Source organism: Schistocerca cancellata, chromosome 11 (assembly GCF_023864275.1).
Source record: "Schistocerca cancellata isolate TAMUIC-IGC-003103 chromosome 11, iqSchCanc2.1, whole genome shotgun sequence".
Classification (NCBI taxonomy): Eukaryota; Metazoa; Arthropoda; class Insecta; order Orthoptera; family Acrididae; genus Schistocerca; species Schistocerca cancellata.
Window position 1 is genome coordinate 146,992,336 of NC_064636.1, and position 72,089 is coordinate 147,064,424.

General features: G+C 41.8%; 1 protein-coding gene across 1 annotated transcript; it reads left to right on the top strand.

Annotated features, from left to right (window-relative positions):
- Positions 1-2,132: 2,132 nt before the first annotated feature.
- On the top strand, positions 2,133-38,775 carry LOC126108370 (zinc finger protein OZF-like). The gene is made up of 4 exons (XM_049913584.1): positions 2,133-2,345; positions 21,712-21,777; positions 29,621-29,658; positions 37,417-38,775. The coding sequence occupies exons 1-4, from the start codon at positions 2,133-2,135 to the stop codon at positions 38,582-38,584; spliced, it is 1,485 nt and encodes a 494-aa protein (XP_049769541.1). The 3' UTR covers positions 38,585-38,775.
- Positions 38,776-72,089: the final 33,314 nt, after the last annotated feature.

Sequence of the window (72,089 nt, forward strand, 5' to 3'; positions counted from 1 at the left end):
TATCAGCGACCTCAGTAGTCATTAGACATCGTGAGAGAGCAGAATGGGGCACTCTGTGAAACTGACGGACTTCGAACGTGGTCAGGTGATTGGGTGTCAATTGTGTCATACGTCTGTGCGCGAGATTTCTACACTCCTAAACATCCCTAGGTACACTGTTTGCAATGTAATACTGAGGTGGTAACGTGAAGAGACATGTACAGCACAAAAGCGTGCAGGCCGACCTCGTCTGTCGACAGTTGAAAAGGGTCGTAATGTGTAATAGGCAGACATCTATCCAGACCGTCACACAGGAATTCCAAGCTGAATCAGCATCCACTGCAAGAACTATGACAGTTAGGTGCGCTACAGTCTGGAGCCGAGCGACCGCTACGGTCGCAGGTTCGAATCCTGCCTCGGGCATGGATGTGTGTGATGTCCTTAGGTTACTTAGGTTTAAGTGGTTCTAAGTTCTAGGCGACTGATGACCTGAGAAGATAAGTCGCATAGTGCTCAGAGCCATTTGAACAGTTAGGTGGTAGTTGAGAAAAGTTGGATTTCATGGTCGAGTAGCTGCTCGTAAGCCACACATCCCACTGGTACAGGGTGTTTCAAAAATGACCGGTATATTTGAAACGGTAATAAAAACTAAACGAGCAGCGATAGAAATACACCGTTTGTTGCAATATGCTTGGGACAACAGTACATTTTCAGGCAGACAAACTTTCGAAATTACAGTAGTTACAATTGTCAACAACAGATGGCACTGCGGTCTGGGAAACTCTATAGTACGATTTTTTCCACATATCCACCATGCGTAGCAATAATATGGTGTAGTCTCTGAATGAAAGTACCCGAAACCTTTGACAACGTGTCTGGCGGAATGGCTTCACATGCAGATGAGATGTACTGCTTCAGCTGTTCAATTGTTTCTGGATTCTGGCGGTACACCTGGTCTTTCAAGTGTCCCCACAGAAAGAAGTCACAGGGGTTCATGTCTGGCGAATAGGGAGGCCAATCCACGCCGCCTCCTCTATGTTTCGGATAGCGCAAAGCAATCACACGATCATCGAAATATTCATTCAGGAAATTAAAGACGTCGGCCGTGCGATGTGGCCGGGCACCATCTTGCATAAACCACGAGGTGTTCGCAGTGTCGTCTAAGGCAGTTTGTACCGCCACAAATTCACGAAGAATGTCCAGATAGCGTGATGCAGTAATCGTTTCGGATCTGAAAAATGGGCCAATGATTCCTTTGGAAGAAATGGCGGCCCAGACCAGTACTTTTTGAGGATGCAGGGACGATGGGACTGCAACATGGGGCTTTTCGGTTCCCCATATGCGCCAGTTCTGTTTATTGACGAAGCCGTCCAGGTAAAAATAAGCTTCGTCAGTAAACCAAATGCTGCCCACACGCATATCGCCGTCATCAATCCTGTGCACTATATCGTTAGCGAATGTCTCTCGTGCAGCAACGGTAGCGGCGCTGAGGGGTTGCCGCGTTTGAATTTTGTACGGATAGAGGTGTAAACTCTGGCGCGTGAGACGATACGTGGACGTCGGCGTCATTTGGACCGCAGCTGCAACACGGCGAACGGAAACCCGAGGCCGCTGTCGGATCACCTGCTGCACTAGCTGCGCGTCGCCCTCTGCGGTTGCCGTACGCGGTCGCCCTACCTTTCCGGCACGTTCATCCGTCACGTTCCCAGTCCGTTGAAATTTTTCAAACAGATCCTTTATTGTATCGCTTTTCGGTCCTTTGGTTACATTAAACCTCCGTTGAAAACTTCGTCTTGTTGCAACAACACTGTGTTCTAGGCGGTGGAATTCCAACACCAGAAAAATCCTCTGTTCTAAGGAATAAACCATGTTGTCCACAGCACACTTGCACGTTGTGAACAGCACACGCTTACAGCAGAAAGACGACGTACAGAATGGCGCACCCACAGACTGCGTTGTCTTCTATATCTTTCACATCACTTGCAGCGCCATCTGTTGTTGAAAATTGTAACTACTGTAATTTCGAAAGTTTGTCCGCCTGAAAATGTACTGTTGTCCCAAGCATATTGCAACAAACGGTGTATTTCTATCGCTGCTCGTTTAGTTTTTATTGCCGTTTCAAATATACCGGTCATTTTTGAAACACCCTGTAGATGCCAGCCGGCCGCTACCAGCGCTCCGCAGCCAGTCACCCGGGGGGTGAGCGTCGAGCGCTCCGGGCGCAGCCGCCCGGCGGCAACCGGCCGAGTGCCGGACGGTTCAGCTCGCTCCCCTTCGACACGAAGCCGCGCGACCAGTCGCGGACTGCCGCGGAAGAGCTTCGGCTCGCAGCTCCCGGTAGCCTCCGGTTACCCGACGCCCCCAACGTGATTCTCTTGTTCTTTTAGGGACTCTGAGGCAGTACCAGGGCTCCTTCACGGGACCATGCCATTCTTCTTCCGCACCTCCTTTAGGTGGGGTAGCATTCATCTCACGCTAGGTGAGGAGAGCCCTACGTCATAGTGACGTAGGCACGCGTCATCATGAGTTTCCCGAGTTGTCCTATCGACTGTTGTGTGCATTCTGTATATATCGACTGTTGTGTGCGTCTAGAATCTGCATTCTTATTTGTTTATGTGCTTTCATTGTCCTGTTCTCCGGTGTTGCTAGTGAGTACGTCGTTCTGAACATGGGCTCTAACGGAGATGGGACAACTTTCGAGCAGATCCATGAAGATAGTCTGAAAGGTTTCACTATCCTTCTTACTTGCTTTGCAACATGAAGGCAAAATGAAATGGAACCAGATGGTTTAATGTTTCTAGCAACATTCGGAATTATCTTCAGAACCACTTCAGTTTCTCAGTTTAACGTTTCTGCCCACATGAATTATGTATAATTCATTGGATTTTATAAAAATACGACACACTTTAATTTCTTCCTATTTCACGTTTTTATCCACATGATTTATTCAATATTAATCGGATTGAAAACATGACTACACACTTTTTTAACTTTCGTTATGGTTATGATTCCTTCATTCAGATATTCGTTACGTTCACGAAATACACAATAATATCCCACATTCTTTGGATTGCAGCTTAATAATTAATTAATTCACTTTTCTGTCCACACGATTTACGCACGATTCATCGGATTTAAAAAGAATGACAAGCTTTTTTTTTATTTCGTTATGGCTCCTTCGCTCAGACATTAATTATGTTCATGAAATACACATCGCAAATTATTGGGATTACACTTAACAATTCATTTAGCTGGGATGACCATATCACACAACTCCTACCACTTCGTTTGTACACATGCATTTACATTTCCTTTGACGTTATCGGTACAACTGCAAAGATCGATATATCGATATACGTACTCATTTAGTCGATTTAGGTTAGTTACACAACGATGACGTAGCGTTACGTCATTATGACGTAGGGTTCTCCTCACCTAGCGTGAGATGGAGGAGGATGCTAAGTTCACCCAACCTGGATATGATGTGACGTCATTATGACGTAATACACTTTAGTCGATTAACACACGTATCGACTTTTACGAACGTTCGAGATTCTAAACTGTCGTCAGCTAGTGATTTGTTTTGACACGTGCGATTCTGATAATAGCTCAGTGTTGCAGCGTGTATGTATTTCGCCAAAATAAAAGAGCTGGATATTAATAGAAATATTCCTGACCGTGGCCTTGAAAATACCACAGACAACATGTTTCGTAAAAAAGTGAAGTCCTCTTATGTCCCGACCAGATTAGATTGTGTGATTGTTGTATTGAACGCTTACGCCGAAAATAATATTTATTTATTATCAATATTTTAGTATGCTTTCATACAATTGGTCTCGTCAGTACATGTTAGATTGTAGCCGCATACTCTTGCTGACTTTCTTTTCTTAATTTATATAGCTGAAAGAGAACTTGTGCAAGTTTGTTAGCTAAGCAATTTATATGTCCATACCAAGATAGTCTTTTATCAACCATAATTCCAAGTAATTTTACACTCGGGCCGCAGAGACAGGTACCTTAGTGTCCAGTAATGACTGGTGTGTAGAATGATTGAATTTCGAACTTAAAAAGAAAAATATGAGGCAGTGTTGAAGAAAAATCGTCGACCGGAGATGAAATACGAGGGGAAGTGGATTTCTCAATGTAATCTTAACGAAAGGTTAGTGTCTTGACGCATCTAAGGATTTTGGCTGCTGAGTGCTTCTTCTCACCGAGTACAAATAACCGTCGCACTTCAGCTGGGTCAGAAGTACATCAATTTCTGCTTGAGATTCACAATAACCACGCAATTGCCCTTCGTCATCGATGCTGAACTCTTTCATATTTTCTCTCATTAGTCTCTCGAATGCTGAACACACAATTAGAGATGAGCAAACGAAAAACAACGCACAGGACACACACAGAGTACAATACACGATTTAAACGCAAGGAACGCAAAACACATTTAAACGAATGGCGCAGAGCACAGCGCTACCCTGTCACAACCTCTCGAAAGTTCACAAAAGTCGAATAGTCGATATACGGTTTCTATCGTTTTCGATGTAGCGTGTATACGTCATAATGACGTCACATCGTATCCAAGTCCGGTGAACTTAGCATCCTCCTGAGATGAATGCTACCCCTTTAGGTGTCACGCTTGCACCAACAGCGTATGTTAGCGTAACGTAGGGAACACCCACTTCAATAGCGAACAAGAGACACTTCTCTCCCCTATCGAGAAAAGCAAAACTGTCGTTTCCCCCTTCCCACCCAATAAATAAATAATTCTAAGTTCGAGATGGCGGACGCTACTAGCACATCCCCTGCTGTCATCCGCAGCGAGACTGCAACACACGAGGCTCGAGGATCGACTGCAGCCGCCGAAACTGGCGCCCCGCTCGCTACCGGAGGCGACGGAGCGGCTGGCGACGCTCGACAGTTCGGCGTGAAAGCGCAAAAGCAGCTCGAGTCGCGCCGGCCAATCACCGAACTTTTCGGGACGGACGTCTCTCCCACCAAAACAACTACACTCAACATCACTTTACACTCACCTGTCACTGGGCAGTCATGTACCATTCTCCCACCGATGCAGCAGCCTCAAGAGATCGAGGCAGCGGCGGCGGATGTGGACACAGAAAACCACTACACAGAGCCCTGGCAGGTGGAGGGCCCAAAACGCAGACCCAGAAAGACACGAGCACAAACAAGCGAGCACCCAAACTCGCTAGGCAACCGAAAGGCGCTGTTGCCTACACCAACTAGCACATCTCAGGCTAGCAACAATATTAACACAAAAGAAAACGCAAACACAGCTGTGGCGAACAAAAACAAAGCACACAAAGCCACAGCGGTGCCCACACAACACGAGACTGGTTTCCCCCCAGTCGTTATACAAAACTATGGGAACGTTAGTGCCGTTAAGGGGCTCCGGAAAGGCTCAAAATCATGAAAAGTTCAATTTTTACTTTTTTGCGTTTTCTGAATCTGCAGACTATTACCTTTTAATAGATATATAATTTATTCAATTCCGAAGACTACAACTATTTTTAAATTTTTTTTGAAATGTGTTCTGCATGGGCGTGACCCACTGTGGCGCTGTTAAACTGCTGTCAAATGGTGTTATTATTAACGTCCGTGTTCATCAGGTACATTTTAGTGATGTGAGATAAAGTATGTGTTGTGGCTAACCTATTTTCAGAGACTTAGCAGCACCTGAACTGTTGAAAAAGTGTATTCACAGAAAAACTCAAAACCCCAATGAAAGTGTAAATAGTGTTATATGGTCGAGAATCCCCAAGAGTGTATTTGTTGGAATAGAAACACTTCACTTTGGTGTGTATGATGCTGTTGCGACTTTCAGTGATGGCAACATTGTAAGGTGCAAGGTATTTAGAAATATGGGAATGAAGATAGGTTCTAACATGGTACGAGCGATGCTTGCTTTAGACAAGGAACGCCTTCGGGCTGCGGACAGGGCTGTAAAGAGTCTAGAAATACAAGCAAGAGTAAACAGGAGGAGGAACAAGAGGAAGCTGGAGGAGGAGTTTGCAGAGGATGAAGATAATCCATCCTATGGACCTGCAATGCACTAAAAAGTTAATCCAATCTTTGTCGCTCGATTCCCAAAACTTTTATTTTCTCATACTAATTACGTGTTTACTAAGGATCTTCCAAACATATTTGTTTCAAACTTTCAGTAAATGTTACACAGTACCTTCTGCATAATGTAACACAGCCTTTTTCCAAAAAAACTGTATATTTTTGAATATATAAATAAAAAATTGCAAAAAAATGTTGTGAATTTTCATTACAATTGAAAAAAAATCATCTTTAATAACTGAACTAAAATTTTGTAAAATCCCTGTGTTAAGTTGTAGCCCATATTCCAATAAATAATCTGTAAAAAGTTCAACTTCCTACCTCAAATACTTTGTGAGGAAAGATGTAATTTATAAGCGTTATTTTAACATTGCGAGTATGGGGGGTTCCGGAGCCCCTTAACACTGCATTCGCGGAGAGGCACATAAACAGTACATTACACGCAAAGTAGTCGGGGGATAGGGCCTCACTGTACGTTGCCACAGACAACGAATATAAAGATCTTCTGACCTTCCTCACAGATCGGATGATCGAACACTACACGTACAGAAGGCTGGACGAGAGAACCCAGCAGTACGTGATCAAGGGAGTGGATCCCAGCACCCCCAACGAGGCAGTACGGGCGGCACTCTGTTATCTGGGATTGGACTGCAAAAGTGCCTGTCGGATGACGGGGTTCCGCACACACGCGCCGCCGCCACGCTACACGGTCGAGTTAGCCGACACGGCTGATTCCCGCGCCATCCTGCTGATAAAGGGCTTTCTGCGGAGGAGGATGCTAAGTTCACCGGACTCGGATACGGTGTGACGTCATTATGACGTATACACGCTACATCGAAAACGATAGAAACCGTATATCGACTATTCGACTTTTGTGAACTTTCGAGTGGTTGTGACAGGGTAGCGCTCTGCTCTGCACCATTCGTTGAAATGTGTTTTGCGTTCCTTGCGTTTAAATCGTGTATTGTACTGTGTTTGTGTCCTGTGCGTTGTTTTTCGTTTGCTCGTCTCTAATTATGTGTTCAGCATTCGAGAGACTAATGAGAGAAAATATGAAAGAGTTCAGCATCGATGACGACGGGCAATTGCGTGGTTATTGTGAATATCAAGCAGAAATTGATGTACTTCTTGTGGTGTCACCGCCAGACACCACACTTGCTAGGTGGTAGCTTAAATCGGCCGCGGTCCATTAGTACATGTCGGACCCGCGTGTCGCCACTGTCAGTACTTGCAGACCTAGCGCCACCACATGGCAGGTCTAGAAAGACGGACTAGCACTCGCCCCAGTTGTACGGACGACATTGCTAGCGACTAGACGTACGAAGCCTTCCTCTCATTTGCCGAGAGACAGTTACAATAGCCTTCAGCTAAGTCCATAGCTACGACCTAGCAAGGCGCAGTTAACCATATCTGGAGAGAGTCTTACTTGTATTCACCATAAACGATGTATACCAAAAGGATGGATTAAAGTTAAGTATTCCCAAAGCAACGTACTTTTCTTATTAGCATTCATTGAGCATCCTGTTTCAGACTTCACGATATTCTGGGTGAGCTTATAGCGTGCCTATTCGGCCCCTTCAAAATAACACTGTGTCGGCACTTCTGTCGACACATAACACTTCTGACCCAGCTGAAGTGCGTCGGTTATTTGTACTCGGTGAGAAGAAGCACTCAGCAGCCAAAATCCTTAGATGCGTCAAGACACTAACCTTTCGTTAAGATTACATTGAGAAATCCACTTCCCCTCGTATTTCATCTCCGGTCGACGATTTTTCTTCAACAATGCCTCATATTTTTCTTTTTAAGTTCGAAATTCAATCATTCTACACACCAGTAGTTACTGGACACTAAGGTACCTGTCTCTGCGGCCCGAGTGTAAAATTACTTGGAATTATGGTTGATAAAAGACTATCTTGGGATGGACATGTAAATTACTTAGCTAACAAACTTGCACGAGTTCTCTTTCAGCTATATAAATTAAGAAAAAAAAAGTCAGCAAGAGTATGCGGCTACAATCTAACATGTACTGACGAGACCAATTGTATGAAACCATACTAAAATATTGATAATAAATAAATATTATTTTCGGCGTAAGCGTTCAATACAACAATCACACAATCTAATCTGGTCGGGACATAAGAGGACTTCACTTTTTTACGAAACATGTTGTCTGTGGTATTTTCAAGGCCACGGTCAGGAATATTCTATTAATATCCAGCTCTTTTATTTTGGCGAAATACATACACGCTGCAACACTGAGCTATTATCAGAATCGCACGTGTCAAAACAAATCACTAGCTGACGACAGTTTAGAATCTCGAACGTTCGTAAAAGTCGATACGTGTGTTAATCGACTAAAGTGTATTACGTCATAATGACGTCACATCATATCCAGGTTGGGTGAACTTAGCATCCTCCTTCTGCGGATGGACGTACGCGTAGAACACTACGAACCGCCCAACGTCCCCCAACAACGTAACAACTGCCAGCGGTTCGGCCACTCGGCCCTCCGCTGCGGCCTGGCAGCCACAGATCCGACACTTGCACACAAACACAGCCAAACCAGCGACGGTGCGCCAACTGCGGTGGGCCCCATGCGGCAAACTTCAGACAGTGCAGTTAAGAGATGGGTCGAACTCGTTCATTCCCGTGAACTACTTCATTCATTTCACTCTTTACCGTGAAGCGTTCAAATGAAGTAGGTAGTTCATTCATGAAGTAAGGAAGCCTGACGAAGTTGCCCAGTTCGCCGCTCAGCCGCGGCTGCGCTCGCTTCGCCTCGCTCGTACAATGAAGCTTCGTAATACTTCATAATTTTACCAACAGATGGCCGAACTATGCAGTAACGTGCACGCAACGTTTTATGCTCTTACAGTGTCTCAGTTAACTTAAATAGAGCATGGTCGAAGGGGACGAAGGAAAGATAAATAGAGAAATAACGAAGTATTACATTTAATCTTGCTTGACATTTTCTCATGAAGCCCCCAAAAAAGTATTTATCTGCCAAATGAAACGTAATTTGTTGTATTCATGGACTGTAAACTTGGGCTACCAACGAAATGCAGTCGAATTTTATGTTCCTTTTAAAATTTAATCCAAAATACACTCCTGGAAATGGAAAAAAGAACACATTGACACCAGTGTGTCAGACCCACTATACTTGCTCCGGACACTGCGAGAGGGCTGTACAAGCAATGATCACACGCACGGCACAGCGGACACACCAGGAACCGCGGTGTTGGCCGTCGAATGGCGCTAGCTGCGCAGCATTTGTGCACCGCCACCGTCAGTGTCAGCCAGTTTGCCGTGGCATACGGAGCTCCATCGCAGTCTTTAACACTGGTAGCATGCCGCGACAGCGTGGACGTGAACCGTATGTGCAGTTGACGGACTTTGAGCGAGGGCGTATAGTGGGCATGCGGGAGGCCGGGTGGACGTACCGCCGAATTGCTCAACACGTGGGGCGTGAGGTCTCCACAGTACATCGATGTTGTCGCCAGTGGTCGGCGGAAGGTGCACGTGCCCGTCGACCTGGGACCGGACCGCAGCGACGCACGGATGCACGCCAAGACCGTAGGATCCTACGCAGTGCCGTAGGGGACCGCACCGCCACTTCCCAGCAAATTAGGGACACTGTTGCTCCTGGGGTATCGACGAGGACCATTCGCAACCGTCTCCGTGAAGCTGGGCTACGGTCCCGCACACCGTTAGGCCGTCTTCCGCTCACGCCCCAACATCGTGCAGCCCGCCTCCAGTGGTGTCGCGACAGGCGTGAATGGAGGGACGCATGGAGACGTGTCGTCTTCAGCGATGAGAGTCGCTTCTGCCTTGGTGCCAATGATGGTCGTATGCGTGTTTGGCGCCGTGCAGGTGAGCGCCACAATCAGGACTGCATACGACCGAGGCACACAGGGCCAACACCCGGCATCGTGGTGTGGGGAGCGATCTCCTACACTGGCCGTACACCACTGGTGATCGTCGAGGGGACACTGAATAGTGCACGGTACATCCAAACCGTCATCGAACCCATCGTTCTACCATTCCTAGACCGGCAAGGGAACTTGCTGTTCCGGCAGGACAATGCACGTCCGCATGTATCCCGTGCCACCCAACGTGCTCTAGAAGGTGTAAGTCAACTACCCTGGCCAGCAAGATCTCCGGATCTGTCCCCCATTGAGCATGTTTGGGGCTGGATGAAGCGTCGTCTCACGCGGTCTGCACGTCCAGCACGAACGCTGTTCCAACTGAGGCGCCAGGTGGAAATGGCATGGCAAGCCGTTCCACAGGACTACATCCAGCATCTCTACGATCGTCTCCATGGGAGAATAGCAGCCTGCATTGCTGCGAAAGGTGGATATACACTGTACTAGTGCCGGCATTGTGCATGCTCTGTTGCCTGTGTCTATGTGCCTGTGGTTCTGTCAGTGTGATCATGTGATGTATCTGACCCCAGGAATGTGTCAATAAAGTTTCCCCTTCCTGGGACAATGAATTCACGGTGTTCTTATTTCAATTTCCAGGAGTGTATAAAGATTCACCACTCATGAAAAATCGAGATTCTCACAAAAGCCACATGGTGGAGATGTGGCTACGCCCAAAGTAGGAAGGCCAGGCCAGCTGACAACACAGTCGACATAACGTTACTGAAACTGCCGGCAGTGTGCCGGAGAGAAGCGACCGACTCCTTCCCTAGGTACATACCCGTGGCCCACCGTGCTCGGGCACACTTCTTGCGCCTGTCTTTCTGGTTCATAGTCTTATTTTCACCATTATTATACCTCCTAATTTATATTACATTCTTTCATACACCCATCAAAGAAAGGTCTGCATGACCTCGGTTCCCAGAGTTCTGGAACCTGTACATAAAATTGGAGTAAAGATCAACATAAACGTCATTTCCGCCCGTTTTATTTCTCGTGAAAACCACACATTGCATGTTGTACCACCATACACTGAGACCTTCAGAGTTGGTGGTCCAGATTGCTGTACACACTGTTACTTCTAATACCCAGTAGCACATCCTCTTGCACTGATGCATGCCTGTATTCTTCGTGGCATACTATACACGAGTTCATCGAGGCACTGTCGGTCCAGTTTGTCCCATTCCTCAGTGGTGATTCGGCGTATCCCGCAGAGTGGTTGGTGGGTCACGTCGTCCATAAATGGCCCTTTTCAATCTGTCCCAGGCATCTTCGATAGGGTTTGTGTCTGGAGAACGTACTGGCCACTCTCGTCGAGCGATGTCGTTATCCTGAAGTGAGTCACTCACGAGATGTGTACCATGGGGGCACGAATTGTCATCCGTGAAGACTATTGCCTCGCCAATATGCTGGCGATATGGTTGCACTGTCGGTCAGAGGATGGGATTCGTGTATCGCATAGACGTTATAGCGCCTTCTGTGACCACCGGCGGCGTATGTCGGCCTCACGTAATGCCACCCCAAAACAGCAGGGAACGTCCCCATAGCTGCACTCACTGGACAGTGTGTCAAAGGCATTCAGCCTGACCGGGCTACCTCCAAACTGTCTCCGACAATTGTCTGGTCGTAGGCATATGCGACACTCCTCAGTGAAGAAAATGTGATGCCAGTCCTGAGCGGTCTATTTGGCATGTTGTTGGGCCCATCTGTACTGCACTGCACGGTGTCGGGGTTGCAAAGATGGACCTCGCCAGGGATGTCGGGAGTGAAGTTGCACATCCTGCAGCCTATTGCGCACGCTTTGGACCGTAACACGATGTCCTGTGGCTGCACAAAAAGCATTATTGAACACGGTGGCATTGCTATCAGGGTTCCTCTGACCCATAATACGCAGGTAGCGTTCATCCGCTGCAGTAGTAGCCCTCGGGCGGCCTGAGCGAGGCATGTCATTGACAGTTCCTGGCTGTCTGTATCTCCTCCACGTCTGAACAACATCGCTGTGGTTCACTCAGAGACACCTGGACACTTCCCTTGTTGAGAGACCTTCCTGGCACAAAGGAACAATGCAGAAACGATCAAACTGCAGTATTGATCATCTAGGCACGGTTGAACTACAGACAACACGGGATGTGTACATCCTTCCTGGTGGAATGACTGGAACTGATCAGCTGTCGGACTCCCTCCATCTAATAGGCGCTGCTCGTGCTTGGTTGTTTACATCTTTGGGCGGGTTTAGTGACATCTCTGAACAGTCAAAGGGACTGTGTATGTGATACAATATCCACAGTCAACGTCTGTCTTCAGGAGTTCTGGGAACCAGGGTGATGCAAAACTTTTTTTTGATGTGTGTAGATGTATACACCTGAGTATTTGATTAAAGTGTTGTGAAACTGGTTGTGTGTGATACTGTAATAAAGGTAATAAAGGAACTGCTAATAGATAATGTGATATTGAAAAGCTGTTTTAAACATTTTAATAGTTTCTTAAAAAATGTTTAAAATATGTTATCATGCATCTCAGCTGTGGATGCCCGACTGCAAAATCATTTATTAATTCCTTCTGTTGTTTACCATTTAGCTATTTGGTTCTGTTCACGAAAATTGTTGTTGAGTGCGGAGCGCAGTGTTTAGGTGTTCAGTTTGTTTTTAAATTGCTGTCTTTTCAACTGAGAAACATATACTGGTGTTCAAAATTAAAGCAACAAGCAGAAATTTTACAAGGTTGCGTTTATTTTGCCACAAAACAGTATAAATAGGTGATAGCGGAGTAGAAACAGTGTAAAGAATACGGAATGCAAACAACTGCAATATGTACAAGAGTAGATGAAAATGTCCTTCATTTCTTCCAACTTAAGAGATATGCAAACACATTCCAACAGCTGTTTAATGTGCACAGTATGGGGTGTGACCACCTGTGGCAGCAGTACAGGCCTTAAAATGCTGGAGCAGACTGTGACGAAAGGATCCGAGGTCCACAAACAGTCGAAATCCTCGCAGAGTCTTTCAGAATAAAGCAAGTCTTTCGGAATTGTCCCAAGATGTCTCTGACATTTGCAGATGAAATCGGTTTTGGTTCCAGAAAAATTGTAACCTCCGGTTTGTCGGTGCCATCCTTTTACTGCACTTTTGCTGCGACATCGCCCCAGTGGAAGGGTGGTGTGTTGCTGACTGCTGCAGCTTGTCAGCTCCCAGCTGTTTGATGGTGCAGAGGAATGTAGCACAGGCCCAGGAGATTTTGTTGCTCCACATTGGCACAAGGCTTTCCATCTCTAGTAGGGTAATCACTTTTGGAAATTGGTTGTATAAGTATGCTGTTGTTGTTATTGTTTCCAGTCCAAAGACTTGTTTGATGCACCTCTCCATTCCACTCTCTCCTGTGCAAACGTCTTCATTTCTTAATACTGTATACACCCGAATCTGAGCAGTGCTTTTTTTCTGGTGTTCAGGATCCAAAAAACCGCCAGCGGCTTAGAATCAAATGCAAAGCAAATGGAAGTTCTGAAAAAATGGCATTGGGAACTGTCTCAACTAACTTTTGCCGTCAGAAAAAATCAGTGCTAGACGGGAACGATTTTAGAGAGCGGAGATAAATACTGGCATCAAATCTTCTGTGCTAGTAAAAATACATAAAAAAGTTAGAAAATAAAGGTACTTTTTTCTGAGTTTAGGCCATCAAATTGCAATATCTCCACCTACGGGAGAAAATAGAAATTCAGTATTGCTCGTCTTCAAATGTAGCAGCCTTTCAAATATTTGTAGCAACGAAAATAAATTCCTCTACGTAAATACCGACAGTGCCTAAGGCTTTAGGATTCTTGCACAATGGTAAGCTGTGGCTCATTTTCATTTCACATATTGTGAAGTGCTTGTGTTAGTGAACCGTAATGAAGAGATTTCATTACAGTGCCAAATTCCAGGCGGAAATTATTTCTTATGCAGAAAAAATGCTAACCGTGCTGCAGGCGCTTAAGGCATCGGCAGACGTCGGCTTCGTGGTGCTGCTGTTTTTCCAGCGCTGCCACTTCACTACGAATCTGCTACGAAAAGCCGATTGGCAAACTCGTGTTCAGAACGTACGTCAATATGGCCGACACTTTGTCAGTACATCTTCGATGTTTTCCTACCGGTGACAGTAGACGGTTCCTATGAATCGTGAATCGCATACTCTCTTTGTCCAGGTTGTATACGACCTGGGACAACCGGGAGATCCGGGAAAAACCCGGGAATTTTTTCATCTGGGAGAAAAATGGGAAAACCCCGGAAATTTTATAGAATTCCTGGATTTTTTAGTTGTTTTAGTTTTCAGTTAAATTTTTGTAATTTTGACTGGTAAGAACCGATCCTCTATAACAAAGGATATTACTGTATCCCGCAACTGCAGAATAATACTTCAGCATTAAAATGTGAATGAGAGAAAAAAATGAAAATAAAACTTAAATTGCAAAGGAAATAAAATAACACAGTGCTCGTACAAGCGTCTGCCGACAGCAAAATGTGTCAAAGGCTTTAGGAAGACTATGCAGTGCTTTGTAACAACAAATTGCCTCCGATGAGTGTGGCGTCGCAACTGTTAACATTAGATCAATTAACCAGTTACCAGTGGGCTCACAAACAGGCGTAGTTGAGTCGCGTATTAGTAACACCTTCTCCCGCTTCTGGCTACAGAAGTGTGGCTGTTGGCTGTGTAAGCAGCAGTAGCAGCAACCAGCCACATGGGGCACCCAGAAAGATTTTACTGATGTGCCCAAGCTGCCAGATTCACATGTGCGCAGCAGGCTCGCACCTAATGTGTGGGGTGGGGAAGGGGGTGGGAGACCGGAGTATCTGAACTGGATGGCAATTTAGGGAGGAGGGGGCAAATTCATATTCTTGAGGGGAAAAAAAAAACTTTGTTTCACAAAGCACCTAGCTTCCAGCGCAAGTCGGTCTATCGATTATTCGTATGACTTTGAAAGGCACCCATGCTGGTTTTTGGACATTTTTGAGCACATTATAAGTTGATTTCTGAATGAAGTATAAGTTGATATTTGAATGCGTGCATAGTGTACGTGATATCTCTGCCAAGGGAATCCTCGTCGCATCTAGGAATGAACTTTCCTGCAGACAAAACGGGACGGGCTATACGAGCTGAGTGGAATAAAGCTCAACTGGTGAATGCCAACTGCTGCTTGTTTATGTGGTTGATTCGGTTTGCAGATGTTCGGCATTGTTATAATTACTAGCGAAATCCGTAGATTCAGACTACCAGAGTGTAAATAGACAACTAACAGGTACAACACGTACGAAAGATTACGTATTTCTTCTCGGTGTATCCAAGAAAGTGAAATTTGACAGAAAATTTTTGGCCAGATCGCTACACTAGTCGGGGCCAGTTGTAATCCCCTGCTAGCAGCCGCTTAAGTTCCATTCTCGGAGTAGTGCAGAAAACGCATTGTACGAACACGTAAAATGACTAACTGGAGAATAATCGCCGGATAACTAAACCGGTGAGTGTGGCAGGGTTAGTAAAGTTTACCGGAGAATGAGTTTTGACAGTGGTAGGAATAGTTACAGAATTACTGATGATGAGATTGTTTGTTAGAATGAGGAAGGAGAAGAGAACGGGGACATCACACAAATTATGGAAGAATATGACGATTCCAAATTTATACAAAAATTTCTTTGTACTACTTTTCAGTCTTGTGCATGAGAAACTGAACCCTATGCATGAAATCTGAAACTATTTCCTAACATAAAGCTTTTTGATTGTAGTATGGCAAATAGGTATTTCGTATTGGTACTTCGTGAATTATATTCTGTCGTACTATAAAAATGATCGTTATTGCCAAAACAGTCTCACTTATTTGGTGTGTGTTACAATTGCTGCAATATTAGAAAGGCCTATTTTGTTTCATCCAGCAACAGGGGCAACATAGATGTAATCAGATCGAGAAATCACACCAGTCTTAAGTACTATTTCTATTAACAGCTTTTTCAGTGTTGGACGACAACATTTTGGTTTTTCATCTAGCAAAACATTTAGCGAACTGGGATGAGGTAATAGTTCTTTCGCAGAAAGGAAAGCACACCAGGTAAAGCTGTAGGAAGATTAGAGAGAAAAATTGCTAGGATCTAAGGATTGACGAAATGTGTACTGTTTTGCCTGTCTCTTGTCTTTACTGGTTTTAGGTATCCTATATTTAATTTCATGTCACACAGAAGAACAAGTTATTAGACAATAGGCAATAAAGAGTCCATATTTTCTGAAGAGTTCTTGTTCTCCCGGTGACATATAATCATATGCAGTATTAATCGCGAATTTTTGTTTTTTATTTTTTTGTGTGTTTAAGAGGGGCAGGGTGTCAAACCGGCCGACTGGGAGCAGGAGAGGCACTACAGGCCATTTTAATTTCCACTGTCCTGAAATAGTTTGATGGCATCCATTACAAAATATACACGTTTGAGTTCCACAGAGCAAAATACAGTGACATGTGGTATAAGAATGTTGTTTGAAGAGGCACTTCGGCAAACTTAAGATCAAATAACATGTCTTACATTTCCTCGAAGATATATATTTTATGTGTCAGACTCTTCAGAAAGATGTGCACTACAAAATGAATATATATATATTTTTTAATTTTGACGTTCTTATGCATTATGCATAGAGCGCAGAGCAGTCTGAGTTATAGTGCGGAGGGGGGAGGGGGATGAGGGGGGGAGGGGAGTAGGGGGCTAGTTTCCAGATGACCCGTGTTTACATTTAGTGATTTCTCTGTTTCCTCTTCGTTTACTGCTCTCACGTCAAATGAAAACAAGACGGATTTCTGTGGCTGGGAGCTATCAAGTGAATTAAAATACATTCACATAATTACTATGTTACTAGTTTCAGATTTGATTTTATTTCCACCTTTCTGACAGTCAAGTATTAATCGCCTTGCAGAACAATAAAGTTATTTTTGTCGGTTTGCTAAAGGAATTTTTCTTTTATTAAGGTTTCCTGCAGAGGCAGTAAATTTATTTGAAACGAAATGTTTAATTCCACACTACTGGCTAGTTTCAACTGTTCACTGCATTTAAAGTGCACTTACGGCATTAGGCCATAAGAAAGTACGAAACGTAAGGTAATACAGTACTGGTACTCCAAGAAAATTTATGTCCTGAAAACCAGACTGAAAAGCTTAGTATCAGGTTGAGGCATACGTCATTGGGAATCTGGACATTCCAATGTGCACTTCAAGGCGAACTATGCATTTTAGCCTGGTTCACGAAATTCCGACGCTCTGATGTCTTGTTTCTTTTATGACATAATGTAAGTAAGCTCTTCTAATGTTTCACACATATAAACATACGGGCTTCCTACGTCACCGTAGCTGCGCAAGTGCGGGGATGCCTATTATCTGGCACTCTCTGGCAACTGCTGAAATGAATCTATTTCTAACAGGTTGCGGGAAAATATTGCGAATTTTGGTTCAAAAAGCGTTGTTTTCGAAGTAAATTTCCTTTTACGCAAGATGAACTATGTACGAGAATGCACGATGAATTTCTGTGGTCACAGTGTGTTTGATATCATTTAAAAATCAACTCTTTGATGATGAGCCATTTAGAAGAATATTGAGCCCAGAATGTCAAGATTTACGTCGGTATTAAAAATTTTACTGGCGTATTTGTGTGATGTATCTTAAAGTGTAACATGCGCTAAACAGATCAACATTAAATGTGAAAGCTTAGCTTATCTTGTAGCTTATTAGTCTTCGAGACAAATATTATATGCGAAAGCTTTTCTTGTAGCAACACTATGTATATTAACTTAAACCATTAACTTTTTCTGTTGTTGGAATTCGAATTTATGCTTTCGTAATTCCAAAATGTGCAGCGTACATGTTGCTGCACGTCAAAGATCTTTCCAAAACGTGTTTTTCCCCCCTGAGTTTCATTTTCTAAAGTGCCGGGAAATTCTATGCTGCTGTATAAAACCATATCCATTCAAAGGATTGATAAATTTTAGAGTAGTGACAGAAAGTATACTGTCACTTAACACGGAAAAAGTGTATTTTCACCCATGAGAAAGTGTATTTTGAAGCAGGAGATCCGGGAAAATCCGGAAATTCTTTTTCCTTGTCCGCGTATACACCCTGTTGTCATAAGACTAATACGAATGTAAACATTACAACATATATTCTTGTGTGTTAGCTGTTACCTCATTTAAATCCTGTCCCTCTAATAAAATTGAGTGAGACAATCATAAATGCTGACAAACGTGCATATCATGTAATGCTTACATTCGTATTATTCTTATTCTGAATATAACAATGAAAAAAAATCATTATTGATAAAATTATTTAATTGAATAGGTAAAAAATCTACTCACAAAGCAGTGGCAGGTGCAGCTTAGAATGTAGCTTAGATTTGGGTAAATATGGTAAGTTGCATCCTTGTGAATCGGCCTGTTGTATTCATCTCTTGGTCTCCCTCTAAGATTTTTACCCCGCACACTTCTCCCCCAATTCTAAATTGAGGATTCCTTGATGTCTTGGAATGTGTCCCGTTAACCGATCCCTTCCACTAGTCGGGTTGTGCTACAAATTTCTTTTTTCACTAATTCTGTTCAGTACCTCCTCATTAATTACGTGATGTACTTGTCTAATCTTCAGCATTCTTCTGTAGCGCCACAGTAAGAAAGCTTGTACTCTCTTCTTGTCTAAATTGTTTATGGTACATGTTTCACTTCCATACATGGCTACTCTCCATGCGGATACTCCCAGAATTGACTTCCTGATTCCTAAATCTATATTAGATGTTAACAAGTTCCTCTTGTTTAAGAAACACTTTTCCTGCCATTGCCAGTCTATGTTTTATTTCATCCCTGTTTCATCAGTTATTTTACTGTTCAAATAGAAAAACTCATCTACCTTTTTCAGTGTCTCATTTCCTAATTTAATTCCATCAGCAGTACCTGATTTAATTCGACTACCTCCTGTTATCCTAGTCTTGCTTTTGCTGGTGTTCACCTCATATCTTCCTTTCAATACACTGCCCATTACATGCAACTGCTCTTTCTAGTCCTTTACTGTCTCTGACATAATTAAAATGTCATCGGAAAATCTCAAAGTTTTTATTTCTTCTCCCTGGACTTTAATTCCTAGCCTAAATTTTTCTTTGATTTCCTTTGCTGCTTGCTCAGTGTATGGATCAAATAATGTCAAGGAATGGCTACAAACTCTTGAAGAGAGTATTCCAGTCAACATTGTCAAAAGCTTTCTCTATGTCTACAAATGCTATAAATGTAGATTTGCCTTTTCTTAACGTATCTTCTAAAATAACCTTAACGTATCTTCTAAAATAACTCATAGGATCGGTACTGCCTTGCACGTTCCAGCTTTTCTCTGGAATCAGAACTGATGTTCCCCAAGGTTGGCTTCTACCAGGTTTTCCATTCTCCTTCTGTAAAGAATTCATGTTAGTACTTTGCTTATTTAACTGATAGTTTGATAATATTTACACCTGACAGCAGCTGCGTTCTTTGGAATTGTAATTATTACATTTTTCTTCAAGTCTGAGGGTATTTCACCTGTCTTGTACATCTTGCATATCAGATGGAAAATTTTGTCATGGCAGGCTCCCCCAAGACTATCAGTAACTTTGGTGGAATGTCATCTACTCCTGCACCCTTGTTTGGACTTAAGTATTTCAGTGCTCTGTCAAATTCTTATTGCAGTATCATATCTCCCATCTTGTCTTCATCTATGTCCTCTTCCATTTCCATAATATTGCCTTCAATTTCATCTCCCTTGCATATACTTTCTATATGCTTCTTCCACCTTTCAACTTTTTCGTCTTTGCTTCGGACTGGTTTTCCATCTGAGCTCTTGATATTCATACAGCTAGTTCTCTCTTCTCTAAGGGCTTCTTTAATTTTCCTGTAGCCAGTATCTATTTTTACACTAGTGATATATGCTTCTAATTACTTTCATTTGTCCTCTTAGCACCGGCCGGTGTGGCCGAGCGGTTCTAGGCGCTTCAGTCTGGAAGCGCGCGACCGCTACAGTCGCAGGTTCGAATCCTGCCTCGGGCATGGATGTGTGTGATGTCCTTAGGTTAGTTAGGTTTAAGTAGTTCTAAGTTCTAGGGGACTGATGACCTCAGATGTTAAGTCCCATAGTGCACAGAGCCATTTTTGTCCTCTAGCCATTCTCACTTAACCAGTAACACTTCCTGTCAATCTCAGTTTTTAGACATTTGTATTCCCTTTTGCCTGCTTCATATGCTGCATTTTTATATTTTCTCCTTTCATTAGTTAAATTCAATATCTCCTGTGTTATCCAAGGGTTTCTATTAGGCCTTGGCTTTTTACCTATTTGATCCTCTGCTGCCTTCACTATTACATCTCTCAGAGCTACCCATTCATCATCTCTTTGCTCTGTTGTAGTCAGTCATCCTAATGCTCTCTCTGAAACACTCAGCCGCCTCTGGTCATTTCGGCTTATCCAGGTTCCATCTAATTAATTTCTGCAATTTCTTTAGTTTTAAACTACAGTTCATAACCACTAAATTGTGGTCAGAGCCCACATCTGAGTCAGTCTGAAACCTTCCAGTGTTTCCAGGTCTCTTCCATGTATTCAACCTTCGTTGATGGTTCGTAAATTGCAATGATTAAATTATCCCCTGTACAAAATTTAGCCAGGTGGCTTCCTCTTTCATTACTATTCCCTGGTCCATATTCACCTACTACTTTTCCTTCTCTTCCTTTTCAGCTACTGAGTCCCCATTCCCCACCACAATTAGATTTTTGTCTCTCTTGACTATCTGAATTCTTTTATGTTATCATGCATTTCTTCAATATCATCATCATCATCATCATCATCATCATCATCTGCAAAGCTAGCTGGCATATAAACTTGTACCACTGTGGTGGTGTGGGCTGTGTGCCTGTCTTGCTTATGACAATGCATCCACATTGCTGTTTGTAGTAGCTTACCTCCGTTCCTGTTTTCTTATTCATTATTAAACCAACTCTTTCTTAACCACTATTTGACATTGTATTATAATCATATATAATTATCTGAACCAGAAGGTCTGTTTCTCCTGCTACCATTATAGTATGACAGTCAACTGAGTTTTTTGGTTGTAATGTGGTTTTGCTTGCTAATGCTAACTTATTTCCTTTTTATTGATGCACAACTTTTTAGTATAAATTTTGTCAATTAAGGTGGGAGTACAATCATTGTTTCTCCCCCGTCCCACTGTTTTTAGTTCAGATCTAATATTTTATTTACTAAGCAAATATTTTACTAGTCATTTTATGCAAGTCTGAAAAACTGCTTTCTTATCTGTTTTTGGATGGCAAGAACTACGGTGAATTATGCAGTCTGTGGCCGTCTTCTTCCGGGAGATATTGAATTAGTCTATTGGCCCACTTTTGGTGTTTTTGAGATCTAGAAAGTTTATTTGTTTTGTAGTTTGTGCTCAATTGTAAATGTGATGTTTTTATTCAAGTATTTGCAGTGTGAGTGTGTTTTTGTTTCTGTTCCATGAAATAAAATTAGCATGCTTTCTACATATATGTGATAGTAATAAACTTTGTTAGTCTATGAAAGTTGGTCCAAAAACTGTCCCCAGTACTGTGTAGGAAAATATTAGCTAGTGAACCAGAAAGGCAATTTCTCATTGCAAGCTGTGGAGGACCAGCTGTTCAAGACATTCTCAGTCGCTTTGTCAGCAGAGAGCTACTTACACTGACACGTTTCTCCACTTCACAGGTCCCGACATGTTTACCTGCCGACGACGAGGCCTCGAGAGACCCCCTGGCTTCTGAAGGAGACATAGTGAGTGCTTTGCTTGTCTTTTTATTTACCGTATTGTCACATTACTATCTGATTGTCGTACTTAATAAAAATCATTGTTTCACGCAAGCAAAAATTATGTTTTAGACTTGTGTGTTTCCACCAACAAGCCAGCCAATACCACCAACAAACTAAAATTTGCGGGATAGTATGCAGAAATTAATTGATTTTAATATGCTTAACTTCGAGTGTAGATTGATTAGATCCGGGAATTGTATACGTTAATTAATAACATGAGAACTAGTTGCACTCAATCTTTTTTTATTGTTTCTAGTAGCATCATTTACACATACAATTTTGTATAGACTTCAGTTGCTCTCAGATGCATCACAAATTGTATGGCTGATTAACTAATACTGTATGCTGATCAGTACAAACTTGATTTACAACTCGTACTGGAACAAACTAGGTGTGTGTAGAACTGACTGGGAAGGCACAGCTGCCGTGGTATAAATAAAGATTGTGGCGAAATAAATAAAAAAAATTAAATTTATTGATTTTTTGAAAAGAGGAAAAATTATGAACATGGAAATGTAACTTTAGAATTTTTGAAAGGCTTTTTTTTACGGACTGTGTTGACCGGCTTGAATGCGGACAAATTCAGAGCTGCGTGAAATATGCCTGTAATATAATTTAGCATTCCGATTAGTTACATTTTGAATTCTACGTCATTGTCGATTTAATCGGAGTTCTCACCTTAGACGTAGAATTAGTCCTCCTGCCACAGTATTAATTCGTTAGTCGCCATCGGTGTTCTTCTCTTTGTCGACCGTGTGTATCTTTCCGAGTCGGCATCGGTTCACTTCACGAAGGCGGTGGAAACTGAGGAATACAGTGCTACATCACTTTAAATAATTCTCGTAAATCTCAGATACTTCTCACTATTTTTTATTCACGACACAATAAGACTCACTGTGCTCGTCTCACAAACCGCAATTACTGACTATACGGCTGCCTTTCTGCACACTCCAAAAATTACGTCCATCCTCCACGAGGCAACAATCGAAAGTGTCTCTTAGCTCCTTCTTGGAGTATGAAACAAAAGAGAATCCAATGTGAACATTACAAAGATTATTGTCTAAATGCCTCTCAATTTAATCTTTGGTGCAGCCTTTAAGGTATTGTATGTCTCTGCGTCGGAATGTGTCATTACACAATGTAACAATACCAATTTACAGAGCTTTGTTAAAACATTAAACAATGCGAGAACCAGAACAGGATAATGACAGTATTATGAAAAGAATACATTGCTACTCACCATATAATGGACATGTCGAGTCACAGATAGGTGTAACAAAAAGACTGCTAAACACGTGAGCTTCTGGCCAAAAGGCCTCCTTGTAAAATAGACAACTCACGCACACTGGCGCAAACGTAGGTCAGACACAGGACTACAGATTCTGGCCACCGATGCCAGACTGTGCATGACGGTAGAAGCAATCTGGGTGGTGGGGCTGAGGAGGAGGCTGGGTGGGGACTGGGGGTAGCAGAGTAGGGATGGGGACAGTGAAGTTCTGCTTGCGGGAACGTACAGGGAGAGGGAAGGGCAACTAGGTGCTGTCAGAAGGACGGCAGGTGAGGGGGTCGAGCAGAAAGGGAGAGAAGTAGATGAGGGAGGAAGAAACTGTGGGTGCATCGGTGAAATAGAGGACAGTGTAGTGCTAGAGAGCGAGCAGGGACGGACAAGGTCTAAATGAGGTTAAGGCCAACGTGGGTTACTGGAACGTAGGAGATGTTGCAGGGAGAGCTCCTACACGTGCAGTTCATCTACATCTACATCTACATTTATACTCCGCAAGCCACCCAACGGTGTGTGGCGGAGGACACTTTACTTGCCACTGTCATTACCTCCCTTTTCTGTTCCAGCCGCGTACGGTTCGCGGGAAGAACGACTGTCTGAAAGCCTCCGTGCACGCTCGAATCTCTCTAATTTTACATTCGTGATCTCCTCGAGAGGTATAAGTAGGGGGAAGCAATATATTCGATACCTCATCTGGAAACGCACCCTCTCGAAACCTGGCGAGCGAGCTACACCGCGATGCAGAGCGCCTCTCCTGCAGAGTCTGCCACTTGAGTTTGCTAAACAGCTCCGTAATGCTATCACGGTTACCAAATAACCCTGTGACGAAACGCGCCGCTCTTCTTTGGATCATCTGTATCTCCTCCGTCAACCCGATCTGGTACGGATCCCACACTGAGGGGCAATACTCGAGTATAGGTCGAACGAGTGTTTTGTAAGCCACCTCCTTTGTTGATGGACTACATTTTCTAAGGACTCTCCCAATGAATCTCAACCTGGTACCCACCTTACCGACAATTAATTTTATACGATCATTCCACTTCAAATTGTTCTGCACGCATACTCCCAGATATTTTACAGAAGTAACTGCTACCAGTGTTTGTTCCGCTATCATATAATCGTATAATAAAGGATCCTTCTTTCTATGTACTCATAATACATTACATTTGTCTATGTTAAGGTTCAGTTGCCACTCCCTGCACCAAGTGCCTATCCGCTGCAGATCTTCCTGCATTTTGCTATAATTTTCTAATGCTGCAACTTCTCTGCATACTACAGCATCATCCGCGAAAAGCCGCACGGAACTTCCGACACTATCTACTAGGTCATTTACATATATTGTGAAAAGCAATGGTCCCGTAACACTCCCCTGTGGCACGCCAGAGGTTACTTTAACGTCTGTAGACATCTCTCCATTGATAACAACATGCTGTGTTCTGTTTGCTAAAAACTCTTCAATCCAGCCACACAGCTGGTCTGATATTCCGTAGGCTGTTACTTACAGTTCAGAAAAATGGTGTCGATAGCAAGGCTGTGAAGTAGTGTGCTCAGCAACTGGGTGGTCCAGCTGTCTGCCGACCACAGTTTGTCGGTCTTTTGTGCTGGCAGACAGTTTGTCAGTTGTTGTGCGCATGTAGAATGCAGCTCAGTGGTTGCAGCTTAGCTTGTAGATTGCACAACTGGTTTCTCAGGTAGCCCTTCCTTTTATGGAGGTGCTTGTGACCAGAGTGGAATAGGTGCGGTGGTGGGAGGATGTATGAGAGAGTTTTGCATCTAAGGCTGTTACAGGAATATGAGCTATGAGGTAGGGGGTTGGGAGTAGGGATTTACGAAGATATTGTGTAGATTTGGTGGGTGGCAGAATACCACTGTGGGTGTGATGGGAAGTATAATGGGCACGACAGGAGGTACTTGAAACTCTGGCGGAGAGTCTTATTCGGGTCGCACTGAGTTGTGAGAGGAGAGCTCCTTTGTGGCTGGCCGGACTTTGGGAGGTGGTGGGTAACTGGAGAGATGAGGCATGGGAGATGTGTTACTGTACAAGGTTGGGAGGATAATTTTGGTCCGGGAAGGCCTCGGTGAGATCCTCACTACATTTGAAGATGGATTATTCCTCACTACAGATGTAGCGGCTCTAAGTCACTGGACTGTATGAGGTAGGTGTCGACATTGCGGAATGTGGCTTGTAGGTTTGAGAAAGACCAAGTAAAGCGAAGGGGGATAGGTTTTGGGGTAATCTGGATAGGGTGTACCTACATTTGATCCAGATCGTGAAGACATCATCATTGAATATGAAGTTTTGAAGATTTTGGGTTGTGGATGGTTAAAAAAAAAGTCCTCTAGATGGCCCATGTATATGTGTCATGGAAAATCTGAGATGAAATATATATATATATATATATATATATATATATATATATATATATATATATATATATATATATATATTTTACATGATTTAAGCATTTCTACGCATTTTTATCCTACTCTGCTCCTTCCATCTGCACACAAATGTTTCCGTATCTCTAGCCAGAACCCAATCCTACGTACTGTTCCTGCATTGTTGCCTGGCTCATGGAATCTTCCCAAATGTCCTTAGCATCAAATTACCTGCCTTTGGTAGCAACCCCTCCTTCCAACAATAACCCCTGTCCATTCAGATTCCGGCAGTCATTAGCCGTCACCAACCTTGTCCAGCAAAATCGGGCTCAAACCTCTTTGCAAGACCTCCTCTCCATCCATTAAATTCACTTGCTCTGCAATCCCAAATTTCTGTATCCCATCTCTCCCACTGAAAGTCTTGCCCTCCAGGAAATAAAGCAGCATGCACAATGCCACCTTAAAAAAACTCTCCAGCCTGTTGACTTCCTACTCCTGCCTCAAATTACCACTATCTGCCACCTCTGCAACAATCTCCAAACTTCCCCCACACCCCCTCATAGCTGGAAAAACCCTGCCTCGCAGACATACTACATTTACCACACCGTCAGAAACTCCCTCTCGCCACTATACAGAAGCCAGAATCTAAACGAACCTGAAACACAGTCACAAACCTTCCCTCCAAAACCCTCAGTCCCACAGAAGTATCTGTCCTTTCCAAAGGCCTCACCTTTTGCCCCCTCCCAATATCAGTCATGCAGGACTTGTTAAAGTCATTCTCTCCTTCTCCCAGTCCGTACAGTGGAAACACTTTTTCGTCACCAATCTTAACAATCGGACTCTACCAAAGACCAGTGTCGAATCCTACTTGACTCAGTTCACTCCTCCATCTGACCAGGATCCGCTCCCTCTGTCCCCGAATCACCCCCTCTTAACATTCCCCACTTTCTTAACCTAAAACCTCGTCTCACCATCATTTGCCAAATCCCTCATTGTGAAAGCTGACCTTACATCCTCAGAAAGAACTGCAATCCAAAATTGATCCGGACCTTGTAGTCCTACCTGCTGACAAAGGCTGCAACGGCTGCAGGCTTTTGAACTGCAGCGATTGCCTGGCAGAAGGGCTCCACCAGCTGTCAGATCCGTCCAGCTACAAATCCTGCCACAGTGAGCCTATTCCAGACAGGATCTCCAGTTTCTCCTCAAATCCATAGCGCCCAGGACCTCTCCCAAGTCTCTCTCTCTCTCCTGGTCCCTAATCCTCCCCACTCTCCTACCTTGTGCGTGCTTCCGAAGGTCCATTAACTCGACCACCCAGGACACCCCTTTTAAGAGAATCTCTGCCCTTGTAGGCATAAACATTCAGCCTATTACCTGAAACCCAACCTCCTATATAAAAGACACCAACCGTTTACTCCACTGACTCTCCACAGTTCCTGTTCCTCTGCCACAAGGAACCCTGCTCTACACTACCATTGTCACCTCCCTGTACACTAACATCCCTAACTTTGCCACTATTGAACACTGCATTTCCCAATGCCCCATGGATGCCAAACCTACAACTTACTTTCTGGTCACTATAACCAACTATATACTCACCCCACAATTACTTCACCATTGAAGGTGTTGGGTTGACAGAAGAACCAACACCGTGTTACTATTGGAGGCCGAAATGCACGCATTTTAGCTCACGCAGGCTGGCGTGAGGAGGGAAGAACTATACTGACGTGAGGTCTGGAACATGACTAGGAATTAGAATTCAGAAAGCGGATGTTATTAGTTTAATACTTAACTTTAATCCATTAATGATGAACGTCGCTCTTGAAGGTACATGATTCACAACATCAATATCAATAGTAACTGAATATGGCGCCTTGCTAGGTCGTAGCAAATGACGTAGCTGAAGGCTATGCTAAACTGTCGTCTCTGCAAATGAGAGCGTATGTAGTCAGTGAACCATCACTAGCAAAGTCGGCTGTACAACTGGGGCGAGTGCTAGGAAGTCTCTCTAGACCTGCCATGTGGCGGTGTTCGGTCTGCAATCACTGATAGTGGCGACACGCGGGTCCGACGTATACTAACGGACCGCGGCCGATTTAAAGGCTACCACCTAGCAAGTGTGGTGTCTGGCGGTGACACCACAGCACCACCACCAGCTTGCACAGTGGTTGTCGATAACTCGGATCCACGATCTCGTGAGGTCTGAGCTATGATTAAGTTATGCTCTGTGCAAAATTCTACCAGGCGGCTTCCTCTTTCATTTCTTAACCCCAATCCATATTCACCTACTACGTTACCTTCTCTCCCTTTTCCAACTACCGAATTCCAGTCATCCATGGCTATTAAATTTTCATCTCCCTTCACTATCTGAATAATTTCTTTTATTTCATCATAGATTTCTCCAATTTCTTTGTCATCTGCAGAGCTAGTTGGCATATAAACTTGTACTACTGTAGTAGGCGTGGGCTTCGTGTCTATCTTGGCCACAATAATATGTTCACTGTGCTGTTCGTAGTAGCTAGCTTTTTATTCATTATTAAACCTACCCCTGCATTACCGCTTTTTGATTTTGTATTTATAACCCTGTATTTGCCTGACCAAAAGTCTTGTTCCTCCTGCCAGCGAACTTCACTAATTCCCACTATATCTAATTTTAACCTATCCGTTTCCATTTTTAAATTTTCTAACCTACCTGCTCGATTAAGGGATCTGACATTCCACACTCCGATCCATAGAACGCCAGTTTTCTTTCTCCTGATAACGACGTCCTCCTGAGCAGTCCCCACCCAGAGATCCGAATGGGGGACTATTTTACCTCCAGAATATTTTACCCAAGAGGACGTCATCATCATTAAACCATACAGTAAAGCTGCATGCCCTCGGGAAAAATTATGGCTGTAGTTTCCCCTTGCTTTCAGCCGTTCGCAGTACCAGCACAGCAAGGCCGTTTTGGTTAGTGTTACAAGGCCAGATCAGTCAGTCATCCAGACTGTTGCCCCTGCAACTACTGAAAAGGCTGCTGCCCCTCTTCAGGAACCACACGTTTGTCTGGCCTCTCAACTGTTGTGGTTGCACGCTGTTCGGAGTGGCCTTGTGGCTCTAGGCGCTACAGTCTGGAACCGCGTGACCGCTGCGGTCGCAGGTACGAATCCTGCGGGCTGAATGTGTGTGATGTCCTTAGGTTAGTTAGGTTTAAGTAGTTCTAAGTTCTAGGGGACTGATGACCTCAGAAGTTAAGTCCCATAGTGCTCAGAGCCATTTGAACCATTTTTGTGGTTGCACCTATGGTACGGCTATCTGTAACGCTGAGGCATCTTTTGCCATGCACTATTCAGTGGCTTGCAGAATATGTATATAGATGTAGATAAAGTATGTAGATGTAGAATATGACAGGCCCCACGACAGTTTTTGACTGTTAACCATTTCACATCCTACTATGCCGTTCCCCAAGTGTTGTGGACATTTATACAGGCACCACTTGCATTTTCCTACAGTGCTATGGATGTCTGAATGCTTCCTGAGCTGCTGATACCATTGGTGCAGATGAGTTACTTCCATGACTTGGTGAATAAAATGTTTCCAGAATTTATCATGTAACATATGTGCATTATTGTGTGCTATCATTTGCAAATGACTTCATTTGGATATCTTGAATTGTTCATGAGATACAACAGTTGTTATGACAACGTGGTTCGCGATGTGCAAGGACGTGAGTAAGTGCATTGTGCACGACTGTCCTTCAGATATAAAGCCCAATTAATCTGCTTCACTGTCGGCAAAGGTTTATAATGGACTGTGGTTGACTGTGTGGAAAAGTGATGGTATATAGCTGAAATCTTGCTGTGTTGGTGTTGTTATGCCTTCTGTGTATGTTGTAGTTTTCATGAAACTAAATGGGAGCCACTGATTTCAGAATGATTGTTATATGAAAGCTTTAGATGACCATTAAATGTCTACAGTGAAATTTTTGGAGAAAAGAATGGGACGAGATGGTAGCACTGACTGAATATAAATGTAAGAACATATTTTTATCAGTTTTAATATGTTGTTGACACACTGTCTGTAACAGACAGAGGTGTATTGCTAGTAAGTACATTCTGTGCTGACCAATCAACCAACACGTAATTGTCTCTCCTAATGTTCCAGGAACCAGGGGCGGCAGAGATATATTTTGACAGAACACGGTAAGTTTAAATAGTTTGGTAATAGACTTTTAATACTTTGAAGTGATATGTTGCCGATTGTTAAAAGGAGTCAGTAAGGCAAATCTTTTTCTAGAATTATTAAGTGTATATTTTCTGGAGACTGAAGAAGGTCTTTGTAAGGATTGACATAGTTTCCATGAGAAAAAATAGTGTGTGTGTGTGTGTGTGTGTGCGCGCGCGTAAATTGCATCCTGACAGGAAACGTTTTTGTTGTAAATGTTTCCTTTTTAATGTAGTTTCAAATATTATCTCTCATTAAGGTTTCTGTCCACACGTCTTACTTTCCCGTAGTGTATCTGGATCAGCTGCTATCCTGTGTCTAATAATGAGAAAACTGTATTGATATGTTGTGCTGCACTGTCGGTATCAAAAACTTAAAACACATTAAGAGAAATGCGTAACAGTCATTGGTGGACAAAAATGTACTGCAGAAGAAGTGATGAGAATAACTTGCAATGGGACGAGTGTGGAGGATGACGCAGCCTTATGTAAATTCACTAGGATATCATCCTTTGAATTTCAAATTATGGCTTTTGTGATAGTATTGTATGGTACAAAGAAGACACAAATTTCAGGAAAGCAATTACGGTGTTACTCTTCATATTTTGGCAGCTGCAGTTTCAAGCCAGAGATATGCATATTTGTTTCACATTTCAAAGTAAGCAACGTCTGAAATAATACCTGCAGTATGTGGAGCAGTGGTTTTGAAGCCACGAACGATTAGCGACCTGATCTACTTCCCGGTACAGCTGTTGCTGACCCTAAATACCACAGCAGTTCTTTCCAAAGACTCCTGTCATCTGTTTACATTCTTATAGCTGGAATTCCCGACATTCCACAAGCACTTCTCTGCTTCGTGCGACAACAGCAATTCCAAACAGTGTGGCCTTGTCCGCTACCTTTCAGTATCGTATTGATGGACTGTGTAAACAAGTGCAAAAGCATACAAACTACAGGTGACCTAGGCACATGCGAATGCTAGTGCCGTGCAGTGGCAAGGTGCAGAATCTGGCCAAAAACATCGGGCCGACACGAGTTTGCAGTGGTTGACAGAAACATAGCCTGAAATTTGTTGCACACTTCAGTTTGGACACAGCTTTAGATACAGATCCATTCTGTCACCTAGAAGACAAAGTACAGGCGTGCAGAATATCTAAACACTGGTGTGACTGCATTGAAGATTTTCGTGGCAAACAGAACTCTTTGTATCATTCCAAATGTGGGGGCACTCACCACAGTACTGTTCAGAATATATAAACAGCTAACCAGACAATGTTCGTGCCAGTCTGAGGTCCTTCACAGATGATACAGTGTGGCAGTTGTGCATGACTTACTTGACTTAATTCCTTTGGCCCCTATGGGGACATAGGGCATCCAGGAGAACTCGCCATCCATGTCTGTCTTTGGCCATTTGCCTCAATTCTGCCCAGGTCTTGCCAACTATTTTAGCTTCCCTTTCCACTGTCCTCTTCCATGAGCCCCTTGGTCTTCCTCTCTTCCTTGTTCCCTGGGGATTCTATTCCAATGCTTTTTTCTCGATGGCTCCATCTGGTTTTCCCAAGGTGTGCCCCAACCAGCCCCACTTTCTCCCTCATATCTGGTCTTCTATAGGTATCTGGTTTGTTATTCGCCAGAGCTCCTCATTACATATTTTTTCTGGCCACCAGATATTCATGATGCTTCGAAGACATCTATTTATGAAGCTTTGTAACTGGGTTGTTATCTTTTTATCCATTTTCCAGCTTTCACTGGCGTACAGAAGGACAGCCTTCACGTTTGTATTAAAAATACGGATTTTTGTTTTGTATGTGATATTTCTATTTTTCCATATTGGATACAATTGTATGAAGGCAGCATTTGCCTTTTTAATGCGGTTTTTCACGTCATCTCCAGCTCCGCCATCTTCCGCCACTATACTACCCAGATACAGGAATGAGTTGACAGTCTCCACTCGCTGCTCACCTATTAACAGGGACATCTCCATGTTACCTGAATTTACTCTCATTTCCTTTGTTTTGTCTGTATTTATCTTGAGGCCAGCAGTCTCTGCCTATTCTTTCAGCAAGCTTAATTTAGCTTGCATATCAGTCAGCCTTGGAGCTAATAAAACTATGTCGTCTGCAAAATCCAAATCCTCCAGACGTTCGTGGATCGCCCACTGGATTCCTCGTCTCCTGCCTGCTGTGACTGTTCTCATAACAGAGTCTAGAATGAGTAGAAAAAGTGTTGGTGACAAAATGCAACCCTGCCGGACTCCAGTTGTTACTTTTATGGGCTCTGTCAGTTGTCCATAGTAGAGTATATATCAGAGCACGTGTGTCAACCGCCTGCACTGGTTTTAGTTACATTTTTTCCACATACGTACACCGAGGTGACAAAAGTCGTGGGGTACCTGCTAATACTGTGTTCGACGTTCGTTTGCTGGGACAGTGCGGCAGCTCAACACGGCACGGACTCGACAGGTTGTCAGGAGTCCCCTGCAGGAATACGCAGCTGTGGTGCCTCTGCAGCCATCCGTAATTACGAAAGTACGGCCGGTGCAAGATTCTGTGTGCAAACTGACCTTCCAATTATGCCCCGTAAACTTTTCACGGGATTCACATCGGGCAATCTGGGTAGCCAGCTCGTTTGCTCGAATTGTCCAGATTATTCTTCAAACCGATTGGGAACAGATGTGGTGCGGTGACACGGTGCATTGTCATTCTTAAAAAATTTCGACGTCGTTTGTGAACGTGAAGTCCACGAACGGCAGCAGACGGTCTCCGAGTAGCCGATCCTAACCGTTTCCGGTCGGCGGTCTGTTCGGTCGGCCCACACCGTAGTGGAGCCACGACCGGCTCGCCCGGTGCCTCGTCGGGAGCTCGACTGCCTGCTTTCGTGGGGTCTGCACCGCACTCCGACCTTGCCGTCAGATCTGACCGGCTGAAATTGGGACTCCTCTGACCGGGCCGTGGGTTTTCAGTAGTCTAGGGTCCGACCGATACGATTACGAGCCCGGGAGAGGCATTACGGGCAATGTTATGCTGTCGGCAAAGGCACTCGTATCGGTCATCTCGCGCTGTACTTCGCTGCACTGCCCTAACGGATATGTTTCTCGTGTGCCACGTTGGTTTCTTGCAATCGTTTCGTGCAGTGTCGCTCGTCTTTAACACTGACAACCCTATGCAGTCTCCGCCGCTCTCAGTCGTTAAGTGAAGACTGTCGGTTACTGTATTGTACACGGTGAGAGGAAAAGCGTGAAATTTGACACACTCTTGACATTTTCGATCTGGGAATATTGAATTCCCTAATCATTTCTGAAATGGAATATCCTGTACATCTGGCTCTAATTACCATTCCGTGTTCAGTGTCTGTTAATTCCCACTGTGTGACATTAATCACGTGGGAAACCTTTTCTCATAAATCACACGTGTACAGATGATAGCTCTGCCAATGCACTGCCCTTCTATACCGTGTGTACAGCAATCTGTATATGTCCACATCTCTATCCCATTACTTTTGTGACCTCAGTGTATAACTGACTTGTCGGCGATTCGTAGCAGTTGAACAGATCAAATGATTCCACAAAGTTGTATCCAGTGAAGATTCCTCTGAGTCGATTATCTCATTGGTGCCCGAGTCGAAAATGTTGATATGAATTAGAGCGTGTAAGCTTTTAACCCTCGAGCACAACACCTTTTATCTTTTGTCGAGAAAATTTAATACTGCAGGTCCTATATTTTCAGATCAGAGACACAAACCAATCTGATACCATTAATAAGGAATATTCCTGTAGTGCCGCGTGTGAATTTTACTTGATATAATCTCAGTTATCGGATGATACACTGTCCATAGACCTGACGTCTAATGTCAACACTGTTAAAGATCGCAACTGCCGTTCTAAACTGTGGTTAATATGTAAATTTTGGATATTTTCACACAAATTTCATCCAAACGAGAAGAACATTTGCAACTGATATTTTTCAGTAAGCTGGTTAAAGATTCTGTGTAAAATATCTTCACTTCACAAAGAACATAATATTGTACAAAAACTTACTTTTTGTGTAGCTATTATTTTTAAAGATTGACATACTTCATTATAGTGTACTTCAGTTGAAGTATCATTCAAGGTTCCATTTCAGACAAAATGCTTCCGTAGATCAATTCAGTACTTTTGGTACAGACAGTATTGTAAATAATGCTAAACACCGTTCTGTAGTTTCTCAATAAAAACTCTCTCATATCACTTTATTGCATGTCAGTCATTGCAGTTTGTGTAAATAGAACAAAGGAACCAATGTTGTTGCACTATGTGACTGAGCCCTGAATCCAGTGAAAACCTCAAATACCTGAGAGGATCCTTCTGAAGCAGTTTGATGTGGAACCACCACAGAAGTCTAGCCAGACTCAGTACTGGTTGCAAAAGATAATAAGGAAGCCTCATTTGTGCACCAAACCGGTCGCTTCCAAAGCCAAAGTTCAGACATTTGCTGACTTTTGTTTGTCAGTGGAATACTTAAAGCCTTAGATGCAGAATCAAGGCAACTTATATAAGCCTGTCAGTGGCATAGTGGCTGTTCCAGGAGGAATGGTGAATATTCTGGGATGTGACAGGAATGATCATTCAAAGCAAAAAGGTCTAGTAAACACTGTACTCTAATATGGGTATCTTAAGAGCTGTGAGTGCTTGTTCATCTTTACTACTTTAAAGCACATCTCTACTATTCAAAAAAGGTACTCATAGCTCTTAAGGTGTTCATTTTAGAACCCTATGTTCACTGAACATTTTTGTCTTGTTTCGGTCCATACTACCACCTCTCAAAATATGGAAAGCAAAGAGCGTGCGGTACATGAGATTTTTTTCACAATATCGAAGATGAAAAAATTGCTCATACTGTTAAGGTATGCACTTTAGGGCTCGTGTCTACTGGACCTTTGTGCTTTTAGCGATCATTCCTGTCGTGTCCCTCAATAATGACCATTGTTCTGGAATAACCTTTGCGAATCTGGTATCGTCCCAAAACACTTTAATTAAAGTATTGTGATAACGATTCCAAAAAGAACAGAGCAGCCACGTGTGAAAATCACAGCACATTCAGCATCCTAGTTCACACTTCGAAAATATTAACAAAAATAATACACAGACACTTTAAGGACATAAGTGAAGCCAATTTAGCTGAAGGTGAATTTGGCCTCTGAGAAGGCATAGGGCGTGGTAACCTTGGCATTTAGTGCCCGCAAACTCCTCAAGGCAGAGGGACGATAGATCGACTCCCGTGCCTTTGCAGTATAACTGAGGATAGCTCTAGGATCGACAGAATAAATTTATAGAGCATTTGTAGACTTCTGGAAATCATTGGGCATTGCCAAGTGGAACAAACTAATCAAAATTGTAGTAGTAATTAAACTATAGACAGAGGAAGAATAATAGTAAAGACAAGAGACACAAAAAAATGTTTTTCATTCTCTGCAATGATGATAATTTATAATGTGACGGAAGCTGAAAATGGATTAATTAAATAAATGAAGACTATCAGACACTCAAAACTTATGTGCTTTTATTTTATTAAAAAAATTGGAAGTGCTTTTCTTGTTATTGCGTGTCTAAAATTCCTATCCTCTCTACTTCTGTCATTGTAAGTTATCTTTGTTTCCTAATAGTAAAACCCTATCTACTACTTTCAGCACCTTATTTCCTTATCTAATTCCCCTAGCATCATGTGATATAATTCAACTATACTATGTAGCACCTTTGTTTTCTTGTACTGACAAATATCTCCATAAAAGACTTCTAACACTTAATTTATATTCAGGTTTGACATATATTTCTTTTTCAGAAATGATTTTCTTGCTGCTGCCAATCTGCGTTTTATATTCTGTATACTTTTGGCCATCATCAGTTACTTTACTGTCCAAATAGCAAAACTCATATACTACTTTTATAGTCACATATTTCCTAATTTAATTCCAAATCATCACCTGCATTCCACTATTCTGATTTTACTTTTATTTAATATCATATATTAAACATCTTTTGAATACGGTATCCTTGCCGTTCAACTGCTCTTCAAAGTCCTCTGCTGTCTCTGACAGAATTACAATGTCATCTCCAAACCTCAAAGTTTTAACACTCTCTCCCTCAACTTCTGTTCCCTTTCCGAAATTCTTCTGATTTTCTTTACTGCTAGCTCACTGTACAGATTTAATAACATTGTGATGAGGGTACAACCATGTCTCACTCCATTCTCAACCTCTGCTTCCCTCGCACATTTTTCGACTCGTGTAGGTGCAGTCTGATTTCTGTACAAGTCGTAGATAATCTTTAGTTTACAGTATTGTACCTCTGCTACTTTCAGAATTTGTAAAAAAAATTTCCGGTCCAAGGTGTCGAAAGATTGGTGAGGTTGATAGAACACTTTTAACAACTGGACAAGTTATCCTCTGTAGAAATTGCAACACACTCACCATCTGGTCCAGTGGTGAGATTGTGGTGTCGCATGTCTGGAATCAGGTGTTAAGATCTTGGTATTCTGTACCTGACAAGGATGACAGTGCATTTGGCATCTGGGCATTTGCAATTCCTCCCTGGCCATCCACATTTAGATCCTCAACGGATTCCTTAAGTCAATAAAGCAGAATGTTGGTTGGCATGGTTCCTTTCAAAAGGACTCTGCTGATTTCCTTTCCCATCCCACTTCAGTTTGAATTTGTATTCTGTCTCTAATGAGATAACCATTGACAAACCTTTAAACCATAATCTCCTTTCTTTCCTCTGTTTCAGAATACTGTGTAGAACAGTGAAGTTATAACTGTAGCTATATCTCCAGACGGGGATGTTCTTGATTTGTACACACCTTTATTCTCTCTCTCTCTCTCTCTCTCTCTCTCTCTCTCTCTCTCTCTCGCAAGAAAATTGAACATATACACAAATTATGCAGCATGTTATTAATTTTCATGAATGTTTTGTGTGTCTGTAGTAACCTAAAGGCTATAGTCTGCCCAAATGACGTTTTCATATTAAGCCTGTGCACTTTACAACCAACATAACTGCTAAATTAGTGCAGTGATAATGTATGCAGAGTGGCACAGTGTAAAAATTTAAAATGAAATAAAAAACCTCCCTCTAAATAATGAAAAATGAGTACTGCATAATATAGCAAACAAATTAAATTTATTATACATAAACAATTTTTCATCGGACAATATGTGACAAGTGGTTCAACAACATGTGTTACATTAATTGAGATCTAATCGTTTCACATAACATACAGTTTTGGTTTTAGAAATTTCCTATTTGTCTTAAGGTTTGTTAAATGCTTTCAGATATACAGCAGCTATTCACTGCATGCAGTCATCTCTACTCTGTTTTACATTTATTAAGAGCCTCCACATGACATAAAACAATGTAGTGCCCATCATCCCATCACATTATTATTATTATTATTATTATTATTACAGATTGCAAATTATGCATGGACTGAGGTTCGAAGTCAGATTAAAATGATATACTCAAATTATTAACCAAAAGTGTTAATTGTCTGTTCAAAATAGTGTGTTATTGCTAAAATCCTGAAGTGGCAAGATACAGGAACCAAGTATGCTGAGGTATCAGGTTCTTCATTAAATGCTGAGATCGTGTAATACGTCATAACCTGACTACGGCAGTTACATTTCAGTGTGCATGTTGTACAATATGATTTAATACTGTTTTTATTTTATTTTAATGTATGTTTAATACATTCACATTATGCTCCACAGATTTGGGTTCTTCGCCACTGTGTCAACAGAAACAGCAATTGCTGCCCTGGCGGGACGAGTCGGTACCGACGGGGAACTGTCGCAGTATCGGATGCACGAGAGCGCACCTCACAGCAACTGTAATACTGCAGCGAGACAGAGTGTCGGGGAAAACTTTGAATGTAGTTCGTGCTCTTCAGCTTTCACGTTAAAGCACAGCCTCGTACTCCACGTGTTCACCCACGTACCGGGTGTGCCACCTCCGGACCACATCTGCAGAGTGTGCGGGGAGGTGTTCGACGACGCGGAGTCTCTGCTCGGACACGCGACTGCTCACGAGGACGGGCTGCGGGGGGCTCTTCGGACTTCCGGAAGATCCGAGCCGCCTCCCGACGGACGGAAGCCCCGAAAACGTCCTCACAGCTGCGATACGTGCGGCAAGGCCTTCCCGACGCCCCAGAGCCTGAACATCCACGCGCGGACTCACTCCGGGGAGAGGCCGTACGACTGCGAAATTTGCGGCAGAGCTTTCGTACAGTGGATTCACCTGCACAACCACAAAATTACGCACTCCGACGAGAAGCCTCACCGCTGCGAAATCTGCGGGAGGACCTTCGGCCACTCCGACAGCCTGAAGAGGCACCTGCGGCTGCACACGGGCGAGACGCCGTACCGGTGCGACGTTTGCGGGTTGTCCTTCTCTCTCTTGGACAAACTCAAAACGCACAGGCAACTCCACACCGGAAAGAAAAAGTACAGTTGCGAAATTTGCGGGAGCTCCTTCGCCACACCGAACAGCCTGAAGGCGCACACGCGGAGGCACACGGACGAGAGGCCTTACGGCTGCGACGTCTGCGGCGAAACCTTCATGTGGTCTGCGACTCTCAAGAGGCACAGACTTACGCATACGGGCGAGAAGCCCTACAGCTGCAATCTGTGCGAGAGGCAGTTTGCCGAGCTGAACACTCTGAAGAGACACTTGCAGAGTCATTCCGGCGAGAGGCCTTATAGCTGCGAACTTTGCGGAGCGACGTTTTGCTACCTCAGCTCTCTCAATGCACACGGCAGGGTGCACACGGGTGAGAAGCCGTACAGCTGCGACATATGCGGCAAGTGCTTTGCGGTGTCGAGTCACGTGAAACGCCACCGGCGGGTGCACGCGAACGGCCCGGAGGCGCAAATCTCGTAAGAGCCCTTCCTCTTTCACTAATGGCACTAGTAACGGATACGTGCGTTTACGAAGAGACTCGAGATATTCTAAATTGCTCTCGGGGCAATGTTGTTACGTTTTGCACCGGCGAATGGAGTTTGCGAGTTCCCAGTGTTGCCGACAGTGGCTCGGCAATCAGATTTTTGGCATGTATCCGAGAATGTTATTGACATGTGCCTATTATTTTAAATAATAAACTAAGCAGAATAGGAGAACAATAAAATGATCATTTATCTTTTGCAGTCACCTGGTGCAAACTTCATAGAGTTTTATTTTAATCATTATTCAGGGCCTTAACATCTAGCTTTAAGACTGATTTGCTGGCCATCAGTTTTTCAAAAATATAGCATCACAAAGGTAGCACGTGTAAAATATGGGAAGCGAAATTTATTTACAGCTTGTACAGAAACCGGACTAAAGTTACAAGAGTCAAAGGATGTGAAAGGCGATCAGTAATCTAGGAGTGAGATGGACAGTTGTAGCCTATCACTGATGTTATTCAATAGTAAAGGAAACAGAGAAGTAATTTCGAAAGGGATTTGAAGTACAGGGAGAAGAAATAAAGACTTAAAGGCTTGCCAGTGACACAGTAATTCTGCCAGAGATCACAGAATAATTGCAAGGGCAGTTGGACAAAGTAGATAGTGCCTTAACAGAGATGTATATCAACAAAATTTAAAAGGAAAGCTAATGGCATGTCATCAAATTAAATCAGATGAGGTTGGGGGAATCAGAATAGGAGATGAGACAGTAAAAGTAGTAGATGAGTTTTGCTTTGCTATTTGAGCAGCAGAATAACTTATCATGGTCAAATAAGACAGGGTATAAAATGTATACTCACAATAGGAAGGAAAATGTTCCTGAAAAAAGAGATTCATTAACATTAGATACAGATTCAAGTGTCCGGACACTTTCGTGAAGGTATTTGCGTGGAGTGTAGCTTTGTACAGAAGTAAAACATGGACAAGAAACTGTTGCAACAAGAACAAACTTTTGAAATGAGGTGCTACAGAAGAAAGCTGAAGACCACATGGGTAGATCAAGTATGTAATGAGAAGGTACTAAATCAAATTGGGGGGGGAAAAATTATTCCCAACTTGACTAAAAGAAGGGGCAGGTTGATAGGACACAGTCCGAGGCATCAAGGAATCATCAGTTTCATAGTGGAAGTGAGTAGATGGATAGGGGGGGAGGGGGTGGGGGAGGGGGACCTGTAGAGAGAGACCATGACTTCAATACAATAAGAGGTTCAAGTGAAAAGTTCTGAAGAGGCTTTTATGAGGTGGACGAGAATAAAAAGCAGCAGAAATCAGTCTTCAAACTGAACAGCTGCTTTGTGAAACACATTTTTTCATGAAAGAATCATTCCTATTTGTGAAAGCTAAACGTCTCCAGACCACACTGCTCACAATAAACTCCCTCATACTACGTCCTCTCAGCACAAATTGTGACATTTTAACCCATAAATGGGATTTGTAGTACACATTGCATAATTTCATTCAATACTGCGCCATTATGGCACATTCTTATGTGGTAATGCAGCTAGGGTCGAACAATTATTTATTCTACAGAAACGCGCAGTAAGAATATAGCGTAAAGTTGACAACTAAACACATTACAGAACCTTGTTCGAGGACCTAGGGATACTTATGCATACATACCAAAACGTCTACTACATAATTATTTTACACACATCAAAAAAATTTTGCATCCACCCGGTTCCCAAAACTCCTGAAAAGATACGTAGACTGTGGATATTGTATCACAGACACAGTCCCTTTGACTGTTCAGAGATGTCACTAAACGTGCCCAAAGATGTAAACAAACATGCACGAGCAGTGCCTATCAGATGGACGGGGTCCGACATCCGATCAGTTCCAGTCATTCCAGCAGGAGGCATGTGGCTCGTGTTGTCTGTAGTTCAGCCGTGCCTAGACAGTCAATACCACGATGTCCGCATTGTTACTTTGTGCCAGGAAGGGCTCTCAACAAGAGAAGCGCCCAGGTGTCTCGGAGTGAACCAAAGCGATGTTGTTTGGACATGGAGGAGATACAGACAGACAGGAACTGTCGACGACATGCCTCGCTAAGGTCACCTAAGGGCTACTATTGCAGTGGATGGCCACTACCTATGGATTATGGCTCGGAGGACCCCGACAGCGACGCCACCTTGTTGAATAATGCTTTTCATGCTGCCACAAGATGTCATTTTAAGACTCAAACTGTGTGCAATAGGCTGCATGATGGGCAACTTCACTCCCGCCGCCCATGGCGAGGTCCACCTTTGCAACCACAACACTATGTAGTGCATTACAGATGGGCCCGACAACATGCCAAATGGACTGCTCAGGATTGGCATCTCATTCTCATCACTGATGAGTGTCGCATATGCCTTCAACCAGACAATCGTCAGAGACGTGTTTGGAGGCAACCTGGTCAGGCTGAATGCCTTAGACACAGTGTCCAGCGAGTGCAGCAACATGGAGGTTCCCTGCTGTTTTGGGGTGGCATTATGTGGGGCTGACATACGCTGCTGGTGGTCATGGAAGGTTGTGTAATGGCTGTACGGTACAAGAGTGCCATCCTCCAAGCGATAGTGTAACCGTATTGGCGAGGCATTCGTCTTCACGGATGATAATTCGCGCACCCCCCATCGTGCAGATCTTGTGAATGACTTCCTTCAGGATAACGACATCGCTCGACTAGTGGGCAGCATGTTCTCCAGACGTGAAGCCTATCTAATGTTCCTGGGATAGATTGAAGAGGGCTGTTTATGGACAACGTGATCCACCAACCACTCTGAGGGACTATGCCGAATCGCCATTGAGGAGTGGGACAATCTGGACCAACAGTGCCGTGATGAACTTGTGGAGAGTATGCGACAACCAATACAGGCATGCATCAATGCAAGAGGATGTGTTACTGGGTATTAGAGGTACCGATGTGTGCAGTAGTCTGGACCACCACCCGGAAGTCTCGCTGCATGGTGGTAGAAGATGCAATGTATGGTTTTCATGGGCAATAAAAAAAACAGAAATGATGTTCCTGTCGATCTCCATTCCAATTTTCTGTACAAGTTCCGGATCTCTCGGAATCGAGGTAATGGAAAACTTTTTTTGATGTGAGTATTTGTAGTTGATAGCAAGAATGAATTTAGGATGAACATAGCAATTCACAAGCACAATACTAGAGATAGGAACAATTTTCATATACTTGAAGGTGGCTCCTATAAGCTTCAGAAATATAATCTGAGTCCAATATAAGTACAAGAGGTGATCATAAACTAAGGTTAAGAGGCAACTATTCCTGAGTTTCGTGTGTTGTAGAGAAATTAGTAGTGTGTGGTAGTTGTGATACATGCGATTAGCGACCGTGCAGAGTTTTCAGCCACCCACGACCTACAGCACTAGTTTTAGGTAAACACCGCCTGTGGCAGCGGTTTACGGTGAGACTGTAATGAACACCAGCATGTCGTGGAACAGTGTGGAGAACTGCAAGGGGCCTAAACAGCACGGCATCGTATGATCTTAGCACAGCTTGCACAGAGGAGCTGCTTCGGGACAACAGGAGAATCACATTACGGCATATGACAGTAAAATTGGGAATGTTTTTCAGAAGCATTCGTCACGTTGTTCACGATATCCTGCTGTACTGGAGAGTTTGTTCACCAATGTGTTCCACGATATCTGACCAACTGATGCAAGGACACAGGGGCAGGTCTGCAAATTTTGTGATGGTTCTCAGCGGAAGGGAACAATCTTCTTCTCTGCGTTGTCACGGAAGACAAAACATGGATCCACCACTACACCCCTCACACCCCTGCCAAAAAAAAAAAAAAAAAAAAAAAAAAAAAAAAAAAAAAAAAAAAAAAAATCAGTACCCAGTCTTCAGTGGAGTTGAAATACCCCTCCTCTCCAAAGATGTTGGCAGATTTCTGCCAGGAAGCTGATGGCTACAGTGTTTTGCGACTTTGCAAATGTTATACTCGTGGAGGTTTCAGAAAGAGGAAATGCATCTTTTTCAGCACTAAATCAGCGAAACAGGCATTGGAAACAGCGAACAAGAATCCGAATATTTGGTTTCGTTATGTGGATGATGCATTTGTATTGTGGCATGACAGGGAGGAAGTAGTTTGTTTTCACACACATCTGAATGGAATCAATCTGAAGACTGAGTAGGCAGGCGGGAGATTACATTTCCTTGAAGCACTAGTTTTCAAGAAATAAGATGGTAGCTTGAGCAACACAGTTTACTGAAAACCTACACACCCGTTACCTCACCAGGATTCAAAGCACCACGCACAAGAAAAGTGAGGCATAATAGAAACATTTGCAGATAGAGCAAGGAACATCTGTGAACCAGAGCTGCTTGACGTGGAATTGAAACATCTTACCAGCGCATTGCTCAAGAATTGTTATTCGTTCACTGAGGTGAAGACAGTGTTAAGACCACCACGTAGAAATCATAGTGATGCTCAATGCCAGTGAAATCGAAAGTTTTCCTGCCATTCATTGAGGACGTGACTTAACACATAGGGAAAATGTTGAGAAAGTGGAATATTGCAATAATTTACACACCCACACGGAAGATACGAGATCACCTAAAATCGGCCAAGGATACTCGCCAACAGCAGGAAAAAGCTGGAGTTATAGGATTCCGCGTAGTTGTGGGGAGGTGCGCGTGGGTACTACAAAAAGAACTGCCAAAAAGACGACTCTAAGTGCACAAGGGCAGTTGCAGAAGAGGGGAGACTGACAGATCAGCTGTTGCGTACATCCTTTACAGCCGGGAGACCGACACATTCATTTTGACCGGACTTGAGTACTGGCAGCCACAAGTGAGTACCACGAAAGGCTACACAGAGAGGCAATGGAGATTGTGAAGCATTCCAGGAATTTTAATAGGAAGGAGGAGGGGTTTAAATTGAATGAAATTTGAATTCCGGTGCTGAAGAAGATGTGTAGCAGTCTCCCACCACGGAGTGATAGTAACAGTGGACGACAACACTTGACAACGGCCAGTTGCTCTCGCGTATTCGAAACGTGTGACGTCACGCCACTGCGCGGAAGCTCGCAGTAGTGGAATTTTGCTGTAGTCAGTAGCGAGCCAGGTTGTGAATTGGACATTTGATAAAACTACTATCCCTGATGAAAGTGTCCTCTGCAGATGGGGACGAATTGTTGGGTTTTGAAGTGGCATAATAGCCAGGAATATTTGATTAATTGTGACAATTCTGGTGATGAAAGTTTACATTTTAGGAGGAGAAGATGATTTCCAGTGTTCAAACTCAAACCACAAAGCAATATGTGCCTAAACTGATATGAAGGCCGTGTTGAAAAATAACCTTAAGTATGTACTATCAGTCAGCTGTGTTGCTTATATAAAATAAAACGTTCGTGCTTCACTGCAGACCTTGTCTTATTAACCACTCCTTCTACACTTTATCTGAATTGTTGGACTGAGGCATACAAATTCTGCCTAAATCTAATATTTCTATCTGATATATCACGTTTTTGACAGCACCCATACAGCTAATATTGGGCTACGTCAAGTTGAAGCGATTTGTTTTAAGTATTAGAGATTAACAGCAGCTTAGCAGTATGAGAAGAGGGTCAGTAGATTGTTTCAAAGTATGTGTTTTTCTTCTAACGCGTGAGGGGTGAACGAAAAGTTATCATTTGAGGGCGTCGCTGCAGCGTATATGCGGCACAGTGTGGCCCTGGTGCGGGTATGTGAGCAGTGATGTGTAGGCAGAGGACTAGTGTGGCGTTTGTATCTTTCAGGCACGCATATGGTGAATGTAGAAACGTGAACTGTGGCGACGTTATTGCCAAATGCATCCGAACAGGACCGACGTGCTGTTATTCTTTTCTCGGCTGCCAAAGGACAAACACCGGGTTGAAGAATGTGTATGTGGGGCAGTAAAGGAGAATTACTGTAGCGAGGGACGCCGCTGCTTCACGATAACTCGAGATTACATGTCACGAATGTCGTAATGAAGTAAGTCTGCCAACACGAGTGGGATATACTCGATCACACGCCCTAAAGTCCCGATCTCTCTCTGTGCGACAGTCGCATCTCTGGTCTTTTAAAAGAGGCTTTGAAGGCTCGACGATTCCTATCGGCCGAGGATATGCGGCGAGCGGTTGCAGACTTCTTCACGCAGCGGTACACGGTGTGTTACCGAATGGGTATTATGAACGTGATGCGTCGTTAGGGGTAATTGCCTTAACGCTCGCAGCGATTTTGTCCGATTGGCGTACTGATTCTGGACTTTTTGATCGCATATATAATGTAATCTAGGATTAAGTACCACAGTAATCAGTTTGAGTATATTACGACTGGCCGTAGTTTGTTGTCAGTAGGATGTACGGGAGTAGCCATCGGCGGTTATTTCTGCCTGGTAATGTATAACTTGTCTTCTTGTCCATCCCCGAAGTCTCTTCTCCATGATAGTATCGACTAAAGCTAGTCTGCAAATGAATGACTGAGTTGCCTAAGAAAATACCTCACAATTGTCAGAGTCGATAAGATAGTAATATCTGCTAGAACAAACCTTTGGGGGAGTGGAATAACGTTACAACTGGATTTAATTTAAATTCTGACCGTTCTAAATAGTACTTTTTTTTTTGCCAGTGGCATGGTTATGATATGGAGAACGGGAAAAAAATTGATTGGACACTAACAAAGTAGCGCCATGTTATCAATAACATAAAACAAAGAAACACAGTAAACACTAATCAACAATAGCCTGGTATTTGTGAATTTGAGACGTTCAGAGAAACATGACACAACTCACAAAAGAATTTATAAGCAGTTAAATTACTGAAACCTACATTTTGCCTAAAATATGCTATAGATAGAAACATAAAAAAGAAATACAACTTTTTCAGGATTATTGGCTCATGACGCAAATGAAATCAGTGCCCTTCTATAGAAAAAAAAAATGGTTCAGATGGCTCTGATCACTATGGGACTTAACTTCTGAGGTCTTAACTTAGCGGTCGTGCGGTTCTAGACTGTAGCGCCTAGAACTGCTCGGCCACCCCGGCTGGCCCTTCTATAGCAAAGATCCAGTATACGGTAGAGAGTTAATTATTTGAACTAATTGGAGTACGTGGGTGTTAGGAAAACCAGTTTATACAAATAATCCATCTGTATACTTTTATTTACCACTATGAATTACATATATTTGTAATAACATGAATCTCTCTCATCATTACAAAGACAACTATGGTGGGAATGTATGAGTGACAGCCCAGTAAACAAGAAATATGTAATACACATTCTTATTGCATGTACAGTACATACATATGTAATTAATGCTTAAAAGTATCCATAATGTTGCTCTGTCTAAGCAAGCCTACCAGTTTTCAAGCAGCCAAGTCACACACTTTCTTTCAGAACAGATATCTGATACTGTTCACTTTCTTCTTGAGAGTCGAACCATTGCAAGGCAGTACCTAAACATTTAGTAGCAGCCAGTATACTTTCAATTTTATTTGCTGGATCACTAGTTGATGAGACACTGGGGCATGAGTTTGATCAGTAACAAGGTTTACAATTTTGCTACCTTTCATGTATTGAATCATATTATTTTTTCGTTATTTTCTATTCTTATATATAATCTACATGTAAACTGAACGGGTTACATAGACACCACCAAAAGTAAATTAATGAGCTATTTTGTAGGAAGGGCAAGGTTTTGATGCACCGTTAAATATCTGTGGGAAACAAAATAGGATATATGCTCTTCAGTTTATTAATTCCTTTATCTTCACCCTTTTGTTTTGATAAGTGGTAGTGTACAGATGTATGCTTGGCTCCTTCATACCAGTATTGTAAAAAATGTGAATTTCAACTGTAAATTAAAAGTGTTACGAAAAATTATTAGAAGATCAAAATTTATTCACACACTTAAGACGTCCATTCCTATGTGTTCATCATTCCACTTGTTGCCGAGATCCTGCATCAAGAGGTTCGGAGGAGACAAGAAGAATTTACGTAATATCCGGAAGAGCGATCCTGCATCGACATTGCCACAATCGTGACTAAACACAGTGGAATTAGTGTGAACCCGTACATAATGCAAATTATGAATATTCACTTTGAATGTATTGATATTGGAGGTCTGTTCATATTGGTATTGGTTAAAGTTCACCCAGGACTGTGTGCAGATTCATAAATTACCTTCATATCTCTTTCAACTATTCTCTCCAATCAATTTTTCCAATTTTTTCAAGCAATTATTATTAATCAATTACCATCATTTAACATACATATTCAATGGCAACTGTTTGAAGGATGGCACTGAGCGAAATATGAGGTAAAAATTTTTAGATAAAGGAGTCATATTATTGATACAAGAAACTACTGAAACTTTCGTTGTATTTGTTATATGTCGGTGAGATTTGGAATCGTAAAAACCTTGAAGGAGCAAACTAAAATTAAACGCTGATTACAAAAGAGATGAGCTGGGAATGCTGATTTCAGCAGTAAAGGTTGGAAGGTGCCACACTGTATGCTTATACGGCCGCGCTTGGCCCCGTCTCTCTGGCAGCAGATAATATGTTTCCTTCCAATTAATATTCTTTATGGACAGTGCATTTCTACAGAAAAGACGAAAATTTGTACAAAGTCATCATTAAAGCAAAAGACAAGTCTTTCAAATTCTATAAAACTGTCAGATAATAATCAAGTTCATTAGTGAATATGCAGCTAAACCTACTTTAATTGAAAAGTACCGATGGAGACAAAATATCATTTATGAAAAAAAGAAAATTTTATTCATAATTTTGTTAAAAACTATTCACAACTGTGTCAAAGGAAATGGGCGTTGTTGAAAATTCATTAAAAAATGCAATATGCCAAAATGTCGGAAATCTGAGCTCGGCAACAGTTGAAGGTCATGCGCCAACTCGTGAACTGGCCGATGGCAACCAAAACAGCGAGGTTGGCATCTCACTATCAATAAATGATGACACCAGTAGTATAACTAAACGTGATGCCACTTTTATGACCCTCAATGAGACAATTTCTCAGTTCTCAACTGGAAACATTTTTTCAAATAGTGAAACTGAAGGACACAGCAGTGAAAATTGCTTTGCTTGCTCACGACATTGCAAACGCAAGAACAGGGAACAGTTCATAAAAGCAATGTAATTACTAGTGACACACACAAATAACACAACAGTTTACAAAACAACAGGAATTTCAGGAAAGTGTAACGCAACAACTTAAGGGTATAGGACAACAGTTTGCACAGCAAAGTCAGGCTTTTAAAAGTTTCAAGAGTAATATTAGTCAACAGTTCAGTGATGTGAGCAAGACTATACGCACTGAATTATCTGATGAACTATCCGGGCAGTTGACAGAGCTAGTAAACAACTAAAACAGGAAATAATTACTGACATAACCCACAATAGAAATACGTTAACAGAAAGAGTATCGTCGATAGACTATAAATGGGAACAATTAAGAGGTGAGTTACAAAATCTCATCGAAGCACATTCCAAAATTCAGGAGACGCAATCCCAAGTGGATGCATCGGTAAAAAAATGTGGCGAACGCAGTCAGTGAGCTGCAAGATATGTGCAAAAACTTACCTACAGAAGTAACAAAAGTTAAGAGTAGACCAGTTTAGAGTCAAAACATGCCAACAAACAGAGAGATGGGATATGTCCAGATATAAAGGAAATAACTGAAAAAGCTGAAGCTGGGATGGTTGATAAGGGCAGCACCCTTGCTGAGAAGGTAGTGTCAGGGTGCAAAAGAGAAAGAAAGTCAATTTATAGCTAAAATAGATTCAGGTTTAAAGGCAGCAGAGGAGAGATTATGAGGCAGTATTGGTAAAACTACCGACATTCCAATACAACATTTGACAGAAAACAAACCCAAGCTTTTAGAGAAGTTAGATAGTTTCACTGGTTACCCACAATACGTGGCTAGCCCATCGAAGGAAAACGGCAAAGGCTGCAGAATGCAGCAACACCTGCTGGCAACTGTACCTGTCGAGGAAGCGCAATTGCCATGCGTTATGCCACAAGCAAAAACAAACACACCTGTCAGTGACAGTGTGGCATGTTTGTCAGCATTACTTAGGCATTGACAATTTCCGGTATTTACCTCTGAAGGGGAAAGAACAAACTCCGTGGTCTTTATCAGAGCATGTCGAAATGTTTTACTTCGTACCTGGACCGAAGCCCAGGAAATTAGATTTGTTGTTCGATACACACAGGGTGACATTCTGCTGTGGGCTATGGACGTGGCAGAACGTTGCCTGTACTACGAACAGTTTGAGAGGGCCTTTCGGGATAAATATTGGTCTGACGCCATACGAGAGGGGCTCAGATGTGAAATATTCAACCCAGCTCCATTCAGTAGCAAGCACGGAAGCTTAAGGGGCTATTTTGAAAAATATGTGAATAAAACCAGATACGGGACAAACCTGGTATCTCAATTTGACGTACTGAAAATTTTAAAAAGATTTCTTCCTGCCCTCATTAGGGAAAAACTCATTACCATTCCGGAACATGACACTGAATACTTTCTATCTGTACTGGACTCGACAGATATGATATATGAAAGGAGACCAGTACAACCCAAGTCTGTTAGTATGCAGATAGTGCCATAGAGATTTATGGATAAACAAGTGAACATCGGATTTGTAGTACAACTTGGATGGCAACCTTATCCCACACAGACCTACGGTAATGGAAATAGTAATCAAATCGGCGATGGCAAAATCCGTAAATTCAAGGATAGATATAAAAGAAATGGGCAAAAACTTAACGAATCAACTACACCAGCAAGTAGAGTATGGCCAGCCTCTACAATATGTACAGAATCAAGCTACCAGCAATAATCAGCTGATCACTTGGCTAAAACAAAACAATATCAGACCACCAAATAATCCACAGACAGCGGAATTCGGCCAGCAAAGTGATGCATGTATGCTGATTAACACGCAAAGGCAAAGAGAGTTTCAGTCGAGAGACTCGCGGGATACTAATTGGCGTAATCGGACATCGACAGCCCGTATAGTGGAAGCTACACCTAGCCCAGAAACCGATGCCACCACGACATCAGAAAACTTGAACTGGTCGCCGTAGGCCCCCATTCTGTGACCTGGCAGGAGAGTGGGGGCAGGAGCTCGATCGACACTCACTTTATCACATACTATCGAGGCAGTGATGTGAAAGATGATCTGTATCAAAGTAATGGGGGTACACAGGAAAACTTGACAAAGAGCAAGGTACGAGGTACTATTAAAGCCAAAGCATTTGACCTTGATGTACCCATTGTGCTTCACAGAGACGCTACAACCCAATTGATGTCACAGGGATTCTTTTAAGAACTGAAGAAACGTGGGTGTATACCCACACAACCAGTGCAAAATTGCAAGGTACAAACTGTCACCTGTCAGAAATTGAAAGGAGTATAAATACAAGCATTAATTCCCATCTAATTAGGAAAATTTTCTGTTCAATGCAATTTTTTGATAGTAGAGAAATTAATAGTTAGTTGTTTAATTGGTATGGATACATTTAGGACATACCAAGTACAAATTGATATAGGCAAGGGCCAATGTAATTTCACTGTAAACAACCAATTATTTGCAATAGATCTAAGAAGGGGAAGTAATGATAGATATGAAACTGAAGTTACTCAGAACTTTGAGGTCCAGTTGGTAAATCCCATAATCAACACATACAATAATGAACAGTTTGCAGCAGAAGAGGTAAACGTGAACACAATAAACACAAAAGTAAGTGAATCAAAGTGCTTCTCTCAAGAACAGCTAGTGGAACTTAGGGAACTGATACTTGCTCATATACATGTATTTGGAAAAAGACCAGGTATCATTAAGGATTTTGTGTACAAAATGGAAGTATATCCTCATGAAACTTTTTGTTCTACCTCATACCATGGACAAAGAGGGAAGCAATAAGAAAAAGAGATAAACAGGATCCTTGAGTGGGGCATAATACAACTATCATTTTCTCTTATTTTAGTCCTATTTTGGCCGTGAGTAAACTGGATGGCAAGTTGCACTTGGTCCTCGATGCACGTAACATTAATAAGATTATTGTACCAGTTCAAACATGTCTAGACAGTTTAGAAGAACAGCTAATGAAATTCCATGATGCTAAATTTCTTACTAGAATCGATCTCTGGTCCTCATATTGGCAAATAAAACTACATGAAGAAAGTTGGAAGTATATCACCTTCGTATGTGGGGGCACGTGCTTCGAATTTCAAGTATTACTGTTTGGACTGAATGTAAGTGGAGGAGTATTTATCTCTGTGCTGGTCAAAGTGCTAGGGACCAAACTTTTGAGTAAGATAACCGTATACACGGATGATCTTTTAGTCGTCACATCCACTTGAGTAGAGCTCTTCAGATTAATTGAACAAGTATTAAATCACTTTTCTGAACATGGAGTAACAGAAAATCTCAAGAAATCTAGTTTCTGACAAAAAAAGGTAAAATTTTTAGGACACATAATCTCTTTCTGAAGGTATGCTGCCATATCCTAAAAATCTTGATGCCTTTAGGAACTGTACTGTTACTCACAAGGGAACCTCCCCATCGCACCCCCCTCAGATTTAGTTATAAGTTGGCACAGTGGATAGGCCTTGAAAAACTGAACACAGATCAATCGAGAAAACAGGAAGAAATTGTGTGGAACTATGAAAAAATAAGCAAAATATACAAACTGAATAGTCCATGTGCAAGATAGGCAATACGAAGGCCAATGTTAGCTCAGGAGCGCCGTGGTCCCGTGGTTAGCGCGAGCAGCTGCGGATCGAGAGGTCCTCGGTTCAAGTCCCCCTTGGAGCGAAAAGTTTACTTTCTTTATTTTCGCAAAGTTACGATCTGTCCGTTCGTGCATTGACGTCTCTTTCCACTGTAATAAGTTTAGTGTCTGTGTTTTGTGACCGCACCGCAAAACCGTGCCTTTAGTAGACGAAAGGACGTGCCTCTCCAATGGGAACCGAAAACATTTGATCGCAAGGTCATAAATCAACCGTTTCCTCCACAGGAAAACACGTCTGATATATTCTATACGACACTGGTGACGGCATGTGTGTCACATGACAGGAATATGTTGTCCACCCACCTACCTTGTACACTTGGCGAATGGGTAAAAAGATTCTTCTACTCTGCCCGAGTTAGGTTTTCTTGTGGATGTGATAATCACTCCCAAAAAAGTGATGAAAACATAAGAGTTTGTCACATAAACTGAAATTAAAAAATTAAGATTTTCACACAAGGGAAGATTTGAACCAAGGACCTATCGCGCCGCAGCTGCTCACGCTAACCACGGGACCAGGGCTCTCCGGAGCTCATCTTATCCTCGTGTTGCCTATCTTGCGCATGGAATACTCAGTTTGTATATTTTGCTTATTTTTTCATAGTTCCACACAACTTCTTCCTGTTTTCTCGATTGACCTGTGTTCAGTTTTTCAAGGTCTATCCACTGTGCCAACTTATAACTAAATCTGAGGGGGGTGCGATGGGGAGGTTCCCTTGTCAGAACAAGAGGTAATTAAAGGCATACTTATGCCTAGTCTCATTTTTCAGGAAATTCATCCCTAACCAACTTATGAACAGTGGTGTTTTACTCAATCTTCTCCAGAAAAACAGACCTCGGTTATGGGACAAGCTCAGACTGATTTCGAGAACATTATTTTATTAACACGTTTGCTGCGATCACAAGTGCAGGCTGCTAATGCTCTAGGTGAACACTTGTGAGCGCACGTGAGCTGAGAGCTGAAATCATACCCGTGCGAAACCTGTAAGTTCATGTTTGTGCACGTACGTAATATTGACAGCGAATATAAGGTCCGCGCAAGAGCTGGTGCTATATATAGTAATACAAGTACGGTTTAACTGCGTGCCAATCATGTGATAAATGCTGCATGCTCTCTGGCACTTATAAGTGTCATATGCATTTATTGCAAACAATTCCAACAATGCCTCTGATTTATTGATTTTATTGCAACTGGAAAGAAAATGCAATTCAAATAAGAGATAAATCCGCTCCATTGAGAAAGAATTAGTCTGAAAACACCAAATGGAGGAAAAGGAACAGGACTCATCTGCAATGTGGTGCTATGGAAACCCAATCCCATATAACAAGTAAGTTTTAAAGGTGTAGAGGTGATGTTTTTTTTATAGCAAACCACAAATAAGACCACATACTGTACAGAAACCTCATGTTCTCAGCAACCAAGGTAATAATACTTTACTCGGCTATCAAATAAAACAAATACAATCACTTTATAAATCAAATGCGAACAGATCTTCCTCTGAAGATATGACATCCCATTACATTATGGATGTGTAATTGTGCAGCAGTTCAAACAGTATCCAGGTTTTTTTGGACATGTTATGCACATGTATGGTGTATCCCTACAATTGGCCCGTTCTGCACACATTGTAAAGTGCTTCCTCGTAACTTGCTTCTTCCCTTCAGTTGTGTCCTTCTTCTGCACAATGTGTGTCTTTACCATATTTGTTACGCACACCTTTTGTAACGTCCGTTGGTGGAAGTTCTCCCTTTATTATTTGTATACGGTAATCATACTACATCATTTTATGCCCTGAGTATTTATTATACAGGGTGTTACAAAAAGGTACGGCCAAACTTTCAGGAAACATTCCTCACACACAAAGAAAGAAAATATGTTATGTGGACATGTGTCCAGAAACGCTTACTTTCCATGTTAGAGCTCATTTTATTGCTTCTCTTCAAATCACATTAATCGTGGAATGGAAACACACAGCAACAGAACGTACCAGCGTGACTTGAAACATTTTGTTACAGGAAATGTTCAAAATGTCCTCCGTTAGCGAGGATACCTGCATCCATCCTCCGTCGCACGGAATCCTAGATGCGCTGATGCAGCCCTGGAGAATGGCATATTGTATCACAGCCGTCCACAATACGAGCACGAAGAGTCTCTACATTTGGTACCGGGGTTGCGTAGACGAGAGCTTTCAAATGCCCCCATAAATGAAAGTCAAGAGGGTTGAGGTCAGGAGAGCATGGAGGCCACGGAATTGGGCCACCTCTACCAATCCGTCGGGCACCGAATCTGTTGTCGAGAAGCGTACGAACACTTCAACTGAAATGTGCAGGAGCTCCGTCGTGTGTGAACCACATGTTGTGTCATACTTGTAAAGGCACATGTTCTAGCAGCACAGGTAGAGTATCCCGTATGAAATCATGATAACGTGCTCCATTGAGTGTAGGTGGACGAAACTAAAATGAGCTCTAACATGGAAATTAAGCGTTTCCGGACACATGTCCGCATAACATCTTTTCTTTATCTGTGTGTGAGGAATGTTTCCTTAAAGTTTGGCCGCACCTTTTTGTAACACCCTGTATAGGTAATGGGATTTGAACATTAGCATCTCAACTACATGGAAGAATAGTTTCTTTGGCCAGCGGATAGTCTTTCATTCACATAAATAATACATCATCATCTCCTGCCTATTGGTCCCAGACATACAACTATTATATCTGATAACTGGCAGTAGTTTTGAGACTATTTGCTGGTGTGCATTCAGCACAGGTCCCATTATACTAGGATATTCTTTGTAAATATAGGAGACCTCTCATCTATCCTTCCATTTGCCGATCATTACGCTGTCTGAATATCGTGCAATAGTGTCTCCTTTCCCCAGTTTTGCGCATACCCCTATTTACCCTACAGTCCTGGTGAAATGTGTTTTTCAATTAAACAGGGTTTTAGCTAAAGCAAAGCTATTTTAAAAATTGTCCGTGTAAACGTAATAGCTAATATGCAGCTTCTCTTCCAAAAGATGTAATACTATCTTTTGAGCATTCCCCTTTTCCCCCATATCACTGTGCATCCCCGTGTACACGGTGCATTTATTTACAAAACTGTGTGGATTATTTAGCATGTACAATTTGATACCATATTTATTTCTTTTGTTCTTTATATATTGTCTAAATGACAATTGTCCCCTCCAAAGAATCATTGATTAGATCCCTACCTGTATAATACACCTGATTATTAAAATAATTCAATATAGGGCATACCTTATATAGTCGATCATCTGGTTTCGGGTCTCCTGACTGGATTTTTTGTAAAATACAGTGAGCGTAAGATGAGCAAATATCTGTCTCTTCCAATACTCATTGCTATTCCTCTATTTTCGAACAGCAGGTCTTTCTTCCAGTAGTCTTCCAGTCGGGCATATTTGACATTACCCATATGTAATGAAATACACAGGAAGACTAGTATTTCTCCTATGCTTACAGGTTTGCAATTACTAATCCTAGAACTCTCTTTTGTATTTTCGCTCGCAAATATGTTGCGCGAGTTACCGTTTGTTTCGTCAACTACGAGCTGCAGTATGCCATCTGTAACCAGTAGCCTAAAGAAACCCATTGGCGTATTGCCAGCATGATTTATCTGCAAACATTCTGCTTTTGTAAACAGATGATATTGCATCCCATGTGGTTCTTCATGCCAACTCCCACCTGGTTTGCTTACTTCTGTGAGTGCGAGTTCTTTATCGTTGGCGATTTCCTCGTCATTGTCATCCGTATCATCCGTTCCAAACTGTTGCGAAACATATTTGACAGTTTTGCTTCCACACAGTCATCACTATGGTGTATTTCTGCAATCTCCAAATTCCAGCCACCCTCCTCTGGTCCGTCCGCTCTGAACTCAACATCACTATCTTCTAACACATTCAGTAACTCATGGTCAGTACTTTGTTCACTCTTCCTACTCTTTTTTTGGTTAGAAGGCCCCGGTGTCGGTTGATTTGCTGCCATTGTAGACAGTGCACAACACAGACAGCTAAAGACAAAAACACACAACTGCAGACAGGAAAACTTTACGTGATATTTCGTTGGTTGCTTGTACTAATATGAGTGCACAGCTGTATAAGCATCAGCTGCAGAGAATGTGCTAAATGCTAATTTGATCTCAACCTGACATGAAGAAGGATTTTTGTTTATGCACCAATGCGTCTTGTCAAGGTCTGGTTCCATGCCTTTTTCTAATGGTAGAAGAAGAAGGAAAACTCATCCCTGAAGTAATTAGCTTTGCCACCTTATCCGAAGCTGAACGTTCATATTCAGTTATGGATTTGGAGCGTTTGGCTGTAATTTGGTCCTTTAAAAAGTTTGAATATTTCATATCGGGTAAACGCACAAACGTATGCTGTGACCATGAGGCCCTATCGTTTTTGTTAACTTGTAAAGTGCTACACCAATGGATATCCAGGTGGTGTAAGTATCTTCAAGAATTCGATTTTGAAATAGTGTTCATAAAAGGAAACCAGAACATAGTAGCTGAGACAGAACACTCCGACCTTACTATTACCACACGTGTAAACACATGGAACAAATACAGCAGGAAGAGATAAACTGGAGTAAGTTAAGAGTGAAACTTATGCAAAATGGTGATGAAAAGTTAGAAAGTTTTTTCACTATTCACAAAGGTGTTCTCTTCCATAGAAACCACCACGAACAAGAACAGTGGCATGTGTGTTAGCCACAGGAATATGTGGATGATTTTTCTTACACACACAACACTGGGGGCCATTATGTCACTGCAAAGTGCACTGACAAAATAGGTAAATATTGTTATTTCCCCAACCTTTGATGAAGAGTACAACAGGTGGTAAGAAAGTATATTTTCTGCCAGAAAGCAAAAAATTCTAACATCTCCAAACAGATTGAACTACATCCCATTGTGACTAAGAAAACCTCTAAAAAAAGGTATTGTTGGATATGGCTGGATCTTATCTCAGAGGTAAGGAGGGAGTAAAGTATGTTGTCGGTCTGTATGATATTTTCACCAAATACGTAAAACTGTATGCTGTACAGAATGTTACAGCCAATGCAACTATACGACAAATCAAAGAGGATTATTTTGCAAGAGTAGAAAAACAAAATGTCATGTTAACAGAAAATGCCTTATATTTTGTTTGATGTAAATGGAAAGAGTTTGTAGATTCCAACCAAATCAAACAAATTTAAGTATATCCAGATTTCATCCCGAGGCATTCCCCATAGAAAGGGTGCTGAAGGAATTCAACAGGTTTGTTGAGGACCTATATACCTTGTAAACATACCAAGTGGATTGAATATGTCACTCCCTTCTTACAAGATGATGGCAACCTTCCTCATACATCAACTGGATTTACACCAAATGAGCTGATGTTCAATTGCAAACAAGTGGACGAGCGGCGGAAACCAAAATACTGATAACGGAGTTATCACTGGAGGATAAAATTTGACAAGCAGCAATCAACCTTGAAACCAGGACCAAATATAGGAAAGGAATTTATGGCAGAAAGCTGAAACGTACAACACAATTTTATATAGGGCAAAAGGTGTTACTTAGAACACATACAAAATCCACAAAAATAGGGAAACTGTGCCATAAGTGGCAACTACTAAACACTGGACCGTACATAATTACTAAAAATCCCCTATCCGGGAGCATACCGACTGGTACACGTGAAGGTGTGTAAAAAGACAAGGGTGTTTACCCACACAAAACTTGAACGTTAATGTATTGAAAAAAGGCCGTATACCCTCTAAATTGTTTATATGTATAATAATATTAGATTTAGGATGCTGGAAAGTCACATTCCAGAATTTATGTTTTTAGTTGTTAAGGAAAATTTTTGTTTGTGTTTTTTTTTATATGTCAAATGTGTAAACGATGAGTGGTTGTAACAAGGAAGAATGTTACTTTTATGTGTCTAGAGACACATACTCTAAATACAATACTGTGCCTTGTGCATATCCCAGTTCTCAACAAATAAGTGAATTTCTGAAATGCACACTAGTGTGTGTAACAACTACAGAGGTATCTCTTTAATCAGCGTTGTGGGTAAAATCTTCTCTGGTATTGTTGAAAGGAAAGTGCGAGTATTAGTTGAGGACCAATTGGATGAAAATCAGTGCGGGTTTAGGCCTCTTAGAGGTTGTCAGGACCAGATCTTTAGCTTACGGCAAATAATGGAGAAGTGTTATGAGTGGAACAGGGAATTGTATCTATGCTTTATAGATCTAGAAAAGGCATATGACCGGGTTCCTAGGAGGAAGTTATTGTCTGTTCTACAAGATTATGGAATAGGAGGCAAACTTTTGCAAGCAATTAAGGGTCTTTACATGGATAGTCAGGCAGCAGTTAGAGTTGACGGTAAATTGAGTTCATGGTTCAGAGTAGTTTCAGGGGTAAGACAAGGCTGCAACCTGTCTCCACTGTTTTTCATATTATTTATGGATCATATGTTGAAAACAATGGACTGGCTGGGTGAGATTAAGATATGTGAACACAAAATAAGCAGTCTTGCATATGCGGATGACTTAGTTGTGATGGCAGATTCGATTGAAAGTTTGCAAAGTAATATTTCAGACCTAGATCAGAAATGTAAGGACTATGGTATGAAGATTAGCATCTCTAAAACGAAAGTAATGTCAGTGGGAAAGAAATATAAACGGATTGAGTGCCAAATAGGAGGAACAAAGTTAGAACAGGTGGACGGTTTCAAGTACTTAGGATGCATATTCTCACAGGATGGTAACATAGTGAAAGAACTGGAAGCGAGGTGTAGCAAAGCTAATGCAGTGAGCGCTCAGCTATGATCTACTCTCTTCTGCAAGAAGGAAGTCAGTACCAAGACTAAGTTATCTGTGCACCGTTCGATCTTTCGACCAACTTTGTTGTATGGGAGCGAAAGCTGGGTGGATTCAGGTTACCTTATCAACAAGGTTGAGGTTACGGATATGAAAGTAGCTAGGATGATTGCAGGTACTAGTAGATGGTAACAATGGCAGGAGGGTGTCCACAATGAGAAAATCAAAGAAAAACTGGGAATGAACTCTATAGATGTAGCAGTCAGGGCGAACAGGCTTAGATGGTGGGGTCATGTTACGCGCATGGGAGAAGCGAGGTTACCCAAGAGACTCATGGATTCAGCAGTAGAGGGTAGGAGGAGTCGGGGCAGACCGAGGAGAAGGTACCTGGATTCGGTTAAGAATGATTTTGAAGTAATAGGTTTAACATCAGAAGAGGCACCAATGTTAGCACTGAATAGGGGATCATGGAGGAACTGTATAAGGAGGGCTATGCTCCAGACTGAACGCTGAAAGGCATAATCAGTCTTAAATGATGATGATGATGACACTAGTGTGCAATGCAATATACTGTGACGCCAGTGGTATCAGAGCAATGCAGCCCGTGCGCTCTGGGGAGCCAGCTAGAAACAAACTGAACGCTTGTGTGTGCCAGACAGGTACAGCTGGAAGTGTTGGACCACCGAAAACAAACAAACCTTATGAGCTACAGCCCTCACTGGCATTTGTAAAGCCTATTGAATAAACAGGGACTAGAAAATTAAGAGAGATTCTAAACTACAACTATCTACACACACATACACACACACACACACACACACACACACACAAGATAAGCTAAGTGATTATATACACAGGAAATGGACACTTAACTAAGAGGTATTTACTTAAGCTATGCTACTATACAGGGTGTTACAAAAAGGTACGGCCAAACTTTCAGGAAATATTCCTCGCACACAAATAAAGAAAAGATGTTATGTGGATATGTGTCTGGAAATGCTTAATTTCCATGTTAGAGCTCATTTTAGTTTCGTCAGTATGTACTGTACTTCTTCGATTCACCGCCAGTTGGCCCAATTGAAGGAAGGTAATGTTGACTTCGGTGCTTGTGTTGACATGCGACTCATTGCTCTACAGTACTAGCATCGAGCACATCAGTACGTAGCATCTACAGGTTAGTGTTAATCACGAACGTGGTCTTGCAGTCAGTGCAATGTTTACAAATGCGGAGTTGGCAGATGCCCATTTGATGTACGGATTAGCACGGGGCAATAGACGTGGCGCGGTACGTTTGTATCGAGACAGATTTCCAGAACGAAGGTGTCGTGACAGGAAGACGTTCAAAGCAATTGATCGGCGTCTTAGGGAGCACGGAACATTCCAGCCTATGACTCACGACTGGGGAAGACCTAGAACGACGAGGACACCTGCAATGGACGAGACAATTCTTAGTGCAGTTGACGATAACCCTAATGTTAGCGTCAGAGAAGTTGCTGCTGTACAAGGTAATGTTGACCACGTCACTGTATGGAGAGTGCTACGGGAGAACCAGTTGTTTCCGTACCGTGTGCAGCGTGTGCAGGCACTATCAGCAGCTGATTGGCCTCCACGGGTACACTTCTGCGAATGGTTCATCCGACACTGTGTCAATCCTCATTTCAGTGCAAATGTTCTCTTTACGGATCAGGCTTCATTCCAACGTGATCAGATTGTAAATTTTCACAATCGACATGTGTGGGCTGACGAGAAACCGCACGCAATTGTGCAATCACATCATCAACGCAGATTTTCTGTGAACGTTTGGGCAGGCATTGTTGGTGATGTCTCGATTGGGCCCCATGTTCTTCCACCTATGCTCAATGGAGCACGTTATCATGATTTCATACGGGATACTCTACCTATGCTGCTAGAACATGTGCCTTTACAAGTACGACACAACATGTGGTGCATGCATGATGGAGCTCCTGCACATTTCAGTCGAAGTGTTCTTACGCTTCTCAACAACAGATTCGGTGACCGATGGATTGGCAGAGGCGGACCAATTCCGTGGCCTCCACACCAATTGTATTGAATCATATTATTTTTTCATTGTTTTCATTTCTTATATATAAGCTATATGAATACTGAATGAGTTGTAGACTCCAGCAAAGGTTAATTACCGAGCTCTTTTGTAACAAGGATTATGTTTTGATATATTGTTAAATATCTGTAAGAAACAATATAAGAAATTCGCTCTTCAATTTATTAATTAAATCTTCAGCATTTTGTTTTGATAAGAGCTAGCATACGGAGTATGCTTGGATCTGTCATACCAGTATTGTTAAAAATATGTATTTCAATCCAATATTAAAAGTGTTATGAAAAATTATGAAAAGAGCAAAATTTATTGGCACATTTAAGACATCCACTCCTATCTGTTTATAATCTCACTCACTGCTGAGATCCTGCATCAGAGGTTTGCAGCAGACAAGAATAATTTATGCAATATCCTGGAAGAATGATCCCTCATTAACATTGTCAAAATTGAGACTAAATGCAATGGAATTAATGTTAAGTAGTACGTAACCAGATTGTGTTTATTGATCTTGAATGTATTGATATTGAAGGTCTGTTGATATTGGTATCAGTCAAGGTTCACCCACGTTGTGTACAGATTCATAAATTGCCTTCAAATTTCTTTCAACTATTCTTTCCAATCAATTTTTCCAATTATTCAAGCAATTACTAATCAAGTTCCACCCCCCACCCATCACTACTCATGCACGATTTGGTGCCTTGGATCTGCATAGTGAACACCTGTCCATTCATAAAGTCTTCTTCATCACATTTGCAGCAATTGAATTCTTTTAACATATGCAGCATTTAGGGCATATCTTCTGTTCATTACTTTTTTATTGGACTTTTGAGATCTTTCCACCGTGTGCAAAATTTTATTCCAGGCTCTCTTGAAACTCTCCTCCTTTACACTAACCCATGCTGCTCCAATCATGTAGGGCATATTTTTCAGATCAACATTTTTATGATTTCTTAACATACTTTCTTCTCCCTCCTCTTCTCTTTGAAACAATAACTTCTGTAATAATTCTTTTCTGTAATACTGTTTGAAAGTCTCAATGATGCTTTGATCCATGGGTTGTAATAAGTAGGTTACATTACTTGGAAGAAACATCACTTTATGAACTTGTCCTTTCCATTTATCATACCACATGATGGATGATCTGGTGCACTGCCAAGGAGCAGTAATGTTTTCTCCCATTTGCCATTCTTTAAGTGATGAGCTTTTACAGATGGTACAAAAACTTCCATAAACCATTCCACGAAATATGTACTACCCATCTATATGCTCTTTTGGAATGGAGAAGCAATAGACATTGTATACATTTTAATTGTTTGAAACAATGCAGTTTCTTATTTTTACCAATGACAAGCGTAAGCAGTCAATGGCTGCCAGTAGCATTAACACAATCTTTTCTTGTTTTAGGAACAAGCGCTGCAAATTCACAATATGAAGTACGTGTTCTTCTTGGCAAACCTTTCCAATTGAGTGCAGTTTTGCCAGAATTGTAAACGTTTCTGAGAGCATAATCTTCTTCCCTCAGCACACACCTTAATTTGATTCTGGAAGAATCAGCATACAGTTTTTCTCACAAATGTTGTGTCTTGCCTCAAAGCATTTTAACCAGTCCATGCTAGCTTTAAAGCCCAGTGGGCCTCTAAGACTTACTAAATTCAACCGCCTTTTCACACAGAATGGCGCCAGAGATACGCTCTCTTTGTGATCTTTTCTATGTAAACCACTTGCGAACAGGATCATACTGATCTGTGTTTGTGGGGAGCTTTATAGTTTTATGACTTGGTCCATCAGTAGTCTCATGTTTGGATAGAAAATTTGTGATGCTTGTCTTTGCTATTTTTATATCTATAATTGTCAACTCACCATCCTTGTACTCACTGGACAACTTGGTTGCAGATTAACCTTCCTCTTACCTTTTATTAAGCTCATACTTGTCTTGCACAGAAACGGCAACAAATTTACATTTAGGCAGATTATATCACATCTTTACTTTACATGGTAGAGATGACACAGGTGATCATAGCAGAGAGCAAACGGTTACTACTGTCGGCAACTTAGCATCGGTCTGGGAGGGGCCGAGAGGGGGAAGCCCGTAGCAGGCGAGCGAGTAACAGTTCATTGAAGTGGTCGTTTGGCTGGCAGACATTTGGATAATTGACAGTGTACGGTATTTCGGAAATGTTCTTGATGATTTCACCCACGAACAAATGTCAAATAATAACTGCAATAAAGAGTAAATGGAGTTACCAATCACATAACCAATCCTATAAATTCAGTCAGTTGTGTGCAGTGCAGAAATACTTTTAAGGAAAGCCAGGATAAAGTTCTATGAAACAATCCACATCCAAACTCTGTAACATTGAAGCGAAACTTGCAACAAAAGGGAAGCTCAGTTTTCAGAACAGGAACTTCTGTAAAGCAGTCCCCTGAAGCCCTGCCTCGCATCATATTGTCTCATCTCCTGATAGTGCACTGATTTGGTTTGCAACCAGTGAAATCTGTATTCCCCAAAAGCTCATGTTTGGTCTATACAGAGCAGAGGTCTCCAGCCTCTTAGCTTACCTGTGCCACATTGGAAAAAGATGAGTGTTTTTAGGCTGCACATAATATACGTAACACTAAGATTAACCACTGAAGAAAAATAAAGATGGGAGGATGACGAGAGGTAGATACTTCACACATTTAAGTAGTATATAATTTATTAATTTATGATCTTTTAGTCTAATAAAAGATGGTATTTGTTTGACATTTTATATATGAGATTTCACTGATATTTTTGCATATAAAAGGTGGGCAACTCTGCTTCCGCCATTTGCCGATAGGTGGCGACAACGGTAAGTAGCGGTCGAAAGAAACAGATCGCAGACGTCAGGCAGTTAGCTTGGACCTCGGTCAACATAACCTGTCTCAAACATTAGTCTATTTGTGTCTGCATCATAAAGTTGTTCTTGATTGAAAATGTCAGTTTACAAGCCTAATTCTCATCATTTGCGGGAGGTATTACTGTTTTGTTTCAGTATGAAGAAAACAGCAGCTGAGTCTCATCGAATGCTCTCGAGTACATACGGTAAGGACGCTATTAGTGAAAGAACGTGTCGTGAGTGGTTTAAACAATTCAAGAATGGTGATTTTAACGTCATACACCGGCACTTAGGTGGAAGAGAGAATGTTTTATAAGATGCAGAACTGGAGACATTGCTGAGTGAAGACTCGCGTCAGACTCAAGAAGAATTGGCACGATTAGTGGGAGTGACACAGCAAGCCATTTCAAAACGTCTCAAGGCTCTGGGCATGATTCAGAAAGAAGGAACTTGGGTCTCGTGTGAGCTGAGGGTGTTCTCAAGGTGTTTATCTGAAATTTTGTGTGTTTGTGAACAATTGCATCAGAGGCAAAAAGGGAAGGGATTTCTACATCGCATTGTAACCGGGGACGAAAAATGGGTTCATTACGATAACCCTAAATGCAAAAAATCGTGGGAATATCCTGGTCAAGCTTCCACGCCAACGGCCAAATTGAATATTCGTGGTTCCGAGATCGTGCTCTACATTTGGTGTGACCAGCTCGTCGTTGTGCACTATGAGGTGTTCACTCAAGTGAAACAATCACAGGTGCTCGTTATCGAATGCAATTAATGTGTTTGAGCAGAGCATTAAAAGACAAACAGCCCCAATACAGCGAGAGGGACGATAAAGTGATTTTGTAGCACGACAATGCTCGACCCCATGTTGCAAAAGAGGTCAAAATGTGCTCGGAAAGGTTAAAATGGGAAGTCCTACCCCACCCGTCGCATTTCCCAGACATTGCTCCCTCTGACTGTCACCTGTTTAGATCAATGGCACATGGCCTGGCTGACCGACACTTCCGATCTCATGAAGTCACAAATTGGATCGATTTGTGGATCGCTTCAAAAGATGAATAATTTTTTCAACATGAGATTCATACACAGCCCAAGAAAGTAATGGCCAGCAATGGAATATACTTTGAATGATACATATGCAACCAATTTCTTTCATTAAGGCCTCAAATGTTGGGGAAAAAACAGCGGAAACAAAGTTCTACACCTTGTAAGTAACTACAATTCATAGAACTAATCTGAAATTTGCCTTTGAATTTGGGACACTAAGTTTAGGTTCAATTGAAGTGGTTGCAATTCTCAGGGTGTTCTCAAGGTGTTCATCTGAAATTTTCATTCTATTTTTACTCCTGTGTGCTTTACTCCAGAAAATAACTGTTCACAAGGATATGTGCTTCCAAACAAAGATGAGATATATAATGCGTGAATGTTCAGCAATGGATATTTGTTTCTGGACAGGTATGGTGAGTAAAAGTGCAACAAAGATATGTGATAAAATTGTTTCTTTTAGTTGTATGTCAGATTATAGCTCTCCATCTGAAAGTCTTCTGGCAACATATCCATATTGTTTGTAATATGAGTCACATAAATACAAAACTCTTGATTACTTTTTTTTTAAAAATCCTGAAATCAGTTTTCAAATTCTTGCATTAAATTGAAAATTGTGGCTGTGTATTTTACCCCGTCTTTAGGATTATGTCTCTAAATATCTAATTCTGCAGTTGTAACTGAAGTAGTCAGAAGGTAACAGACTGGTCCTTTAAAACAACCAGGTCATATGATAGACCACATTGATACTTGCTTTGCGCTGCAAGCAGACCATAAGTGGGACACTGTAGATCTAGAGGTAAAAATATTTTGAGTGTCAAACATGCAAGGTTTCTCAGTGATAAAAATAGAATAATAGTAAGTGAAGAACATGTTAATGAGGGCAGTTCAAAACCGATAATGTTTTCGAGTGACACGAGGGTACAAATTAAGGGTCCAAACTCAACCGTAGCAAACACAGCTCAGATAGTAGTTGAAAACAGGCCTACAGGTGGTACACAGGGAACATTTTAGGGCTTCATCTCATAAAAACTCATGTTATGCAGTCTGAATCAAACATTAGCAACCTTCTATCACAAGAATCAGACATCAGTGGTTACACACTGAATGAAGCACAGTGTATAAAGTTCCGAGGGGAATCAGGGCATGGATAAACTAATCAACAAGCTCTGTTCAGCAAGATATGCCCTTAGTGTCTCCTACCACTTTTTTTAACTGAAGGTAAGTGTGTTGGCTTACTTTGTGTATTTTCACTCCCTGTTATCGAACAGAATTACTTCTGCTTACTATGTTAAAGCAAATACATTGTTTATTCAGTAGAAGCAAATGGTAAGAATATCGTATAAGGCAGATAACAGTACATCCTGCAAGACATCTAATAAGGATCTTGTAATTATTACAACTCACTTCCTGCTACATGTAGTGGAAAATGGGTTTTGTTGTGGAGTATTAAAATCAGCGTCAAGTGAATTTTGATATACACAGCCACAGTGCAAGACACAAAAATAATTTTCGTTTAAACTTTATCTCTTTGCCCACGATTGACAATGGATCTTTGCACTGTGGTGACAAGGTGTTCGACAAATTCCTGCTCTGACAAAGTAAGAAATTGAAAATCACTGCAAATTCAAATAAAAATTAAAAATGTACCTCATTAACTACTTTTTCTGCAATTTATCTGAATATCTACGTTCAGGTATTCAAATTTCTATTACAAACGGGATAATGAAGTGTTTTTCTGGTGGGTTTAAGGTTTTATGTAGCAGCTTCTAACGTAATTGATGACAAGAATGCCTAAAGTTAGATTGCAACCTTCCCACTTCTTTGACACACGTAGACTACTTGGTAGGCACAGCTGATCGTCTTCTCTGGAGAGCTGGCTATGTCAGTCTCCAAAAGCTTCTTCTCCAAAGAATGGTGCTAGTTAAAGGAATATATACGACACACTCTCTTTCTCTCCCTACTTGTGAAATAAATAACTACTGGAGGCATACTTTTGGTTCACTGTCTGTATATTTCAGCTTTCATAAAGAACAAAATTATTACTTCTGACATAAACATTTGACTTCTTGTAAGTCACCCGTGTCATCTCACATTAGACACAAATTGAGATACATTTACCATACAGTTGGTTGAATAACAACAGAAATCGTGAACATGCCTTGCCTCTAGCAAGTCTGTGTTAAAAGTTAACAAAATCTTTGCAAATCAATTGTTCTTCCATCATTAACAATAGTCACAGTTACAAAACAGCACAGAATAACACAGAAGTTCCTCGGTTCTGCCGCGTGCTTTCATTACGACTTCCGTGGACCGACCGACAGGTACCTGTCGGTGCCGTTCGACCGCCGTGTCTACAGTTTTCTCACGACAAATTTCAGACCTGCACACACAGACAGGTGAAGCACAGTAGACATGCTCTCTCACACTTATATGTAAAATATTGTGTGTTTGAGACGGTAGAAGGCCAAATGGTTCTAGAATTTGTGCAGAAATTCTCGAGTCACTACAAGCTGGCTCACTCTGAGCAGTTGAAGCTAAGTCAGGACGCTGCATGAGATCTGTCATCCCACGTAATTTCTGATGTATTTACTTTTTTTTTTTTTTAAATCCAGTTTCTGTAGTTCATTCTCATGAGGACAATGTCCTGCTAATCACTGCCTCTGGAATCCTGTGCGTAGCTGAAGAAAAGCTTGACATCATCACATTTTGCAGCTCTTACTCGAGCAAAACAAGATAACTTCTACTCATATCACAAAAACGCGTGTCCGCTACTTTCCTTTTACAAACACGTATTTCCTTGAATGGGTGTACAGGTCATTAGAGTGACTCATGAATTAGAATATAACACAACTTTTCATATTACATATGCCTCAAAGGCTCAACTTGGCATCTAAGATTGCAATATATTTTATTTGTCATAACACCATCTTGTCTTTTTTCATACCTAGAGAGTGTGGTCGCTCCTTGACGGTCAAGCCAATGCCAATCCACGACACCAAAATGTAAAAGGCTGTGCATGCAGCAGGTGAAGCTGTTTACTTGCCATGACACGTGGCCACTTTCTCACATTCCACACTTCCTGTTTAATGTCTGCACATCGGAAAATGAACACCCGTGCACAGTAAATGTTTTGCAACTTACTGCCCACTTAATATTATTCTGCCACAATCATCTTTCCTTGTACTACACGAGGAGTGTGAAATGTCGTTTGCCTAAACGGCATGTAACATTTCAGTAAGCAGCAGTTTTCATTATAAAAATGTGCGACAAGTAATAAAATGTTATAAAAAGGACACTATTAATATATGTAAAAATACTTCCAAAAATATGATTGTATTCAAGCAAATATGAAGCAACAACTGCAGATAAACAGAAGTCTCGTAATAGAACTGGAAAGGCAGCAGCATTTATTAAAGTGACAGCTGCCTTAATATTTTACTCAATTGAAATTAGATTGCATAAATGTGAATAGCATTAAGCGGTATAATGTAGATAATTGTGAATGCAATAGCCTACTCAGATCAAGTCTTCATGATTTTCCTGTGTTTAACGTATGTCTTGACTCATTCCACATCCTTTAACATTCTTTCTTGGCAGTATCCTCAGAATATGAGGAATGAAATGAATGCATGCATCCACGCATGGTAAAAGATCTTGTGTGCTTATTATCCCACAAGGAAACTGATAGGTAAGGTTATTCAATGTTTATCACTGTATTATATGAGGGTAATCCCAAAAGTAAGGTCTCATTTTTTTTTATAAGTACATAGACCTGTTTATTTCTACAATGGTTTACATCAGTTTACAGCTTGAACATTAGCTATTTTTCGACATAATCACCATTTCTGTCAATTCATTTTTGTAGATGCTGTGGCAGTTTTTGTATGCCCACGTCATACCAGCTCGCGGCCATGCTGTTCAGAAAGTTATGAACCTCTTCCTTCACCTAATCATTGGAGCTGAATTTCTGGGACCACAATTAACGCCGACAGCTACTGTGAGACTCTGATAAAACTCAAATGGGCAGTTCAGAACCGGAGAAGAGGAATGTTGAGCAAGGGCATACACCTTCTCCGTGACAATGCTCGCCTACACGTTGCTCGGCAAATCGTTGCTGTCCTACAACAGTTTCAGTGGAACGTAATCACCCACCCACCCACCCACCCACCCTATAGTCCTGACTTGGCACCTGTTCTCTAGGTTAAAAGAACATTTGGCCAGAAAGCGATTCTATGTACTTATAAAAAAATAGGAGACCCTACTTTTGGGATTACCCTTGTATGTTTTGCACTCTTCTCACTACATAATACTTATTGTTTTCGAAGGTTACACAGTATCTGGTGTAATTCTCTTTGTAATGCAAAAATCCATATTAGGGGAGGCCGGTAACATGTTGTTGTTGTTGTTGTTGTTGCTGCTGCTGCTGCTGCTGTTGTAGACTGGTTTGATGCAGCTCTCCATGCTACTGTACCCTATGCAAGCCTTTTCATCTCTGTATAACTACTGTAACCTACATCCTTCTGAATCTGCTTACTGTATTCATCTCTTGATCCCCCTCTAGTTTTTACCCCCCATGCTTCCCTCCAGTACTAAATTGGTGATCCATTGATGTCTCAGAATGTGTCCTACCAATCGATCCCTTCTTTTAGTCAAGTTGTGCTACAAATTTCTTGTCTCCCTAATTCTGTGTAGTATCCCTCCTCATTAGTTACATGATCTACCCTTCTGATCTTTAGCATTCTTCTGTAGCATCACATTTTGAAAGCTTCTATTCTTTCTTTGTATAAACTGTTTAGTGTCCATGATCCACTTCTATATATGGCTACTCCCAATACAAATACTTTCAGAAAAGATTTCCTAACACATAAATCTATATTCTAAGTGTCTTTAATTGTGCCTGTGGGCTACTTAGTATGTCATCTTTACAGTAAATAACAATCTACCTTTTCCTACATTGTTGATATTGCAACCCGGAGTTTCCATTGTCTTATTCAAAAATGCTTTTCTTGCCCTTGTTAGTTTACATTCTATATCCTCTCTACTGCAGCCATCATAAGTTATTTTGCTGCCCAAATAGAAAAACTCACCTATTGCTTTAAGTGTCTCATTCCCTAATCTAATTCCCTCAGCATCACCTGATTTAATTCATTTACATTCCATTACCCTTCTTTTGCTTTTGATGATGTTCATTTTGTATTCTCCTTTCAAGAATCTGCCAATTCAGTTCAACTGCTCTTCCAAGTCCTATGCTGTCCCTGACAGAATTAAAATTTCATCGGCAAACCTCAAAGTTTTTATTCCTTTGTCCTGAACTTGTGGATCATTTTTCAGTACTTTTTGTACAATGGAGACACATCTTTAGCCCCACGAATTCCTCTTCCCTCCTCAAAATTTACCCGACGTATAACTCGTCCACCTACAGGTGTTCGGTCATTCATTACGATAGCATCTGGAACGGTTTCTCCAAACAGATCAGTGTCATCTGTGCTGACATCACTCTTCAAAAGAATGTCTGAATCAGAATTGCAGCCTCCTCAGTTTCGTTTCTTTTCTGTTTCCTTGCCACAGCTGTGGTCAGTCACAGGTGTAGCCTTCTGGCTCTCCTGCTTTTGGCCTGCTTCTTTTTTATGTGGTGGCTTTTCTTTTTCAGCAACGAGTTTACTGCCGGTGATGTTGTCCCTGTCAGTGGTGTTACTGCCGTGTGGAAAGGATGGCGACTCGTGGTCCACCAGTGAGTGGCTGGTGGCTGGGCAGAAGGCAACAGCGTATCGCTTTTTGAACTCGGGCTGTATCATATTTTTATTTCTATTTCTGCATGAACAAATTGTGGTTGCCATTAATATATGCACTTGGTAATATGCACACCTTTTTCTGCACCTTTCTTCTAACAGTATGAAATCAGATTGGTTTCTACGCTTATGCCGTGACGATTTCCGAGTGTCGATCTTCCTCCTGTGATTTTTGAAACAGGTATTTGCTACTACTAGCAGTCATTCCCTGCAGAAGTCAGTAAGCCATTCACCTCTGTCATTACCCATTCTGAGATCATGGCTGCCTACTATGGTTCTGTCCTTCACTTCTCCTACAATGGGACTCCACTCGCCCATTACTGTTTTACAGCATCCTCGATTATCGGCCATCACTTTCTCTACTACAATGGATATTCCTCTGCGAGATGAGCATTGTATCCTGGTGTTGGCATACGTGCTTGTTAGTCAATATATCTTTTTGTATTCCCTTCAGCTTTATGCTAATAACCGTGTCACTTTCATAGTTTATATTTTCTACACACTTAGCCAACTCCTTTGCTGTAATCACTCATGCCGCATTACTTCCTTGTATTTGTCTTCTCAAGTAGTACATTACATTATTCATCTACAATGTTTTATTGTACATTAGAAAGAATGTCTCAAATTTTGTGTCGAGAAGTGATATTCCTAGCCACATTACTAGAAACAGAACATCTGTAGACGTGCCATATCATAGATTATCAAAATTGCAGAACTCCTACCTAGTTTTTGGACTAAGGATGTTTAACAGACTAAGTGCTGACTTTAAAGAACTGTCTGTAAATATTTTTAAAGCTAAATTATACAAGCTACTAGGGAACAATCCGTTTTACACCACTGATGAATTTTTAGAAGATTAAAATACTGCATTCTAATGTGTACCTATTTTATGTAAACCAGTTTACATAAATATTGTAGTTTATGTAGAAATATATGCTCTTGACTTTGTCTATTGCTGTAATAAGCTGAATGACAATAAAATTTTATTATTATTATTATTATTGTCTGACTGTAACTCTCCACATCCTTCCAGTGTTACCTCGTCAACTTCCTGCAAGTTTATATTATTATTTTGCATCTTTCTTTTAAGGTTTTCTAGTTTTCCTGTAAGTGGCAGTGTTCTGACATTCCAGGTATCCAAAATCGTTTTCATATAGTGTCCCCTTTCGAGTTGCCTCCTCTCCCTGGAGAACCAAGCTGGGGATTATTTTATCTGTGGATGCTAACTGATCATGAGAGGAGGCAACATTCTGCATATAAAATGGGGACTGTGTCATGCCTTCTGGAACTCAGGTTGCCTCCTATAACATGGGATACAGAAGTCTTTGGCAGCCACACATTTCTGGGACAGACACTGCATTGCAAAATGTGAACTTCCATGGCCAAAATTGCCACAGTTAATGAAATGTTCCAGGCTGTTATGCCACAGTAGAATGAATTTCACGTTTAAACCCACCATTTCATCCCCATCTGTGGACGACATTTCCGAGGGTGATTGTAGCTTTGTTGAATGTCCGAATCACACCCGGGTCACTACTCACTGCAGCAAAATTCTGTTTGTGTGTGCTTCCACACAGTGGCGTGATGCGACATTTTGAATACCAGATCGCAACTGGCCTTTGTGAACTGCCGTCGTCTACTGTTGCTATTACCACGTGATGGAAGACTGGTACACAACTTCTTCAGCACTGGAATCCAGATGTCCTTTAATTTGACACCCTTCTCCTTCCTATTGAAATTTCTGGAGTGTTTTACAACTCGCAGACTAATGGTGAAATTTGCCCGCAGAAGAAACAGTAGCCGGTGTAGCAGCAGGCATTTGTAACGTGGACACGGTTACAGCTGAAGAAATCCGTACAGAAGCTGTAACAGTATTGGCTCGTACGAAACTTCCAAAAAGTATTTTAACTATGAGTGAGAGGAATGCCATGAAATGTCTGAATGAGGATGATTGTATTATCATTCTCAGTGCTGCCAAGAGAATGTGACTGATTATCATAGTAAGTTTAATGACTATTAGATCTGCAAACATATAGGAAACTGGGTAAGGACCCTACTGACAAAGTTCTTAGA

What these genes read in the sequence shown, in the direction of transcription:
- LOC126108370 (XM_049913584.1), top strand. Translation starts at nt 2,133, where the DNA reads ATGCCAGCCGGCCGCTACCAGCGCTCCGCAGCCAGTCACCCGGGGGGT. An exon ending in GGTTACCCGACGCCCCCAAC is followed by an intron (nt 2,346 to 21,711) that starts GTGATTCTCTTG and finishes TCCACTTCACAG; the next exon opens with GTCCCGACATGTTTACCTGC. An exon ending in TGGCTTCTGAAGGAGACATA is followed by an intron (nt 21,778 to 29,620) that starts GTGAGTGCTTTG and finishes CTAATGTTCCAG; the next exon opens with GAACCAGGGGCGGCAGAGAT.